The following is a 72,089-nucleotide window of genomic DNA, read 5'->3' as shown; positions in this document are numbered from 1 at the left end:
GGTGGTTGAGCGGGCTGTGTTGAACGGGGGTGGTTGAGCGGGCTGTGTTTCCGCCCGTGCAGACGTGCCTGGTGTGCAGGAAGGGCGACAATGACGAGTTCCTCCTGCTGTGCGACGGCTGTGACCGCGGCTGCCACATGTACTGCCTGCGGCCCAAGATCTCCCAGATCCCCGAGGGGGACTGGTTCTGCCCCGTCTGCATGCCCAAGGTGAGGCCAGGCCCCCGCTTTAGGAACGGGGCTGCCCTGGAGCAGTTATGGAGCATACCCTGACTCTGATTATAGCAGGCCTCCTCCCTCTTTACACCCTTATGACAAAAACTCCCAACTGTAACCAATTGTTATGAATGACAGGAGGATGGAAAAACGTTTCTCTTTTCTAGTGACTGACTACTAAAATTCTCAGGTTTAGTCATTTTAAATGAAGGCGAAGCAAACCGCTTCTGTGATTCTATTTTGACTCATGCCTGTACATTTAATAAACTTTCAACCCCCAAATATTTGCTCTCTAATGGTGACATTTGGTGTGACATTTCCTGCCAACAAGCCCAGTTTTTACGATTGTTGTGGTTCTTGTCAAGCTGGTGGCATTGCCTCCTGACACTGTCTCCCCCCCCCCCCCCAGGAGAATGGGGACTCCCAGCGGCCCCGCCGCACCCCCAAGCGGAAGTCCTGCCTGCAGAAGCGACGGGCGACGGGCTATGGTTCAGCCAGCTCAGACGAGGACCTCAGCCCCCGCAGGGACCGGGGCATGGCCACGCGGCACAGGGATGGCCCCGCCCCCTCCCACGCCCGCTTCTCTGGGGAGGGCGCCGGCTCCAGCCACTCGCCGTCCAAACGCCGGCGTATGGCCACCCGCAACCAGCCCGACCTCACCTTCTGCGAGTGAGTGCTGCAGCCCACGTGTGTGTGTGTGTGTGTGTGTGTGTGTGTGTGTGTGGGCATATGCCGGTGTGTATATGTGTGGGGGCGTATGCCAGTGTGTGTGTGGGCGTATGCCAGTGTGTGTGTGGGTGTGTGCATGTGTGTGTATGGACGTATGCCAGTGGGTGTGTGGGTGTATGCATGTGTGTGTATGGATGTATGCCAGTGTGTATGTGGGTGTATGCATGTGTGTGTATGGATGTACGCCAGTGTGTAGGTGGGCATATGCCAGTGTGTGTGCATGTGGACGTATGCCAGTGTGGGTGTGTGTGGGCGTATGCCAGTGTGCGTTTATGTGGGCATAAGCGTGTATATCACATGAGCAACAACTATTGGCAAAACATACAAACCTTGGCAGATAATTGTGCTTCAATGTTTTAGAAATATCATTTTATATATTGACGGAATTAAGATGAAATGAAATTTGCTGATTGCTCCCTCCCTCCCTCTCCCTCTCTCTCCCTCTCTCTCCCTCTCTCTCCCTCTCTCTCTCTCCCTCTCCCTCTCTCTCCCTCTCTCTAGGATCATCCTGATGGAGATGGAGGCTCATGCAGACGCCTGGCCTTTCCAGGAGCCTGTGAACCCGCGGCTGGTGCCCGGGTATCGCCGCATCATCAAACACCCCATGGACTTCCTCACCATGCGGGAGCGCCTCCTACAGGGAGGGTAAGGAGCGCCACTCTGTCCCCCTTTGCCAGCACTGTCCTCTCTCCTGTTTCTCTCTCTCTCTCTCTCTCTCTCTCTCCCCCCCCCCCCCCCCCCCCCCCTCTCTCACCTGTCTGTCTCTCAACTGTTTCTCTCTCTCTCCCTCTCGCGCTTGTCTGTCTCTCACCTGTGTGTGTTCACTGGCAGGTACTGCAGCTGTGAGGAGTTTGCGGCCGACGCCCAGCTGGTGTTTGATAACTGCCAGCTGTTTAATGAGGACACGTCGGACGTGGGCCTGGCCGGGCACGCCATGAGGCGCTTCTTCGAGAGCCGCTGGGCGGAGTTCTACCAGGACAAGGACCAATAGAGACGTGCGTGAGGAGCGGGCGGGGCCCGGCTGACCGGACGGCCTCTCCCCCTCCACAGACATTTCCTGTCCCGACTAAAACCGCCGTGCGCGGTCACCAGTGTATAAATGTATATTTATATTGATTTCTTATGTGGTGTTTCTAAACCAGCCGTGTTTTGCTGGACTCACAAAACACTTCCACGCTCCGCTGTCTTGAGAAAGTGTAACAACAGGTTTCTCTCTCTCTCTCTCTCTCTCTCTCCTTCTCTCTCTCACACACACACACACACACACGCACACACACGCGCGCACACAGCCACCCACCCACCCCCGTCACTTTTACTGAACCCAGTTTCTGCGTCCTGCTGTCCCAGTGGTCGTGCAGGGGCGTGTGGTCAGAGGCTGTCTGTTTCTCACGCTCTGGGCAGTGCTGGTCTCACAGCTGACGGGGTGTTCCTCACAGCAAGACCACGTCACTCACACACGTTCGCCCTCACATGACATAAAATGTTTCTTGTTAACGGCTGTCTTCGCCCTGTGCTCAGGGCATGTAGTGGTCTCCTGGACAGAGGCACATTGTTTTCTCTTGTTATTTTTATGATATATATATATATATATACCATACACATATATATGTATATATATGTATACATATATATATATATAAAGGTAAGGAAATAGCCTGGACTATTTAATAGCAATAGGATGTAGTGAATGTGTACAGACCACATGTTAGAGATCTAAGAAATTCATAAAATGGCCAGTAAACAGAATTATAGGAAATACTTTTTTTTTTTTTTTTAACTGCCTGACGTAGTCGGGCACCATGGCCTCCCTGTAACCTGATGCTGCTTAATGTGCCAGACTGCCCTTACAAAACAGCTGGGCTCGTCCGCTGAACCAGTCCAGGATTCCACTCGTCAGGAATCCCGGAGGGGGGCCCAACGCTCGGTAACGGGGCCGCGTTCCCTGAGTTCTCGCCCCCTCTCCCCCTCCGTATCAGCGCCTGGTTTATACTAAAGCAATATACTTGAGCAGGGCAGTTCAGTGGGGAATCGTTTTTTCATTAGCCCGACCTCAATGTTGCAGGTTCGAGTCCCGGGTAGGACACTGCTGTACCCTTCTGAAGGTGCCGGGCCAGAACCCCTTTAGTGAGTTACCCAGCTGTATAAATGGGTAAGGCGTGAGCTGAAGCTTAAGGCGGTCTGCTTGGCCCGTCACCGATGTCATTTAAAGGTGAGCTGCATCTGGAACGGCCGTTTGCTGGTCATGCTTCTTTGTGATGTTCAGGGCTGGAATCTTTTTAAAATGTTTAAGTAGCTGAGTGTTTCCGATCCTTGTGTGTTTAATGCAGATCTGCTCTACCACCCTCTCCCCAAAGCCCCAAACCACACTGAACTGTAGTTCTCCTAAACCAGACAAAACTCGCCTATTATCCCAAACCACCAATGGGATTCCCCCTCCCCCCCCATCTTCTCAAACCGCAGACAGTATTCTCTCCTCCCACACCGAAATCAGACCTCTCATCCTCCCAAGCCACCGACAGGTCTCCTGCCCCCGCAACTACAGACAAAATGTGCATTCACTCAAACCAGACAGAAGTACACATTATGAACAGCATCAGCGCTTGCGGAGAAGGCAAAAGGTGCTTTTTGAAGCAAAAAAAATGTGAAGATGGACTATGAAAATGATAAAAAATATTTTTTTTTAATCTGACGGCATATATAGCCGGCGTGTGCTGGTGATGTGGCAGGGACAGGAAGTGGTTTCTGAGGGTAGAGTGAGCGGATGTGGAACCTCAAATAGTCACATTCTGTCGTTTGGATATTGATGGCACAGTTCCCAAGCTAGTTGCAGCTTTGCTCTTTAGTCAGCAGCATAGAGTGGGCCCAACAGAAGCAGGCACTGCAGGGGTCTCCTGGAGGTGTGGAGATTTTAAGTAGTCACCTTGTGTGGGCCCATTGGTCTGCCCTGCTAGCACCCTTCTTGGCTTTCCTGCGCTGCTTTTGTTGAAACCGTTTCTGTCCTCCCAATACAACACAACATGGCGCTGAGTACCTGATCTGAGCAATGAGATACTCATTTCAACAGGAAATCAAATCGGTTAACAGGAAATGCATAATAACTCGCTCCCTCAACATAGAATGGGGACGCTGGATACTTTTTCTATAACCAAAATGTGGTGTTTAGTGAATAATTTTTAATAATGTACAGTTTTCTGTGACTTTAAATTTATTCCTTTCTATATTTTTAGGACCAAGCTATCATTTCTAAGAGGAGGCATTAAGGAACATGTTGTACTGATGTGATGTTACACGTGTGCATTTGTACAATGTACTGTTGAGTTGAATAAAGCCACATCTAGTAGAGGTATAATCTGTGTCTAAACCTGGTCGTTCCTCAACCTCTTTTGTTGGATTCCCTGTGAATCTGACTTTAGTGTAGTGCTCATGGGCAAATTGTAATAATAAGGGATTTGTGGTGTAATTCGATATTTGCTGCTAAACTCTTTCCCTGAGTGTTGAGCAGCCCTCATGGACTTGAAGGGAACATGCCTATGAGTCCAACGAGGCTGAATCCAAATGTCCCCACGCAACCAAAGAAGGTATCCCAATGTAGTACATAATTTACATAGCCTAAATGTACAGTGTCGTCCATAATGTTTGGGAGAGACCCATTATGTCCTGATTTGCCACAGTTTTTTAATGTGGTTAAAGTGCACATTGAGATTTTATTAGGTTATTTTTATTTATTAATTATTTTTGTTGAAATTAGATTTCGGGGCACCATAATGTTTGGGAACACATGGCTTCATCCATGGCTTCCTCCTTAATCCAGGTATAAGAGCTCTGTCTCTTCTTTCGAACCTTTGGAACGTATTGTTTCTCTGTCAATAGGTGGAACAAAGTTGTTCCAATGTTGACCAAAGAATTTTTCTGATGACATGTCTTCTGATTAGTTTTATGGCCTGGGCATCTATGGCTGCCAAAGGTGCTGGCTCACTTATCTATCATTTCAAGTACAAGTGAATACCTCAAAATGCATTGGCCAGCGATTAATTCCACAGCTAGACCATGATCTCAAATATACTGCTGAAGAGTTTTTCCTTTGCTAAAAATGGTTCATTCTTGAGTGGCCAAGTCAATCACCCAATTCAGCATGCCTTTCATACCTGAAGAGAACTTAAGGGCACCAGCACCCGAAACAAGTATGAGCTAAAGATGGCTGCAATACTGCCCTGGCAGAGCATCACCAGAGAAGGCGTGGTGATGTCTATGAATCGCAGACTTCAAGATGTCAATTCATGCAAACGATATGCAACAAAATATTAAAAAGGACTACTTTACATAATGTTGCTGTATCACAAACATTATGGTCCTCTGAATGGGGGGGACTATGTATAAAAGCTGCTGTAATTTTTACATGGTGAAACCATCCATCCATCCATCCATCGTCACCCGCTTATCCGGAGTCGGGTCGCGGGGGCAGTAGGCAAAGCCGGGCACCCCAGGCATCCCTCTCCCCAGCAACGCATTCTAGCTCCTCCTGGGGGATCCCGAGGCGTTCCCTGGCCAGGAGAGATATATAATCTCTCCAGCGGGCTCTGGGTCTCCCTCGGGGTCTCCGCCCAGTTGGACGAGCCCGGAAAACCTCCAAAGGGAGGCGCCCGGGAGGCATCCTGATGAGATGCCCGAACCACCTCAATTGGCTCCTTTCGATGCGAAGGAGCAGCGGCTCTACTCCGAGCTCCCTCCGGATGTCCGAGCTCCTCACCCTATCTCTAAGGCTGCGCCCGGCCACCCTACGGAAATCAATGACAGCACTTTGGGATTTGGTTCTGCAGTGTAAGCTCCTCATTATTAAGCTTGGCATACCAAAATGTATATTTATATTTGACAATGTGCACTTTAACCACGTGATTTATTTTGTTACAAGTCTCAAAAATTGTGTCCACGGCAACGAGTGATGTCTGAAGTCCAGTCTCAGCGCGTTTAGCCCCGCTGCCCTGCGCTCTTGCAGACATGAAGCACTTAAGTCCACGTCACAGTAAGTAAGACCGTAGTCCGAGAGGGCCAAGTTTGGGTTCAGCCTGAGTGCAAACGTATGGGTTCAGCCTGAGATTAATCTTATGACGACCCAGCTTGCCTTCAGCGCCAATGGTATATTTGCAGGAGTCTTCCAGGCCACAAGGGGGTGCCCAAGCCTCATCATAGCCAGTGATAAAGTGCTCCCATAGTTCTGAGAGATTTTACAGATGGTGGACGGAGGCCACCTGTTAAAAAGATCAGGGGGTAAGTCAACATTCAAAAAGTATTTTCAGCATGGGAATGAATTAAACTTGGCATCCAATCCATCATTAGTACATGCCTGTTTAAAGGCACGTACAGTTGTGTTCAAGGAAATAGCAGTACAACGTCAGTGACCTGATGAACCACTTATTAGTAGTAGTGATATTTCTGCATGGCAAATATGATGTAGAAGTGATAGAAAAACAACAGACCCAACTGTCATGACATGCACCCTGCTTGTTCTGAGTAATTGACTCATTCATTGAAAGGGGCGTGTTCAAAGTAATAGCAGTGTGGAGTTTAATTTGAGAATTCATTCATTCTGTGAAAAAACAGGTGTCATTAATTGTCCTTTATTAAGGAAGAAGGGAAGCAAATGTTTCACACATTGTTATAAAATATATTTCCTTCTGAATTGCTAAGTAAAATGGGCATTCCAAACATTGTTCAGAGCAACAACGTCATTTGATTATAAAGTTGATTGGAGAAGGGAAAACGTATAAAGAATTGCAGCAAGTTATAGGATGCTCCGCTAAAATGATCTCAAATGCTGTAAAATGGCAACAAAAACCCAAAACAAGTGGAAGGAAATGAGCAACGACTGTTAAAACGGATCAAAGAGTTGTCAGAATGGTAAAGATTCAGCCATTCATCAGCTCCAGAAGATGATCTACAATTACCTATAAATGCTGTTATAGTCTGAAGATGTTCGATCGAAACTAAGCTATCAGCAAGAAGCCCCTGTACCAAAAAAAAAAAAGGTTGCAGAATCGGTAAAAATTTGCCAAGGAACAAATCGATTGGCAACATTAAAAAATGCAGCTTCTGAAGCAAAACCTGAAAATACACAGGAACTGTGGAGCATAGTTTGTTAATCCTGGGCTAAAATACCTGTTTCTAGGTGCCAGACATTGGTTGACTCGATGCAACGCAGATGCGCAGCAGTTCGTTAAACAACGGTTATGCAACTAAATATTAGTTCATTAATTTGAAGTGGTTAAATCTTGAAATCTTGAAATCCACTACATTCGAAATATTGAAAAAATGCTATTAAAAAATGTGCACTTTATGCACTTTTTAACGCACTGCTATTTATTTGAACACAACTGTAGCATTAAATCCGTGTTGAGGAGTTACTATGAGTAATGAGGGATGAGGAAACAAGTAAGTATTAGTTTCCTCATCGTGAAATCGTTTCCTGGGCATCCACCCATTTACATGCCTGTCAGCATTCACCTACACGTCAAACCCCATCAAGGCAAAACTGGTGCTGCTCAGCAGGGTCTGTGTGGAAGAAGCAGCAGAGGGTTTTTTGGGGAGGCTGGCTGAAGAGGTTGGACCCATTCTAATAGCTTATTTTATCCTTCCCTGGGTGCGTCCCGTTACTCAGAAAATGCATACTCCTTCACTACCACCGTCTTCCATCTTTGTGGACTCCCTCCGCCGTCCCAGTATTGGAGTAGATGAGCGAAACGGCTTCAACACCCTGCTCTACTCCCTTGGCCAAGTGTACAACGATGTAGGATCCATCAGAAGTCTCCACTTTTTTGGGTGACTTCATTGTGCTCCTGCTCACATACTATGAAAGCTGGCACTATCCACATCCAGAAAGCGGAGATGGCAGGGTACTTGGATTCCCCCAGTTATGCAAGATATTTAGCCAAATTTGTGTTGTTATTATCACACAGCGTCTTATCTGGATTGTGATATGGGGATATTTGTGGGCTCTGGAAAAAATTATGCTTATTATAGGGCTAGTTCATAAACACAGGATATCACCTTTGATGATGCCAAAGCCAATAAGCTTGTCCCGATTTTCTTAATTCCTGGGACTTCTGGGGATGTAGAAGAGTGTTTGTGGGGGGAGTGAAAAATAATGGGAAGCACACTCTGCAGCATTCCTGCACCAGCAGTTTTGGGGCTGGTGTGTGGGGTGTAATGTTGGGAGGTGGAGGCACTTGGTTGTGTCTATGTCAGCACTCTGAGAACAGGGCATAGAAAACTCTTCACGCCAGTGGGATTTTGGAACTCCACAAAGGGCTTACCCCCACAAAATGGGGGCTTATGGGTGATGGGGCCAGTGGAGGGGGGCCTGGGGGGTAGGCTTAACACCCCTCAACTAACACCCCTCATGAGACAGACCCCCATGCAGTACCAGTCCGGTATCGGCTCAGCTGGGCCCATAACACCATGAACTAGTCTTTCACTGGGCTTCTGCCTCAGTCCTTACTCTTTTTGCTGTGATGATGGAACCTCCTTCCCCTTCTGGATCTAATCTGGGTTGTGCCTGTGCCAAACGTGGCCCCGGAGAGCGATGCAAAATTGTTGATTTCATTGCCCAGGATAAGGGAGGGGGTTCAGTTGGTTAGTGGTCCATGTTTCATCATTCTTTAGCCAGCCCTCAACTTTGACAGCTTGACTGTGAGCTGTGGCCCCACGTTGGGCAGCAGATTTATAAAAGAGAAAAAGGAACAACATGGTAAGGCAGAAAAACTATTGCCGTCTGCTTAGCAATACCCTTAGCAATAAAAGTCGCTTTCACAGCATTCAATGTGTTGGCTAGCATCTTAGCTGCCATTCAGTGGTGAAGCTCCTGTAGCTGCCCAGAGCTATACTTGGGATCCACCTGTTTCAGTGGTAGCTCTGGTGTGACTGTGCTACAGAAGGCAATGAGGATGAAACATTTGATGAGAATAATTTATTTTTTAAAGTTAGGGGTTTTCCATGACGGCATGGCTAAACCCTGAAAGGGAAGACTGAACTTCGACTTGTATTTATCCTTTCTCCGTCTGTTCCCAGTTGCAACATCCCCACACCCCAAACGGGCGTGTAACCAGGCCAGAAATGCTTGGTTGCTTTGACCAGAAACAAATACAGTGGAAATCTGGCAGCCTCTTTGAAAGGCAAGCCTATACCCGGCCCAGCTGTTGTAAATAACCCACTGCACCTAACCTCTAAACTGCACCGGTTTCTGGATGCTAACAAGGGATCCATCACCTTTCATAATCCTGTCATATCCTGCAGTGATCTCCTGCTCACTGGGAAATATTTGGGGGGCATTTTTCATGCTGGAAGCCAAAATAAATATCCAACAAGTTTTTCTAAATTCATGCTGGGGTCTAAAATAATTATCCTAAAAGTTTTTCTAAATTCATGCTGGGGTCTATCATTGTAAGCCTGCACCTCATTGCAGCACCCTCTGTAAATTGAAATAGTGAACGAGTGAATGAACAAACCTTCCAACCTGTCTTCTGATAATCACACTGTACCTGTTCTGACAAACACACTCACACATTTCAACACATACTCACTCATGCGCATGCTCACATTCACAAAGGCTTCTGTTGCCAGCATTTTGTTTTGAAGAGAGTTGTGGGCACAGCAATATTCTTTCAGCATTTCCTTTCCCCCCTCTCCCTCCTCCCCAAACATGATGTCCCCACTCCAGTCAGCGCAATGCCCCCTCTGCTTCTCCAAACAGGGATTTTCCAGGGCTTTAACAGCTCTGTCCATCCAAACAAAGCAAAACTCAGGCTAATCAGTTCTGTGCCTACTGCCCTGGCAGCACACAGAGCGGCACCTGTGTTTAAATGGTCACAAGTTCCCAAATGGTTCCAAATGTTGGTCCCACTGTGAGTGGGTTGGGAAGGGGGGTGGAGTTGTGCAGTTAATTACTGTCGATCGAAACGCCACAATCTAATGCTATTTGAGCGACACAGCTCCCACTATGTACACTCACTGAACGCTTTATTAAGTATTTATTATTTATGATTTTTTGTTATTGGGTTTCTACTCCTGAAGCCTATCCACTTAAACCAGTGTGTTCAGAGATGCTCTTCTGCATACCACTGCTGTAATGTGGTTATTTGTGTTTCTGTCACCTTCCTGTTTGACCCTCTGTCTGGCCCTTCTCCTCTGATCTCTCTCATTAGCAACACGTTTTTGCCCGCAGAACTGCTGCTCACTGGATGTTTATTGGCTCTGCAAACTCTTTTCTGCAGCCGTTTCTGAGATATTCAAACCACCCTGTCTGGCACCAACAATCATTCCATGGTCAAAGTCACTTAGATCACATTTCTTCCCCATTCTCACATTTGGTCTGAAAAACTTCTGAAAGCTGCTGTACAGGTCTACCGAATAAAGTGCTTACATGAACATCCCCCAATCTTGTTAGCTATGAATTTTATGATTTTCTTTTCGCAAGATTCAGTAGTTTGCAGTGATGATTATACACCACCACGTTTGTCTAAAAGGGGTCCTAATATATTACTTCTTTAAAATCTTTTTGTGAAAATGTATTGAACAATACTATTGTAGGCAATGAGAACAAAAAAAAAAAAATTCCCACAATTACATTGGGGTAAAAGCATGGCTAATAAACGGAAACACTGAAAACATCATTAAAAAAAAAAAATGTAAAAAAAAATGTATTATTCTTTTTTTTTACTTTTGCATAGCATGAATGCATGTTTGAAGGCTCATTCCATGATTGTTGATGCTAAACAATTTGTTTAAACTGGTTTGAAGCAACATTATTCTGCAAAATTACTTCTGATGGTCAATTGTTCCAGTATTTAAGGTAACACAAACTTTGAGCAGTGTCACAGTGTTAAATGGCATGACGGAAGGAGCTCTCTGAGATTGTTCGTAGCCGCATTGTAGCCTTACATGATGCCAGTTGGTCACTTGATGAAAATCTGGGATTTGCTGGATACCAAGATAAAGAAATCTGTTGTAACATCGAAAGAATCTCTTTGGAATGAACTTCAAACCATATGGAATGGCTTAAATAAAAAAATATGTGAATGATTAAAGAAAAGGGTGGCCACACTAGATATTGACCTTTTTCTCCAAAAGAAACTATTATTTTTGTTTTCACAATCTTTTTTTTTAATCTGTTTACTTATTTTCATCTGCATGAACCAAAATGCATGAAATAAATACTTGAATAGTATTTGGTTTCTGATTTATCTTCATTGTGTTAAGTGTATAATCATCACTGCACACTACTGTACATCCTTTTTCATGCATTACCCAATGAGGTGCTCAGAGATGATGCCTTCTGAATACCCCTGCCACACAGTTGTGTACTGAGCATGTGCAGAATTCAGTGCTGCTGTAGGGGGCACTAGAAAGACTTAACAATTCGTTGGGGACCTTGGACATGGGCCAATTTACTTCACATTCACTTATCTTGCTTTTACTGGAGATGTATACCATCATTATGCCAGAGCAAGATGACTTTACAGTGAGCTCCATAATGATTGGGACAAATAATTTATTTCTTTATTTGTCTCACATTTTGGATTTGTAAAAAAAACAAAAACATTTTAACTACGTAGAAACGCACTTTTTATACTTAACCTGCCCTTTTCAAGGCACCATACTTTGCATGCAATGACTGCTTGATTTGACCAAAAGACATATCAAGTGCTGAGTACCTTCTTCTGCCAGACTGCCGCCTATCCCTGCAGCCTGTTCTTGCTTGTTTTGAGGCTGATTGCCATAGGTTTTCTCTTCAGCATATGAATATGATTAGGTGAAAAAAGTTTTTGGCTTTGAAAAATTCCTTGAGATGAAGCGCTGTCAAATGAGTTTGGAGGAGTTTGCTAGAACTTAAGCAGATAAGAGACTTCTGTACACTTCACTGTACATTCCGTTGTCAAGAGCGGACATGTCACAAAAACTTAATCTCTCCAGGCTCAACTCCTGAGGGGAAATTAATGAAGCAATCAGTCTTTAAAGTCTTTCAATGAAAGCAAACTATTGTTGTATATTCATATTTTAAAATCACCCATTTTCAAAATACCAGAAAGCTGCTGTGTGGTTTACCAGACAAAAAAACTGTTTAAAACTCAGATTGGCACTTTTGCCAAGAAGCTTGTGGCAAACAATAGCAGATGCATTAGCCTATAAAATGAAATTGTTAACTGATACAGCCTTCCTGTTTGTCATAAAGAAGCAAATATGTCCTCTGAAAGCTCATATTGTACAGGAGTTTTTGCATCATGGCTCAGGACCTGTAAGATTTATCCGACTGATTCACATTTTGTATTCTACAGTTCATCTCTCGAAACATTTTTAAGACCTTTAAGAACTTTTTGTGTAGATGAGACGTGTGGCACATGATATACGATTGCTCCCATGTGGGTGGCGGTTTGATCCATGGCACATTCTGAGCCTTTTTTAAATAAATACATCAAATACATTTCCCCAATTTTAAATGTCCCATGATATACTGTATATCACTCATTGCTGCAACCAAGTGGTCTCAGGTGGTGTTCAGAACTGACCTGGGATATGGACCGGTTTGGGACATTCCGATTCCAAAAACAACTACAACATGTACGAAAATTAAATGAACAAATACATACAATTTTTATTTAAAAAAAATTTTTTCTAATAAATTTTATAAATATAAAAACATTGATATGAGTTTTCAAAAGTTGTACCTGCCCTTTGATTAGACTCAGTATAGGAGGGCTTGTGTTTAAGTCATGCAGAGACCGGTGACAGTATCGAATGCCCTTTTGCATCACAATACACCTGTAGAAACAAGAGCAAGAATAGAAGAATAGAAGAATAGAGCAAGATTTGAATAATGATCAGTACCTGATCTTGGGCCTGTGTATGACCCAAGCCATGCTACAAATTAGCAGAATAAGCTCATGAAATATATAGTATGTAAAGTAAAATGATAAAAGTATGAGGATAGTGAGACAATTTCTGTTGTTTTTGCTCTGTACTCCAGCACATTAAAATAATGAGTATGAGGTTAAAGTGCAGAGTGTCAGCTTTGTTTTGAGGGTATTCACATCCATATTGGGTGATCTGTGTAGGAATTACATCCCCTTTTATACCTAGTGCACCCATTTTAGGGCAGCAAAAGTATTGGCAGACCCTCTGGATAAGAGCGTCTGCCAAATGACATGTAATGTAATAAATTAGCATAATCTGAAATACTCATTTTTGGTAATACACTTGGTTTTTAGATTTGCTAACTGCCTGAAGTCTTTGACTCACATCACAAGACGCTGGGTATCTTCTCTGGTGATGCTCTGCCAGGGCATGAAATGCACGATCAGTTTGATTAATGGCGTTTGACTTCAAGAACATTCTACTTTTTGGCCCTGAAAATCTTGGATTTGGATCATTTTTGATGCTATTTCCTTTCTATCACTTTGCTATAGGTAAATATTTGTCTCATCTGTCCATAATACTGATCCAGGATTCTAGTGAACTAATGATACAAGGACATACAGCATCACAGGAAACAACTGGGCAGCTAATTGTCCAATGACTTTTGCTCCCTTAAAAAGGGGAGACTGTATGAAAGGGCTGTAGTTCCTACACAGCTCACCCCATGTGGATGTAGATACCCTCATAATAATGTGGACAGCCTGCATTTTATCCACATGTTCATTGAATTATTTTAAATCCAGTGTCACAGAATTTGTGTGAAATACTTTTGCATTTAACCATATATTTTTATTAAACTTTGTTTATCAATGAAAAACTTTGTTAGTGCAACGGCCTATTTTTTCACCCGACCTGGTCCATGTGAAAGTGGAAATACTGTGCGCTCAGCATGTTTGTAATATATAAACTGTCCTGGGGACAGATGCATGGCCATTGGAAACAATGGATTTGCCGGGATCAGGTGTTTTGGGGCTGAACACGCACAGGTTGTTGGTTCTAGATGCTTCCGTTTGGGGCCTCTTGTCCATGGCGGTTTCCTGGGGCTATTGTTCTGTGGTTTCTGCATGTCAGCGCTTATCCACGCGCGGATGACAATGTGGCAGGCCGAGCGTTGTGCTCTGACACCGGCTCCACACGCTGCTGGGGTCCTTCACTGTTCCCCCGTCATCGTACCCACACAGCGCCTTCACTGTTCCCCCGTCATCGTACCCACAGAGCGCCTTCACTGTTCCCCCGTTATCGTACCCACAGAGCGCCTTCACTGTTCCCCCGTCCCCAGAACACTGACCTCTCAGTCACCTGGTCAATCTTCAAAGCCATTTCTGTTACATGATTCAGTGTCCTCTCCCCACGTGCTTTACACATGCATCAAACAGCACCTTAAAACAAACCTTCTAGATAAAGACCATGAATGAGCTGTTTTAGATTAGCATTCCTAACAGTCCTTATCCTCCAGCAGTGTTGAAGAACGTAATCTCTCATAAAGGCAAAGCATTCAATTATGGCTGACCGCATGGCAGTTTGTGGCTTGGGGGTAAAAAACCACTGGACGAACATGTACTCTGCTGGTGCAATTGATTTCGTTTAGGATGTAGAGAGATGGGGGTTTTGTGTGACTATGGGGGGATCAGGGTTAGGGTGATAAAAGGGTTAAGATTTTTTGTTTTTTTTGTTTAATGGTCCCGTGCGCACTCCCAACCCCCACCCCCTGCTCCCCCCTCCCCTCCTGCCCGGGGATTATTCCGTCACCATGGCACCAGGGCGCTATAAATCCCCCGCTGCTCCTCTTCACTCGCTCAGAGCGACCCAATGTCTGTAGGACATGCTCGACCTCTGTCTCTCCCTGTTTCTGTACTGATCCAAATCCTCCTCATCCTCGCATAGATGCCTCATTGGTCCTCCTGACAGAAAGCAGTGTCTCTATGACAAACGCCTGCAGCCTCCAACAGCAGATGTGGCGGAAGAAACTAAAAGCAGTTGCTTAGCTACATGTCAGACTGTACCTGCAGAGGCTTGGCCTTAGTGTAGATCAGAAGAAGTCGTGAACTTTTACAATTTGTTTTACACTTTCTTCATATTTTGTTCTCTTTCTTCTGTCATTTGTTTACTTCTAAAATCGGTGAACTTAGTGACGTGCACCGAGAGACTCTAAAGGGAAAGCTTGTGTTTGTTGAGTTTATTTACCCTTTAAGAGTTCAGAGGGTCCTTTCATCCCCCCATCCCCCCTGAGGAGTGTCTGATCCTTCGCTCAACATGTGGGAGTTCCGGTCCATGTTGTTCTGGCGGGCGGTCTTCGCCGAGTTCTACGGCACCATGTTCTTCGTGTTTTTCGGCATGGGCGCGGCGCTCCGCTGGACCACCGCCCCTCACAACGTCATGTACGTGGCCTTCTGCTTTGGGCTGGCGGCCGCCACGCTCATCCAGTCCATGGGCCACATCAGCGGGGGCCACATCAACCCCGCCGTCACCTTCGCCTACCTGATCGGCTCGCAGATGTCCCTGTTCCGCGCTGTGTTCTACTGGGCCGCCCAGCTGCTGGGGGCCCTGGCCGGGGCCGCCGTGCTCTACGGGGTCACGCCACACAACATGCGGGGCACCATGGCCCTCAACACGGTAAGCACCTGGGCTGACTCCATCTCCAGTTGATGTTTGAGGGTCAGGCTTTATCCCTTTTTATGAAGAACAGCTGAACTGTTTATGTGGAAAGTTCACTGGGTTTAGGAAAAAAAAAAAAGGATTCAAATGCTGCCAAGTTCCCAAGAAAACATGGGAAAGGTCAAAAATAGGGCTGGATTTGGAAAATTGCCTGCCTCTCTGTCTCTCAGGCTGAATATTGACATAAAAAGGGTGTTTCCTTTCAGGACACCAAGCTCCGTCTCTCACTCACAGTCTCACGAACACACACCCACACAAACACAAGCACAACACACACACACACAGACACATCCTCTTTAAGTCAAATTAGTCAGACCTTATTATATATATATTTTAAACACAATGCTGGGTAATTGTCAATTAGACAGCATATTTCATATTTTCAAAATTTCCAATCTGCACTCAAGAAATGCATTGGGGCCTTGGAACAAAGATGCTCTTGGTAAAGGCACAGCCTGCACTCAGCACTGTAGGTGTTTGTGTTCCCTCTCTGGTGACAGCCTTAGACCTCACTGAGAGGAAAGGGGGAAATTTGACAAGACTAATTTTGTTTGCACTGTGCATACACGTTGGGTACACATGCCAGTGACAGGGCGTATTGCACTCTGTCCATTGGTGATTGGTGATTGGTGATTGGTCAGGAGTAGTGGATTGTGTGTGTGCAGGTGGTATTGATATGACTCATCATTCATGATGGAACAAGTCTGCTTCGTGACCTGGCTGAAGAACACATTTCTTAGTGTTTCTCAGCTGCATCCCAGGGGTCAGCGAAAGAATACTTTGATTCGTCTCTTTGACCATGTTTGCTGTTATTGTGTTGGAATGTTGTTTCTGTCTGGCTCCTTTCAGCAATCTTTCCATGAGCAGTACATTTAGTAACAAAACTGGAGTGTTTGGTGACTATTCAACACAGTGCAGCATATTCAGCACATGGAGAGTTGTGGTGCATTTGGAGGTCACCACACCCCAGGGAGGTGTGGGTAGAAAGGAGGGCCTTGCTGGGGTAGGGGAGAAACCCGTCCCTTGCACGTTGCAGGTTATGATTAGAAGTGGTGTCTCAGAGCATCGCTCACAGATGTGCTCTCCTCCCATAGCTGCAGCCGGGGATCAGCCAGGGCATGGCCACCACCATGGAGATCTTCCTCACCCTGCAGCTGGTGGTCTGCATCTTCGCCGTGACGGACGAGCGACGCAACGGCCGCATGGGCTCGGCCGCCCTCTCCATCGGCTTCTCCGTCATGCTGGGACACCTGCTCGGGGTGAGGAGGACTGAGCCAAGCCCCCAGCATGCTCTGCTAATATCCATTCATATGAACTGATCAAAAGACTCTCCCCCGTGTCCAAAATGTTACTGTAGGAATATTTAAATCAAAGAGCCACTGAGCTCTGTTCTTCAGGGGGTTGTGATATATATTTTTCATACTAGTTAAAGACACTTTTTAGTGTACTAAATCTACTTCTATTGTGTACTAAATCTGAAGGCTTTTGAGTGAATATTCGTCTTTATAAATGAATAATATATTAAATATGTACTGTAAAGTACCCTGGAGAAGAACGATTCAAATTTGGCAAAGACAGAACAGACAGAACTGTAAAGCAAAAGACTCTTAGTCCTTTCCAATTTATTAAGCTCCAAAGATTATCAACGATTTCCAACCTCAATATTAAGTCACATTAATGGTTACAGACAGCATTAATAGCATTTAAGGAGAGTATAAATGGCTAGATTTTAATCAGAATCTAAGATCAGTATTGACAACTTAGTCTCTATATGTCAACAATAATAATGTATTTTTTAGGATGTATATGGTCGATCAAATGAATTCTGATTCTGTTTGCTTACTTATGGGGTTTTGGTTTTGTGATTAAGATTCATCTTGTTTCCTGTCAGAGCTTCTTGTGCACTTGAAAGTTTGCGAACATGGCTGCTTGTCCTAAGACCACACCTCTGTGTTTCAGATGTACTACACAGGAGCCGGAATGAATCCCGCCAGATCCTTCGCTCCCGCCGTGCTCCTCAGGAACTTTGTCAACCACTGGGTGAGCTACACTGACCTTCACCACAGTCCTCAGGGGAAATGCAGAGCTTTTGCCTCACAACGAGAGTTACTTTTCTGTAAATATTAACAGGACTGATTTCTAATGAAATATAACCATATTTTATTAGATGCACTTACACATAAATATGTTTAATCTTCTGGTTTGATCATCATTATTTGGTAGTATGTTTAGGTATATAGGAATGTTATATAGATAACCAACCCCTTGTCACGTGTGTGTTTGTGTGCACTGCAGGTCTACTGGGTGGGACCCATGATTGGAGGCGCCATGGGGGCGTTGCTGTATGACTTTATGCTGTTCCCGCGCATGCGCGGTCTGTCCGAGAGACTGGCCACCCTGAAGGGCAGCCGGCCCCCAGAGAGGGAGAACCAGCAGGACACCCGGGGAGAGCCGGCCGAGCTCAAGACCCAGGCCCTGTAACCCCGCACTGCCACGCCCAACCATACGCACACGCACACGGAAAACACTCACGCACACACACACGCACACACACTCACACACTCACACACACAAACACACACACACACACACACAGACACACTCATGTGCGTGCATACACATAGCCACTGCAACTGTGCCATGTCCTCACCTGATATACTCAAATAGGAGCAACAAGCACTCTACAGTCACTCAGCCACCCCCCCACCCCTAGTACCCGTTCCGCCCCTGGGACCGCAGGACAGAAACAGGAAGAGGAAGCACTCCTGGGGCATGGGAGAGGGAGGCAGGGGCGGGGCGGGGCGGGCGCAGATTGCTCAGGAAAGCGGCGTCTCTCTCTGCTGTGGTCTTTCAGGAGTGAGCTCCAGACTTCAGACTTTTGAACACTACTCATCTTCAAACCCTTCCGACCTTGAGCTTTCGTTTTCCTGTGTTGTTTCTGCATTTCCAGCACATGGACGTGTGATAACATTCAAATTTACCAGGGTTTATGCTATTTTATTTTTTATTTATTTTCAGTGTGTGTGTGTGTGTGTGTGTGTGTGTGTGTGTTTACTGATTTTTTTAAATTTATGCCTTTTCACTACTGCTCACCAGTGTTTGTATCATACTGCTGTTGCTTATGTTTTATTTATTTTTTATTTATTAATGTATTTAAATACCTCTCCCCATACAGTGTATTCACTGTAATTTTATTCAAATTTTGACCTTTTTTCCAGTTTTTCCCCACAAAGATACAATGGAGAAAATGATGCTACATTCCAGCCTGGCCCCTGTGTAACTTAGACTAAGAGTCTCGTTTTTAAGGACCAGTAAGCAATTCCCACGCCATTTAAATGAGAAATAAACACAAACAACACAACACTAAACTGTCTTTTCTTACCTGAAAGCTATTCAAACATTTTCTTTTTTTTTCTAATATTTATTTTATATGTATGTACACCTAAAATGTATTAATGCATGTGTGCGTATATGTCTATGTGTGGTGTATGTACACCCCACACATGCATACACACACATACTGTATGTAGACACACATCAATGATTTCTGCATTTACACACTTGAAGTTGATTTTTTATTTTTGTTTTGTTCATCAGTTTATTGATATGAAACATAAAACAGAGCTTTGATTTTATTGTTACACTTACTTTGAAAATGATAAACAAAGTGCTGGCAAAGACATACTGGTCTTTAGCGGTAATGAGCTGAAAGAGAACACTTCTAATGCTTAGTATTAATAGGTGAATACAGTGTCTTTTACTTTGGCCTTGCAGCATGTATGACTTGTAGGGCCTAATTTTTCACTGTGCGATCGGCTGAGTGGGTTTACATTTCCATTTTCCTGCATATGCAGAGATGCAAGTTCTGTTGATGCAGGACATTATGTTTTGATAGATTCATTATCTTCACAATCTAAGGATGGTGTTAGTTCACACCGCTTGTACAGTAGCAGGGAATGGATTTCCTTAAATCCAACAGGATCCAATGATTTGGAAGCCTACTTTGTGGGTTGATGATCTGATGAGGTAGCCTACACGAATTAACTCACATCTGCACAGAAAAGTATATTGTTTTAGTGTGGCATGTGAAATAAGATTATGGTACCTTCGTGAGATGGAAGAGGAAAGAAAGAGTTGAAGGTGGACTTGTTCAGTTCAGGAAATATTTTGTTTCTGTTTGAATGTGTGTGTATGTGAAAAGAGATGGTGCGAGAGAGCGTGCATGCGTAAATGTTGGAATTATGGAGGGTGTGGGTGTGTGTGTGTGTGTGTGTGTGAGAGAGAGAGAGAGAGAGAGAGAGAGAGAGAGATGTGTCTGTATAAATTTTAATTGATTGTGCAGATATACAAATCTTTAATCGTCTGGATGACTTCTCTTTTCCAGTAGATCTGTTACATTACGAATACACATAACAAATGATCACTGAATGTGGACAGGATCTACTCTGCACCAAAGTTCGCTTTCATGGCTAATCTGAGCAGCTTCTCACCAAGAGCCTGGTTATTTAACAAAACGTGATTGTTCGAGATTGTCTACTTGATTATAATGATTTTTTACATAGTATTTGAAATTAAGATTGAAAGTTGTAAAAAAAAAAAAAAAAAAAACTTGAAAAAGTTTGGAAGAAACAGTCACTTGTTCAGTTGAATGATATTTCGGTTAGAAGGAGTGTTTTGAGGTGTTGGCAATCAAACTAGAATATGTTTGCTCTAGTAATGAGATCTGTGATGTATAGGATAAAGGTAGGCCTGCGATGTATAGGGTAAAGGTAGGCCTATTTATTTTTTTCGATTGTTGAAACTTAACACGTACTGTAGTAAGCAATATTACAGTATATGATTAAACGGGGCCGGTAATATAGTAGCAACTTAGTAACGCTCTGATTTTATAGATACAGAAGACTTGGTCTCCCTGACAACATCAAGCGCTTTCTACACATTTGATCCACTGTTTTAATCCATTTATTATTTTCTTTCTCTTCTTTATGTGTTTTATTCACTTTGACACGCTCACCGAAATGACAGACTCAACTGGAAAGAAACGGAATTGCAACATTCGTTGATTGTTCAAGCAGGGATTAGATATACGTTTGGTTTGGTTCCATTAAAAAAAAAATCCGGTTTTTATAACCTGAATATATTTTTTATTTTCCAAGATCTCTTTGGTAATAATATGTTACAGTAATCTTTCTTCACTTTCTCATTGGTAGCTATTGACGATTTTCCTTTTTTTTTTTAAATCAGCGTTACTATGTTCAATGAGCCAGTGGATGACCTCACCAAGCGTGCCTTGCAATTCTACTACAGCAGTGTAGAATTTGCTTGACTCTTTGCCAACTGGTTTCTCCTTGTTACTGCACCCCAACTGAATTTTGGAATCACGGGCCTTGGTCGGTCTAACTGCAGAGCAGTAATGCATTTTTAAAAGTGCTATTTCAAGACAGACCTTTCCGGTGATTAGATCGAATCGGGCCGCAATACATGATTTTATCGTAGTCGTAGAGTTTACATCACAATGAATAGACCACTAAGAAAAATAAAATGGCTTATACTTTGCTTGTTACCATCCACCCATATATCCCTTTCTTAAAGGGACTATCTGCTTGTTGGTAGGGAAAACACTTTTATATAAATAAAGAAACATGTGAAAACACTTTGGGATCAGTGTTTCCTAAATGTGCATCAGTGTACTGCAGAATTTAAATGTGGACCCACAGCATTCACAGGCACAATTTCACAATTATTTGAGTTATTTCATGATGGGGCTATTAGTCACAAAAAATGCTTCCAGATTCCAGACCGCAAAAAGGAGGATATAAATAACATATCGTTTTGGGAAGTTCAGAATGACCACACTGAAAGTTAAGGAAAAATGTGGGTTCAATCAAACGCAATTCTTTCTCTGCGATTCTTTCTTGTTGTTGCTGCTGGGAACTATTTGGGAACAATGGGTCCATTTTCATGCCTTCTTTGTCCAGTCCGGTTTTAGAATATACAATGGGGAATGTTACATAAAGTCTTTACAGAATATACATGCTAGTTTCACAAATCAATCTTACAGTATCTGCAATCATTATGTGATAGGGCATTCTGCTACAGTAAATTCCAGAAAACTGTTAAATGCATGAAATAGCTCATGTCTACTACAGTTTCAGTTCCAGACAAAAAGGAAATCTGTGATTTTTTCCTCAGCAATTCACTTATTTTACAATATTAATACTTTAAATATTCCTGTTTTTTTTTTTTCTGAGAAAAGGCGGTTTTGGATGCATTATCTAATTATTATAAAAACTACAGGTGCCGATAACATGGATCCCAGCCTCTTATGGCTAGCTGTGCCACTCATTACAAACCCTCTTGTTCATATTTTTAATTGAACTGTAATTTCTGGCATAATTTCTAAAACCTTATTCAAGTTTTGGAAAGTGGAACATTCTCCCTTTACTTAAAGGAGGTTACACTGGTGACCTCAAGAATGATTTGCAAATCTCCAAACCTTCTTGCTTAAGTAAAATTTTAGAATCCCTAATTAATTCACAATTCATGAACTACGCTTTATTTTGACAAGTAAGTGCATTCTCAACACATATCAGTCTGGCCAGGACACAGCACCATCTCAGCTGCATGACAGCTGCATGACACTGTAGATCTCTCTTTGTTAATATAAAAGTTGCATGCTATTGGGCCAGAATCCATTCAATTGGTTCTGTAAGCATTTTACTGATAGATTTATTGAAATAACCAAGTTCCACATGGGTCTATTCTAGGTCCAATTGTGTTTATACATGATATTGGTTTTAATGTAAGTAACTGTAAAATAATTTTTATGCAGGTGTTTGGTGTTGGACATGATTGCCTCTGGAAGCTTTTTAGATGCACTTTTTAATCTAAAATTTGTTCTGCTAAAAAGTTGAATCTGCAAAAAATTTTTCAGGTTGCAGAAAATTATCCTGAAATACTTACCTTAGATGGCCTTCAATAAGAACATGTGCACATCAATGGCATTTGGCTAGATGAATGTTTCAAAGTTACATAGATTAATGTACAAATAAATTAAGAATAAAATTAACATAATTAACAGCAATAAAAAAGTTGTCCTATCCACATTTCTGTCAGTATTAGACGATTAGACTATGGGGATGTAATGTATTGCACATCCATGTACTGTATCTGTTTCTGTATCTTTAAAACCATTAAATACTGTCTATCACAGTGCTCTGCAGTTAAATCTCATGAGTACATACATTTAGTACATATCATAGCAACTTAAGCTAAACTTTTGGTTGGCTGTCTCTCTACCCAAACAAAAAAACACATCTTAGTATTCATTTTTCAAAGGGCTTTTAAATAAATTACCATTTTTTTTAAACATTGCTTTTCAATATTAGAAATACATCATATTCCACCCAGTCACATGATTGGATGGTTTATTATGCAACATCTGCAACATCTGATTTAGAAAAAAGGCATTTAGCTTCTTTGTACCATAAGTACACACTTAAGACTTGAATGAAAGGTTCACTTAGACTTGATACCCTTGCAAACATTTAAACTGCTTTCAGCACCTTGAACTCACCCAAAATGTATAATTTAGATTGCAATATTCTTTTCATGTTCCATTTATAAACTTGCTTCAGGCATTTCATTTTTTGTTGCCCTTTACATGGAAAAAAAGACAATAAAAATCATGGCAGAAGGAATACATGGTGTGTCAGAACTCTGCTTCTAATGCCCTGGAAACTGTTCTCCATTTTCTCCTCTCTCCTCAACGCACCGCCTCCTCCACCTCAGTCCTCCTTCGCTGCTGATGACTTCGCTGATTTTTTCAATGAGAAGGTCACAGTCATCCGCAGATCCTTTACAACCACCGCCCCCCTTACTGTGCCCTTCCCCCCCCTCTAGGCCCATCCCTTCCTTTTCCACTTTCTCCCCCCTTACAGACTCTGATGTTTCTCAACTCCTGCTCTCCCACCGCCCTACAACCTGTGCCCTTGACCCTATCCCCTCTTCTCTTCTCCAGACTATAACACCTGACATTCTCCCATTTGTCACCTCCCTTGTCAACTCCTCCCTGTCTTCTGGCTGTTTTCCAGCATCCTCCAAGAGGGCCCACATCACTCTGTTGCTAAAAAAGCCTACCCTGGATCCCTCCATCATCCAGAACTATCTCTTCTTCCTTTTCTTTCTAAAACCATAGAATGAGCTGCTTCTACTCAACTTTCTTCTTTCTTTTCTAACAACAACCTGCTAGACCCCCATCAGTCTGGCTTCAGATCGGGCCACTCGACAGAGACCGCGCTCCTCTCCATCAGCGAGTCGCTCCATGCCGCACGTGCAGCCTCCCTCTCCTCTGTCCTCATTCTTCTAGATCTCTCTGCTGCCTTCGACACTGTGGATCACTCCATCCTCCTGTCCACAATTGAAATTGTACTTCCCTCTAGGGTCTTTCAGCGCACTTATCCCTGGTTATGGGTATGCACTTTGTTGTACGTCGCTCTGGATAAGAGCATCTGCCAAATGCCAATAATGTAATGTAATGTAATGTAATGTCTGTGCGTTTAGCATGGCCTTCCTGCATTACAACTGTGGTGGATGGCAGGCAGCCAATCTGACCCTTCTCAACCAGGTGGAGTGAAAAATTTGAGAGAAAATAAGAAACTTGGATTCAATATACAAGTAAAAACTTTATTTTCAAAGATACTGGTGACAATTTTAAAACATAAATCAACCAGGGTATACAGATATTTTCATATGTGAAATATATAATCAAAAAAGGCATTCTGGCTGAAGTAGAGGCGGGTAGAGGAAAATGTACTGTCCACTCACAATCAGAGCAGAGGTGGTGGGTAGTGGTTATATGATAAAGCTGTTGGCACAGTCCATTTTGTAATGAAATATATTATTTATAAGTGCATCATCTCCCACATTCAATTTTTACTACCACTATGTTGGGTGGGGCCACCTGATCAGTGGTTGTTTTTTGTATTTCTGTGTCATTTCATAAGTCATAACTCACAAAGAACTGTGTGGATCCTTGACTGGCTGAGGTTGGTATCTATTTACTATAATTGTTCCAAGAGGCCAGGTGTCCATGAATAAGCATTTGAACAAATGTTCTTTCAGAATGTCTTGCCACAACCCCCTTGTTTTTCAGACACATGGAATTTTAGGAATACCTAAAATAAGACATTATGAAAATGCAAGAGAACATGCATGAAGAAAAAAAGAAAGTAGCGTTTTTATACAGGCATGTGGTCTCTCCTGTCACTGACTGGTCCTCTGTATTTCACAGGGAAGGTATTTTGGTATTTGTCTGATTGGTATAATGGTCGACTTGCAGATGTAGAAAGCTGTGACATCACTGTGTCATTTCGAATCCCCCTGTACCAAACATATCGAGCTCCATGTCGTCGGATATGGGAGGGTTAACCTGCGCCCTGTAGGAGAGAAGGAGTCATACTGAAAAACTCAACAGCCATTACGGTCTAATTAACCAAGTGTCAGATCCTTACTATCGAAATGATCACATACTGGCAGCTTCTTTAGTGTCTAACCACACATCATCAGCTTCATGGCTATGTTACGTGGTGGTAAGCAGGCCTCCGCTGGTGATGGTGTGCCTCTCTCTCTCCCCTCTCCCTGGTGATGGTGTGCCTTTCTCTCCCCCTCTCCCTGGTGATTGTGTGCCTCTCTCTCTCCCCTCTCCCTGGTGATTATGTGCCTCTCTCTCTCCCCTCTCCCTGGTGATTGTGTGCCTCTCTCTCCCCTCTCCCTGGTGATTATGTTCTTCTCTCTCTCCTCTCTCCCCTCTCCCTGGTGATTATGTTCTTCTCTCTCTTCCCTCTCCCTGGTGATGGTATGCTTCTCTCTCTCCCCTCTCTCTGGTGATTGTGTGCCTCTCTCTCTCCCTTCTCCTGATTTGGAGATCTGCCTTGATGAGCTCATGATGGCGTGACTGCCTACTCTGCCATGTGTGACTGCTTTTTGGCTTGGCACGCACATCCTGGTGTTTTCTGTTTCTTTTGTATATTTTGTTCTCTCCAGTTTCAACAAGCTTCGACACGTTTTTCTTTTTCTATAAAGGCCTGCTTTCATGTTTCATGTCACTTATGTGTTTGCACTTGTGTTGAATAGCAATAGTGCCCCCAGCTTTTGTTTTTATTTGTACTTTATTTGTTCATTCTGCTAACAAAACTAACAAAGTTAAACTTTGGGCATGTTCTAGCATAGTTAATCTGCATTAATACTGCATTCATAATCGCACATACCCTCGCTGTTCTGGGAAGGTGGTTAGCCAAGTCTGACACCATTGCTCAGTTATCTTATATATATTATGTCATTTTTGGATAAGTGAATCCGCTAAATCACCAGCTTCATTACTGTCTAAGCATAAATTTCTAACCAACTATACCAACCACACTAAACAGCTTACTTTATCTGATTGAATAACCGGTTTTGTAGTGTGCAATGTCTGCATGAGAATTGTCCAGGTCAAAATTGAAACAATGGAAGTGTCCTGCACACTGAAAGGAGAACAGTGACATCACTCACATGTCATGTAATGGACTGAGGCTGAGAGTATCAGTGTAGGTCAGTGGAACCTCCATGTTGGAAGGGTAGTGGGTCGGGAACTGCTGGCTGTGGATCAAACACAACACCTGTCACTCTTTAAGGCTGATTAGCTTAAATATTCTACTGCTAATTCACAAACTGATCAGCACACATGCTGTAATCTTGAGATTTCCCCCAAAACCTGTCCCCCACCATCCCTTTGACTCATTTCACATCTTCACCTGATCAGAAACCTTTTATCCTTCACCTGACCCTTCAACCCTGTCATACCCCTCAGTGTTTTACTCCAAACACCTCAAAGTGAGTCGACCGAAATCTGACCTTAAAATGATTGGTACTATACTAGAACAGAGAAAGAAGTGTAAAACGGATTGTTTAACAGACGGCAACTGACTTTATGTAAATGCAGCCGAATAATCATGTATTACTCCGAATAGTCAACTATTTTGGTTATGAATAATAAAAATTATGAATTATAATGAAATTATATTGTAAATGCAGTTTGGTGCATTGTAAATCCATGCACTGTTCTACACTTAACTGTGCGGCACAGTATGAATCTGGTACATTGCTATACTGTAGCATAGGGCACAGTAATGTGAGGCGCTGTGCTGCTATGCTCTGTCCTGTAATGTGCACTGTGTGTTGGCCTACATCACTCTTTCCATACTGCACTGTACTGTAGTGAAGTAGAGCATGGTGACTGCAGAACACTGACCTTGAGCTGAAGACTCCGTTACCTTGCGGGTTCCTGAGAAGGGTGAAGAGAGGGATTGATGTGGGTAATATACACCATCTGTTTGTGCGTGTTTGTGTGCATGTGTGAGAGAGGATGTATGTGTGTTTGACAATGACTTACATCGTGGGATACAGAGGGGCTGCAGAGTAAGTGAGTCTGTTTGGGTCCTGTGGGATCTCCGTCATTGAAGATGTAGAAGACGTAGGGGAAGAGGTCTCCCTAAAGAAGATGAACCGCACAGTCAACACCAACTCTGCCCACACGTTCAGCACACAAACACCCCTCTTCCCAGGGAACACTGAGCCCCCTCACCCTGCTGCCACTTTGGTCTGGATGGAGACGGGGATGTAGCCACTGTTGTAAGGCTGAGGGTCATCTGGGGGAAAACAGAGAAAGGGAGATTCGACTGAGAAACAGCATTAAGACCCTGGGTTAAACTCACAGTCCTGTTATGTGTGAAGCAGAATACCAGCTGTTTTAACAGAAACATTGAGGTTTTACTGACTACATTAGAGATTCAGGAATATGCTGTATTAGATATCATTCAATTAGAAGCTCCAGTGTTGTGGCACATGAGTGGTTGTTGCCTCTTAAATAATATGTATAGCAGTTGGACAGTTTAATTATTTAACAGACATTAATTAACCACAGAAAACAGAGAAAGCACAGTTAGGCTAATTTTAGGCTTGCCTGTGTAATATTTCCTGAACACATCATTTTTGGGCCGGTCCGGGTACACGTGCGTTATGAAATCGATGTCTCTGATTCGATCGCCCAGGCAGCGGATCTCCAGGTCCCTCTTGGTGAAGGGCTGGATGTTCTGTATTCTCCTGCATCTATCTGCAGAGATGGAAGAATTGCCTATGTAAACATTAGCAAAGAAACTAAGCAGACACAAGCCCTGAAAGACAGATGAGTTTAAATTCAGTGAATCTGCAGATCCCACCGAGCCGAGCTTTTCACAAACAGAAATGTCCACATGCTCATTGCCACGTATACTCACAGGTGTCCAACTGTGCATAAATGACGCACCCGTTCTCACAGACAGAGGCCTCCACGTGTGCAGACATATGTAATCGGGCATTCTGTCAGACACAAAATGTCCCCCGGGCGCAGGCACACATACTCTCAGAGGTGGAGACATAGGCGATGGTGATCCCCCCGATTTCCGAATCGCTGAAGCGGAGCAGGAAGGTTCCGTCCGGGCGGTCCTGCAGAATAAGGTGCAGCTGCTGCTTCCCGATGAAGCCAAAAATGAGCCTAGAAAAGAGAGAGTGTTCACACCTGACACCGCATATCAACACTTCAGAGCTGACACCTCAAATTTCACAGATACACGTGACATTTACCTGATATCAAACTAAGCACCAGACACTTCCACCTCATAATCAACTAAAAACAACTCTAAACATAAAAAAATCTACAGACACAGGCAGACAGACGAATAGACAGACAGATGCTACAGACACAGGCAGACAGACGAATAGACAGACACAGACTGATAGACAGACAGACGAATAGACAGACAGACGAATAGACAGACAGACGCTTACTTATCACTCCAGTAGCTCTTCAGGTGTTTCTTTGTGAGCTCCATCACGCCATCGAACCACTGCCAGAAGGTGAACGAACGTCCTGGCAACACTTCCTGGGAGACATCCGAGAGCGAGAGTGACTGAGTGTGTGTGTGTGTGTGTGTGTGACATTCATTGCATGGCATACTGTTATTTTTATATTAAGGCTCAGGTGAAAACCCCTTCTTTCCTGATCACTTGCTAACACACTTACAGTATACCCTGTTTAGTTAGCTATGGCTAGCTCTAGCTCACTCTGCTTGCAAACACCCTATGGCATGCTCATGCTGCGACCGGCAGCAGGCTGTGGCTGAGCGTTGTTTGATGTTTGTTTTGTTGTTTTAACTTTGTAACTTATCATCGTTTTAACTTCGTAACTTATCATCTGGATAAGTAGTAGTACCGGCATGCGACTGTAAGCTTTAATCTACTGATATCGGGGTCGATCGGTGAACTATAATGGATAATGCTTCTGTTGTGGATGGCGTTTCGGCTGGTTTGGAGTTTTGGCGACTCGTCTTCACTCCATTTAACGAGGATCCAGTACTCCAGGGAGTTTCTCCTATGCTGGAGTCACGTTACTCATTTGCCATCGAACTTAAACTTGCCGATATGGGACTTAGCGTGGCCAGTCGGACAACAATATCAAGGATCGGGTTCGGCCCGTAGAACCAAGACCAGGAAGCGGGGGCATAGAGGAGGTATCCGTCTTAGGGTGAAAAAACAGTCACTCTCACGCATCCCTCTGCCATCAATCATCCTCTCGAATGTGCAGTCACTTCGGAATAAATCCGAAGAGCTACAGACGCAGGCTCAGTATTCCCACGAGTTCAGAGACTCCTGCATCTTGGCGCTTACGGAGACGTGGCTGTCCGACAAGGACACGGACAGTGACTTGGGACTATGCGGCTTCGGATCGCCTGTCCGGCTGGACAGGGACGCAACAACTACCGGCAAGTCCACTGGCGGGGGGGTGTGTCTCTACGTGAACGAGCGCTGGTGCAAATCGGTCAATGTTCGAGAGAAAATCTGCACGGCCGACGTTGAATTACTCACGGTGGAATTACGTCCTCACTACCTCCCACGTGAGGTTCCCCAGCTGTTTGTCACTCTTGTGTACATACACCCCAATGTGAACAGTAACAATGCCTGTGAAATTATCTCTCAAGTAACCCACTCACTCCAAATGCGATCCCCTGATGCCCCGATCATTATTCTTGGGGATATGAACAAACACTCAAGAGACTTCCACCAGTACGTTACGTGCCCCACTAGACACAATAAAACACTGGACTTGTGTTATTGTTCAGTAAAAAATGCATTCAAGTCCATTCCCCTCCCACCTTTAGGCTCATCTGATCACAATTGTGTACACCTCATCCCCTCATATCAAACTGCTCTTAAGAGGGGCTAGGTACAGACTGTATATATTAAGGACTGGTCAGAGGATGCTTGCCTGTCTCTTCAGGGGTGTCTGGACTGCACAGATTGGGATATGTTTAAGGACTCATGCTCTGATATTGATGAATTGACTGATGTTACCAGTAGTTGGGTGTCTTACTGTGAGGATATTGTTATTCCAACTAAGGCCTTGAAAGTATACCCCAACAGTAAACCGTGGGTCTGTCATGGGTCTATTGCGTGAAAAGAAAAGAGCCTTTAAGGAGGGTACCTTGCAGGTATTGCACAAACTTCAAAAAGATATAAAATGGGAAATCAGGGCAGGCAAACTTAAGTATAAAGATAAATTATAAACACAGCTCAAAATGAACAACCTGGGTTCAGCCTGGGATAGTACGAAGACTATTGTAGGGCTTAAGGAAACGGGAAAGAGAAAGTTAGAATTTAACAACAAATCTGACTCAGTACTGGCAGAGGATCTCAACAGGTTCTATGTCAGATTTGACACACATGACTTCAGCAACAGACATTCTGAACTCAAGAGGAGTCTCCTGGCATCCCCCCTGTTTATCCCTAGTTTCAATGAGCATAGTGTTGTTAGGTGCTTTAAACACTGCAGACCGAAAAAAAAAGAAAAGAAAAAAAAGCCCTGGCCCAGATAACATCAGTGGCCGCACGCTAAAAGTGTGTGCTGAACAGTTAGGCCCTATCTTTCATCACATATTCAGTTTGTCACTCTTCCAGCACAGGGTGCCATCTCTATGGAAGCAGTCTGTAGTGGTGCCTGTTGCCAAGGTCAGTCGCCCCCAAACCCTTAATGATTTCAGGCCAGTTGCCCTCACATCCCTTGTTGCAAAATCCTTTGAGAAGTTGATTAAAGCTGAGCTCCTAGTTAAGGTGGAACCCCTCTTGGATCCTTTTCAGTTCACCTATAGGGCCAAGAGGGGGGTGCAGGATGCTACCATCACTCTACTTAATCTTCTCTATAAACATCTGGAGAAGAGTGGGAATCATGCTAGGTTGCTCTTTGTTGATTTCTCCTCAGCATTTAATACCATCCAACCCCACCTGCTAACTGAGAAATTACTGAGCAACTTTAGCTTTGATCCAAGCCTGACTGGTTGGCTACTTGACTTCCTTACGCAGAGAGTTCAGAGGGTGAGGGTGAATAATGTGCTGTCCAGTGCCCGCCCTAACATCGTCCACCGGCTCACCTCAGGGGTGTGTCCTCTCCCCCCTGTTGTACATCCTGTATACCAATGACTGCCTTAGCCAACATGACAACAGGTACATTATAAAATTTGCAGATGACTCTGTAATCGTCAGTCTCTTGAATACTCATGAGAATGAGCATGGCCCTGTCATTGATGACTTTGTGCCCTGGTGTGAAGATGCCTTAACATCTTAACATCACTAAAACTAAGGACACGTCTATAGACTTCAGATGCCTACCCCCTGCCCCAGTGCATAGTGTAATCAAGGGGCAGGATGTTAATATGGTATCATGTTATCAAGTATCTGGGCACCTTGATTGATGACCGGCTTAAGTTCGACTTGAACACCACTTCTGTGTGCAAGAGAGGACAACAAAGACTCTCTGCTCTCAGGAAACTTGCTAAGTTTCAGGTGGATGAAACATTGATGACACTGTTCTATAGAGCTTTTATTGAGTCTGTCCTGATGTTCTCCATTATCTGCTGGTATGGAAACGTCACTATCAAAGACAAGAATGCACTTTCTAAAATTGTGAATGTGGCCAATAAGATAGTGGGAGTGAAGTTCAATAGTCTTACTGAGTATTTCAACAAGCAGGTGTTTAACAAAGCCATGAATATCTATCAAGATACAAGTCATCCTCTGTATACAGAATACATGTTGTTGCCATCTGGCTTAGGATTTAACACTCCCATTGCTTTAAAACAGAGGTACAAAAATTCCTTTATCCCTCTTTCTATCCAAGCATTGAATGCACACAACAGAAGAAGATAGCCTTGTCCATTTACTGACCCCATACCCCAATCCACTACCTCTTTTTATATCTACCTTATATTTATTGAAACTGTATCTTGATTTTTACTCAGTTTTTAATGCACTGCCAATATTTATCACAACTGAACTATTTATTATGCTTCTTGTGCAGAATCTGTCTGTCTGTCTGTATTGTGTTATGCCTATCCTATGTGTGTGGTCATGCTGCAAACAAATTGCCCATTTGGGACAAAGAATAAACTGAACTGAACTGAACTGAACTATGGGTCACACTTGATGCACTAAATATTTATTTTTGTGTCTATCCCTACAGTGGGCTCCAGAATTGGCAGAATCCTGACTGGCAATGCACAAAAAATACCAAAAAATACAAAATATTAATAATTATTGAGATAAACTAAAAATGGCAACAAATACTGTAATTGATTAATGTTTCAATGAATCCCACCAAAATCAAACATTCATTTAATAATAAAATAGATTTAACCAAAATAAATCTAATAATTATTTTGTTTAGTACTTTAGTATTTTGTTATCCACCCGGCAAGGATAATAGCATGGAGTGTTTTCCAGTAATGCTTGACAAAGTGAACACGTTTGGATTGAAATCTATGTTCCAAAAAAGGGAGAAACGACGATAGAATGTCCATTGTTTACTTAGAATTTTTCTGGAGGAATTATCATGTTGTCCGTTTCGCCGTTGTATACTTCTAAAAAAGTACTTGTACATAAGAATGTTATTATCTACATTGTATAGGCTCTCTGGAACATGATGAGCCCAAATACGAGCTTCTCTAACCAGTATCGGTAATGTAGTTGCAGATGCAGTTGTAAATGCATTACCCCGTCTGTGTGTAAGAAAATTCTGCTCATCAAAGAACCAACTATAGACATGTCACTGATCTGACGACTAAAAAGCATTTCAGCAAATTACATGAAGTTTCCAATGGTGTATAGTTTGTTAGGCTTGCATAAAACAACACAGAAATATTTCGCCTATGTAACGAACCCATGAGATTTTATGCCAAAAAAGGTATTGCAATGCCTACTTCGAAATAGAGGACTTCCTTTGGAGGAGTTCCTTTAGAGGAATTGTCAGAGTGAATATTTCTGTGGAAGACACTGAAAACACTGTTGACTCCACAATAGAGGGCCTTTTATATTAGTGAGCATCTAAATGCATTCTCAAACTATTATATTATTATTCAGTATGTTCATAAATAAGGAGCCAGTATGAATAAATAGCATGGCATGTGAAATTGTGGAATGTGTTTGATTTGTTGATGGGATTTTGACAAAAACTTCAATCAATAGATCTCAATGAATATATTAGTATACAAGATGGTATTATTGTGAGTATTGTACATATCTTGTATGATCTTCCCAACCTGTTGCTGTCTGCGGAGAGTTGCACAGTGAGGGAGGTTGAGACAGACAGGTACTTAAGGGGTTCATCTCAATAATTATATTGTTTCTTTTTTTCATGTATTTTTTGTGCATTGCCAGTCAAAAGCCAATAATTCAGGAGCCTACGGTATATTTCTTGATCATTCATTTAAAACATAACGAAGTAATCAATAACAATCAATAGCTGCAGCCCTAATGAGCCTTGGATCAGTTTTTTGATAAGTAGTCCAGCCTAATATAATTTTTTTCTGGCAGTGTACCCATTACTTTCATTTCTATTCTCTTCTATTACATCTGTGTGTATTGAATTAAATACCTTAATTTCATTCAATACAATTATTCTGAAGCTGAACTAAAATCAAAATGAATCCACTAATTTAGTACTTAAGGCTTAAACCAAATACTTTCCCTGGGGCCGGTGTCAATTACCAAAAGCTACAGATCTTCCATTTTGATAAAATGTATGTTAAATTATCCCTGATAAGCAGAGAATGTTTTCAGTGCCTACCTTATTGAACTGGGCCCAGGAAACCATCATGTTGCTATAGTCACCACAGATGTCGGGCTTGTCAAAGATTTTCTGTGCGAGGAAGTGCTGGTTGGGGGGGTCCAGACTGAGTTGTGTCTGCACCTCTAACCGGAACTTACTGTCCAAAGTCAAACACATCTGCTTCCAGGGTACCCGCTCTGGAACCACGAACGGTACCCGGTCCTGATAGGAATTAACCACACGCACAAAAGCAAGAAGCATACATGCACACATGCACAAATGTGCACACAGACAGGTACATACAGTACATGGACACAGGCACAAATACACACACACACACATACAGACACACATACACACACAATATGATTACTGGTGTAGGTGATTCTCTGAGGGTTCTGAATTTCTAACATTTCCTTTGTGGTGCTGACAAGTGTAGACATGCACCACTGTGGGCCCACAAACAGGCAAGAGAGAGAGAAATGTAAAAAGTGAGAGAAGGAGTGTGAGCAAGACCCAAAACTGAAAAGCTAACAGTTATTCCTATTTTTTAGATATTACTTAATTTGCTTTCAGTTAATCTCTTAGACTTACTCATTCTAAATATTTAGCTGTTACTTACTACTTTACCTTATTAGGCATGTATGCCTGTTTCTTTGTATACCTCATGAATGTATGATATTGTACAAGGATTTTAGTCATGCTATGCTTTGGCACAACATATGATTGGCATGCCAATAAAGAACACAGAACCTGAAAAAGTGAAGATGATGGTAGAGGGAAGGAGAGACTCACTGGTTCAGAGAAGGCACAATCCCATATGATTGTGGCCAGGGCATTGTTGTCTTGACTACCGTGAACGATCACAACAATAGGAAGAGTGATCACCTGTAAAAGCCAATGAAATTGTTTTTGGGTGTCAACAGAAGTACATTACTATCCATTCCACAGGAAACTCCAGCCCGACATGTAGTTACAGTAAACCAATACCGTCACACCGGAAGCAATAAATCCTACTGCAGTATAAGACTGACCAAAGCGTTGTCTTTCTTTCTTCCATTTGCTCCTGGCTCACTCACGCCAAGCACTTTCAGCTTCCACAGAGGCCGAGTCCCCATGGCAACTATAGGCACAGATATAGCTGTGGCACAGATATAGCTCGCCTTGTGGTAAGTGTAGGCCAGTTTCACTATTTCAACCAAAGTGAAACCTGGCGCACACACATTTCAGCTGACTAAGAGAAATTTTCTCTGCAGCAAACTGAACCTTTCCCAGCTGCAAAAGGACCTGTTCCAACAAGCGAAAGAGGACACCTTCAGACAGGACCAGACGACATTGAGCTGCATAGAGGGAAGGACGCCTGCACATATCCCTGCTGAAGACATGCACAATCCACGGCTCCGCATTGCTTCTCCAAGGACAGCCAACAGCCATCCCCGGAGAAAACGATGTGCATGCACAGACTCCAGTAAGGCTGACTAAAACATGCATAGCTTAGTCTTTACTGAAATTACTGTGAATTTGTGTGTTTCTAATAGTCCCTGTTTTTGATCATTTGAGTGCATTCTGCTAGTGGTGTAGTGTCGTGGATTGAACATAGAGCCGAATGAAAATAAGTAATTCAGGCCATTATACATACTAATATCTCTATATTCCTCATTCAAGTTAAATATGCACCAGGATTAACTGACAAAATAACACAATATGTTAAACTGAGACTGATGTGTACCTGGGCCCTGTTCCACAAAGCAGGATTATGGAGTTAGCTGGAGAACCCGGAACAGCTTGGTTCCAAGTTTGCGGGGTTGTGATTTTGCTCAGCGCAGTTATCTGGAAGTTTCATCCTGCTTTGTAGAACATTCCAGTTTGCTCTACTGATGTATGGTTTGTGAGAATGGGCGGGGACACTAACCTGCATGCAGCAGGGCATGTCACACCCTGTGATGCTGATTTCACTGGAAAAGAGGAGCGCAAACTTCTCTTCTGTCACTGACTCGGATCCCTTCCTGTCCGCTCTCTTAATCTTTTTTATGGACTGAGAAATGGAGAGAGAAAGAGAGAGAAAGAAGCACGCAGAGATGAGTCACTGAAACATTTTTAAAGACTTCTTCCTTATGTACACATCAATCATTTCTATGGCTGGATAGAAATGATTGATCTATCCTCCATACCCCTAAAACAGACACCATCAACATAAATCCAGAAAGTGAACCAGAAAAGACAACCCTGAAATGATAAATACTTAAAAAGTTTGAGTTAGTGTTGAATTTTGACTATTGATGGCTTCTCCCTTTCACCCAAAGCCTTTTGTTCCTGCTAGAAATATCTGTAATGGATATTATCTGGAATTCCCCAAAAGGGAAGCATTGAAAAGTATGTACATGCATCACCAGAACACGCACCATATTCCTGAAGGTGGCACAAGTGCTCTTGGTGGACGCATTGTGTTCCAAGATGGCTGTGTTGTTGATCAGCTCACCAACATTTTCCCTGAAAAATATAATGTCATTCCTAAATATGCATTAAAAACACATTGAAACTGAGCTTTTGTTGAAAATGTTAATGCAACTTCTGATGCAACTACTTTACGACTCAGTTTCAGTAATGAGTAGTGTGTGGAAATAACATGGCCTTCAACCACAAACAGACATTGTGGAAAAACAATGCATTGTACTACTGAAGTTAGTTCAGAGTGACGAGCAACATGTCTTCAGTCTTACTATGACATGTTTTCAAAGATACATTTGCATGATGCAGTTCAGCTACTGAGGGCTGTTTTTGGTCAATACACATCGTGAATGCTGTACGCTGTCTTTTAAGCAAAGCCAGCACTCTCTTACACACAGGAGGAGAGAGAGACAGGAAGAGCACATTGGAAACTTCCAACTGGCAGCACTGCCCATTTCAGTTATTTAATAATATGTGACCTGTTCTATTATAATCAGTTGGAAGTCGCAACAGCCAATTTCACATAAATTGATGTTTATGTAAAAATGTTAAACATTTTGTAAAACAAGATCTTGGCTTTCATAATCTGCAGTTCTTAATGCCAAATTCACCAAAGGCACCCAAGTGAGGCATAAATATTGGAAGACCATTGTTGCTTTTGGAACTGGAAAAATACAGCCTACAGTCCGGACCATTGTTGCTTTTGGAACTGGAAAAATACAGCCTACAGTCCGGACCATTGTTGCTTTTGGAACTGGAAAAATACAGCCTACAGTCCTGACCGGAATATCAAGCTCTAAATCAGATCGCCATGCTGCAAAAGAAAAGGACTTTATAGATAGATTATCTTGATAATGATAATTAATGAGGGAGCAGCTTTGTTTTTAGTTTGGTCTTTTTATTTGACGTGAGATGTGTTTGGGTAGTGTGAGAGCCTGTCTCTTATGCCAAAAGCATGAGTTGGTATTCCTTTAGGCTATTTAATGCCACATGAAATTTTATCTCAAAATAATTACACATTAGCTAAAAAAAAAAAAAGAGTGTAAAACCGTTATAGGATACACTCTCAAACTTGCAGGTGACAAATGCTCCCGCAGAGTCACACAAACTACCGCAGAGTCACACAAACAATCTGCTGATGACAAACTACCCTAACTAACTAGTGAGCAAAAGCTGGAATCAAGTCATGAAAATCTTGGTTGAAAGATGTTCTGACATAATTGGACGTGGTTACAGTAACTCCAATATAGCTCAGCTTTCACCCTATAGCCTAGTCGGCTAGGAAACTTTCACTTTTCAACCAAACGTAGCCATGTTTACACCTGAAGTGCTAGACAGAGAACCCTGCACAGCCTTGTGGGTGTGGCTGTATCACTGTTCCTGTGGGACTGAATGTGAGGCTGAATGTTTTAAGGACTGATATGGCAGTACGGCTGTTTTGGGGGGAACGGTGAGGCAGAGTGAGTCTCTCTGGTGGACAGCAGACAGAGAGGAGACGGATCTGCTCACGTGGGGATGGATCCCAGCTGGCCCAGGTTCCGAGCCTGCATCTCGGTGATGATCTGGGCCTTCAGCACCACAGGCTTCCCCGGGGTCACCTTCTCCCCCAGCAGGTAGCGCACAGTGGTGGAGAACTTGGACTGGGTCTTTATAACCTGGGGGGGCTGCTTGTCCACCATCAGGGAGCTGGAGAGAGGAGGGGAGACGGGCTTCAGACGGCGGCCTCACTACATGAAGGGCACTACATGAGCTCACTACATGAAGGGCTTCACTGCCAGACAAGATATCCACCGAGCATTTAAAGAAAGTGACACCTACTCTTATGAAATGAGAGCTCACATGAAAACAAAGCTCTGTTTGAAAATATATTACCTGTCCAAATTCCTTTACTTACAATTCTCTGTGTTTTCTCTGTATTTTCCTTTACTTACAATTCTCTTCTTTCACAAACCTCCCTCAGATATCAGATAATGCACTTAAATCAAACAACGCACTTCAAAAGAAGAATTTGCAATGTCCTGAATACATTCTACACAGTGACACAAAGTGTCATCTTGGGGAATAATGTACAGAAAGAAAGATGAATTTAAGAGAATGTAACATGTTAATTCACAGGTTTTAACTTCAGACTGTGGAAATATTTATTCACTTCGGTGAAAAACAAAGAATACAATTATTTTTAGAGCACCATGCTTGTCATATCTAGGCTCACAGGTTGCCTGCTATCTAGAGCAGTGCTACTCAACTTCACGTCGTGCGGGCCTCAGTGTCTGCCCCAACCATGCGCTACACCACCTGCTTTCAAGACCTAGCTCAGCTATCTGAACCAAACAGGTAAAATCATTTGTGAAATCAGGTGGTGTAGCATACCGTTCAAGCAGATGCATGCAGACACTGCGGCCCGCAGGACATGGAGTTCAGTAGCACTGATCGAGAGAGTACCCCAGTCCTGTGTTAAGCCTATACTTCAACACCCCTCTGTGTTCACTACATGTCCTGGCAAGCTGTTCCACACGATGCAGTGACGATGCAGATACTGCATCGTCATGCATACCGGTAGACTATAATCACCTCGGTAATCTACACTGCTTCATTACAGCTCACCCACTCTGCCTCATACCTCTGGATTAGTGTCTGGAGAAGAAGGCCAAGCCGCTCCTGCAGCTCTGTGATCACCTCGCTGCCTGGACAGTCCCCTCCCACAAGAAAAATCTCCTGTCTGAGTGTAACATTCACTCCAAGTAACTGCTCACACCTGGGTGGGAGAGAAAGAGGAAAAAGCAAAAAGAAAACGGAGGGACAGCAAAGATGTAAATATTTGCCTGCTCATTTGATTACGCCATCATAAGTGACTAAAACAAATGGACGTGATTTAGACATTATCCTAGTCCATTTCCTGTGCATTTGTTTACAGCACCCAATATCCTAACACATAAACTATATGCAAATCTCTGTGGTTGCAGCCAGGCCATAAAAATCACTGCTGCCATAACCTGCAGTCTCAATGCATGTGCTACCATAACCTGCAGTCTCAGTTTGAGTACTGATCTACCCTGCAGTCCTGAAAGTCCTTTCAAACCTTTTATGTGTGTGTATGTGTGATGGTGTTTGTGTTTGTGTCTAGTGCAGTAATGCTGGAGTCAGACCTGAGTTCAAATAGTAGTTTTGGATTCAAATACTTTTCTTTACTAGCCATTCATTTTTCCCAGGTGAATTTGAGCCTGTATTGGTACATAGGCGGGGTTTACACTTCCGGGATCATTTCATTTGTTCAAATACACCAGAAAAGCTTAGACCCGGGTCTGGTTGTTGTGTGTGTGCCTCACCAGGTCTGCAGTGGCCCCAGGTTGTCGTCGAATGGGGCCCCAATAGAGGCCAGGTGTTGCTCCCTCCTCCAGGACTTTATCCGTTGGAGGAGGCGAGCCTGGCAGTGTTCAAGGCAGTCCACCACCTCTCGCAGGAGCTGCATGCGCTTCTGCAAAACACCCACAAGGGAGTGGGTCCACAACATGTCTACATCATACCCTCAGCTGTGTGGGTCCACAACATGTCTACATCATACCCACAGGGGTCTGGGTCCACAACATGTCTACATCATACCCACAGGGGTCTGGGTCCACAACATGTCTACATCATACCCACAGGGGTCTGGGTCCACAACATGTCTACATCATACCCACAACATGTCTGTCATACGCACAACATGCCTACAACAGGCCTACATATATAGGACCACAGTGACACTAAATCCCATATCAACATACTCAACATACTCTATACTGGCACGCTTCCTCTAGGGCACTTATACTGTAACTACACACACTAACATACTCATACAAAGACATGTATACATTTATTTCATACCAGTACACTTACACTGGCACTCTTATAGCACTGAAGCGGAGGTGTGCGCCCTGTGCGTCTAGTGTGGTTACCTTGGAAATTTCCTGGCCGTTAAATTCAAGTTGCTGAATGCGGCTCTGGAGTTTCTGGACTTCTGTGGTTTTAGGGTCCAGACCATTACTCATGTTGGATGAGAAGGAGACTGTGAGGAGGGTGAGACTGGTTAAAAATATCCTTATGATAATCAATATAATCCTTATGATAATCAATATAATCCTTATGATAATCAATATACAGTGGGCTCCAGAATTATAAAAAATATTGTAGTAGAGTGAGAGGGACAGAGAAGGAGGGCATAATTGGCTCGTTGCTGGGAGAAAAATAAATTTTCTTTTTTTTTTTTTAAGCGAGAAGATGCAAAAATGATGATGGATGATGGAAACAGATTTTTAAATAAATTATGATGTGACAGGGATCAAAGTCACATGATTTCCCTCCAGGAAGCCCACTGATTCTACTACTGATGAGTGGTTTGCATCTTGCATCTGCTCTCTAAGTCTTCTTCAAACAGTTGATTGACATGCCTTCACCTCTGCCCTGTGGGGATTGTTTGTGATGTCACTGACTGATGTTTTGGGGTTTTTATTCACAGCTCTCACAATGTTTCATCAACTGCTCTGCTGTCTGGGTGCTGCACTTGTCCTGCACTTAATCCGATGGGCAAATAGTTTTTTCTTTGTGCACAGCTCTGTTGTATATCTTGTATGATACGTATGCATAATTAATGTCGCACAGCCCAGCTCTGAAAATACACATGCCCTGAGGTAGAACCACTTGGCCTCAATCAACATCAGTCTTTAAATATGAGTCACAATACAGTCAATTGTTACATTTCTAGTGAAGCCAATATTCTTGTTTGTTTTGTTCATTTTGTTGACCCCTTTAGAAAGGGATAATAGTCAGTGCATCTGGAGCAAGATAATGCGTGTGCTGTGCTCTTCAGTGTACATAAGTATTAATCACGCATTTAACTATGAAATGTTGACAATAAGGAGTAAAATAGTTACAGGAAATGTATGAAATACAAGTGGCCTAAGGGTGCGTTTGGATTGAAACAAACAGCATCTAACCATTAGACAAGGACAAATGTAAATTGAATCAAATTCGGTCTGTGACTCACTCACCCTGTAGAGTCTCAGTGTTGGCCCTGCCTGTGACTCACTCACCCTGCAGAGTCCCATTGTTGGACCTGTCTGTGACTCACTCACCCTGCAGAGTCCCATTGTTGGACCTGTCTGTGACTCACTCACCCTGCAGAGACTCAGCGTTGGAGCTGTCTGTGACTCACTCACCCTGCAGAGACTCAGCGTTGGAGCTGTCTGTGACTCACTCACCCTGCAGAGACTCTGTGTTGGAGCTGCCTGTGACTCACTCACCCTGCAGAGACTCAGCGTTGGCCCTGCCTGTGACTCACTCACCCTGCAGAGACTCAAAGTTGGCTCTCTCCCAGTTCAGGTCCTCCTGCATCTGGTGGATATTCTGTCTGCACTCCCGTATCTCCAGAACTTTGAGCACCAGCAAGTCCACGTCCCTGTTCCCTGCGTCTCTCTGGGAGCCCCAGGGCCCGTCAGCCCGTCCCGGAGCCTGGGACGTGCCCGGGAGAGGGGAGGGTGCAGGGGAGTATGACGCATGTGGGCTGGGGGAGGGGAAGGTGGGGAGTACCTGCAAAACCATTTGTGCACTGAAACATAGCAGTGTGGAACAAAGCCCTGGAGCTCATATAATGCCTTTACATGCCCTTATATACCCTTAATGCAACATATGACACCCTTAATGCACACCTGGCTCCAACATTAATACACCACACACACATACACCTGACTCCAACATTAAGGCACCACACACACACACACACACACACACACACACATGCACAGACACCTGACTCTAACATTAATGCACCACACACGTACAATTAGTAGTTATGAATGTGTCATTTTGCTGAACGCTTCATTAATCAATCTCACTGCCCGAATCCTCTATTGGGATGGTTTAAATATACAGTCATTATAAAATGCAACTGAGTATCATTTGGCGATAATAACACATTTACAGCAGATTTTGACATACAGGCTATGAGTCATGATGGTCAAAAACATAGGGCCTTCACTTTAATTGCAGCTTCAATAATTGCTAAATATTCAACACAAGCCTTACACAAGTAGCGCACATGTATGATTAGATATGAGGGGGTGCACACATATGCTTAGATATGGGGCGGTGGGACCTGGAGTGAAGGTTAGTAGCAGAGACAGAAATACTTTGGGGGGGAGTATCTCACCTGGTTGAGCAGGATTCTCTCTTTTTGTAGGGTTTCCTGGACTGTCTTCACTAGCTGAAGAGGCTGAGAGCGGTGGACATTCTGAAACACAACCATTACACGCATTACTCCTGATTACATGTGGACATTGTCATTCATTGCCATTCCTTCAATTCTGTGTGGTTTAAATTTACCGTAGTTAAGTCCATAATGGATGTATTGTACATGTCCAAACAGGTTTTGTAACTGGTTTGTGAAGTTGTGAGACCAGTAATAAAGAGCTCAACATGCCCGCATCGTAGTCAGGATTATTAACGTCTCCAAACACTGCTCTACGAAAACCAGCCTGCTAAAAATCACTGCTCTCTACTCCAAAGAGGCAATGATCTAAGACGCAACTATCTGTCCTCAAGAAGCTTGCTCATATTTTGTAGCTAAATAATAGTACTGACACTGTTCTGGTGAAAGGGACGATGATCTTCTCTGGGTGCTTCTATTATAGTATCCTCCTCTTACTAAACAGTGAGCAGCGATTCATACTGTCAACCAGATGAGTACATAAGAACATAAGAAAAAGTGCCAAGAGAACACAATCAGCTGAAATTTGGCTTTTTTTCAATTTAAATGCATTTTAATAGATGTACAGAACTAAGAGAAACTATCAACAAAAAACCATCAACAAACCAGCTTCATGTTGATTTGACACACAAAAATGTGCGAGGACCAAAAGCAATACCGCTGCTGCAAGCCAATTAATACACTGAATGCAGAATGAAGCTTTAACTTATGGTTCACTGTTCAACATTACATGTTGGACTATAATGACCCTTTCAGCCTCTGTTTGGAAGAACTAATCTTGTGTTGAAGAGGGTTGACAGAAAGGTCCAATAAAGGATTGCAATTTGAGTCACAAATAAAACATTAAAAAGAACGGTTGACCAGTTACGTAATGTAGCCACAGATGCTGTTGAAACAGGACCATTGGGGGCGGGGACAACTGATCGAGTGTGTTTGTCCCAGGCCCAAGAGGAGGAGGGGCCCAATGCTCTGTGAACTTAGGGTAAATATTATTGTACTGGGCACAAATACCACGTTTCCTTTTTGAATATTGTAATCCTCCCTTGGCTGGATTCACATCCAGTCTTCTGGCAGAGCTACAGACAAATCCCAATGTAGCAGCCAGAGCCCTTCTCCCTACAGCTTCCACTGGCTTCCCATTCCACAGCTTTACTCACTTTCTACAAATCCCACCCCAGCTACACCAGCAAGCTTTTATGTGTAAGGACTGACTGCTGATTCAATTTCCTCCATTAAACCACTTCTGAGAAAATCTTTTCGATTTAGCACGGAACACATATCTACTTATCAGAAGTGAACCTGCTCGTTTGCTTGAATTCACTGAGCCTTCTGTGTGCAAAACTTAACTAACTGATGTTAATTATACTGTAATCCATACTGCTTTTTAACTGATACCAAATACTCAACACTCAATGTGAGTCTGGGGAAGGCACTTGATAAATATGATGTGTTATTATTATTATATTTCTATTGGGCCATTGCCCTAGGGAGCAGATAGCTGGTAGATGGCTGGTAGTGCTGCAAGCCCATATAAAGTTTTAGACCCATATGAAGTAGACAGCACAACACCCGTCCATATTAAGTATTGTATGAGTCAGTGTCATCACCCTTTCAAGCAATGTAGGCATCAGGATCATAACCCATATTAAGTAGCAGCGGACTTCAGTTGTTACCATGTAATTGGCGATTTGCTGCAGTCTCATCTTTTCCACCACATTGGTGCTGTCCTGAGAGATTCTCTGCAGGCGAGATATGATCTGATCCAGCATCCCCAATGCCCGAACATCCTGATCAGGACTGTCGATGATCTCATCCCTGCACACACACACACACACACACACACACACAAAGGTGATTGAGGCAAAGAACGAGGGAGCAGAAAGAAAAGAGAAGAGGCAGAGGAGAGAGGAAAAGGGGGCAGTAGACGGAGGAAAGAAGGAGATGGAGAGGGTGCAGTAAACAGGGGAGGATGGTAGGGAGAGGGGACAAAGAAGGGGCCAGTTAATGGAGGTTGAGTGGGAGAGATGGGCATTAGCAGCAGCAAGTCAACATGTCAGTGTAGGTCAGGGATCATCACACCAGGGTCCTGGTTTTCCACCCTCCCTTTAGATAGACAGATACTTTATTCATCCCGAGGGAAATTTTAGAGTTTTTTTACCTGAGAGTCTGGTGTGAAGATAGTCTGGCCAAACAGCAGCACTAATTCAGTTAATTACCCAAGAGAAAAACAAATGTGGATTAGGATTCGAGGGCCAGATTTGATGATCCTTGGATATTTTCATGTGTGAGTTAAGAGCGTGTGTATGTTAGCATGCGTTTTAGTATATGAGTAAGTCAGTGTGTGTGTATGTTGCGGATGCGTATGTGTATGTTAGCGTGCTTGCGTATGTTAGCGTGCATGTTCCCATCTCCAATGGTCCTACCAGCACTGTTCCTCGATCCAAGAGGCCAGGTAGCAGCGGACATCCATGGGGAAGGTGGGAGGGTAGAGTTCATTCATGTGCTGGTGGGACAGGTACTGCAGCTGCAGCTTCAGCTGTCTCCACTGTGCCATCCTATCACAGGGCTGGGAAGAGGAGAGCTGCTGAGGCAAACCCTTGGAGACCTTGCCGGAAACTTTACAAGACAAGCAACGGCCACTGTTTTCCTGAACAAAATGAGGTAATTGCCAAAATGACAGTTTTCACAAAACAAATGTGGCTACAAACACTTGCCTGGCAGAAAGGCAAGAGCTTTATCATGTCAACACTTTTATTTGGTCTATGGCAGAAGGACCTTTGCTCCATGGAAAGCGCAATTACTAAAGACAATCTTGGCTGACTAACTGGCAGTGTTTTCAACTAAGCCAAATTATTTGGGCAGAATTTGAAAAAGTTAATTGATATTAATGTTTTAATGCACCACACACACACACACACACACACACCAGACTCCAACATTAATGCATCACACACACACACACACACACACACACATACACCAGACTCCAACATTAATGCACCATACACACACAAACACATAAAAATGATATTGATAGTAATTAATTCCATTGCATGACCTGCCATTGTCTCTACCTTTGGGCTCAGTCTGTTTGACCATAAATGCGCATTTAAAAGCCCATTTTTCAGTGCCAGAAGAATTAACATCAACACATCAAAATAAATAACTGATAAATGGCAAGGCAATACAATACATTGTTTTTAGACCTGCTAAAAATGGCACAAATCCAAACAGTATGCTATTCAATAGCCCGTGCCTCCTCCCTTGCCCCCAGAGTCACTGCCTCCCTCCATCCTCTTGAATCCTTCTCCAAACTACCCACTGATTCTGCATCTTCCGCCCTGCTTTCCTCTCTCTCCTCAGCCCTTGACTCTCTCTGTCCTCTTGTCTCCCGGCCTGCTCGATCCTCCCCTCCCAGCCCATGGGTTTCTGACCTTCTACGTTCCTCCAGGCCCAGCCTACGTGCAGCTGAGAGGAAGTGGAGGAAATCAAAAGACCCATCGGACCCGTCTTCCTAGAAACAAGAAACCTTGGAGTGGTGATGGACAACATCCTGATGGGCTATCCTTCTCCAAGAACATCGCTATGGTGACCCGGGCGTGCAGGTTCTTCCTGTACAACATCCGGAGAATCCGACCCTTTCTCACCACCTACTCCACTCGGCTCCTTGTTCAAGCAATGGTCCTGTCCCGCCTGGACTATTGCAATTCTCTGCAGGCTGGCCTTCCAGTATCTGCCATCAGACCCCTACAACTGATCCTGATGCCCGTCTGGTATTCAATGTTCCCAGACATTCACATGTCACCCCCCTGCTCAGCAACCTCCACTGGCTGCCTGTTATGGCTCGCATCAAATTTAAAACTTTGGTGCTCGCATACCAGACAGCCCCTGTATATATTCAATCCCTTATCAAGACCTATACACCAACAAGACCCCTCCGTTCTGCCACTTCGTGCCGTCTGGCGCATCCCCCTCACCACACCTGCACTTCACGCTCACGACTGCGGTCTGTCCTGGTCCCACGGTGGTGGAATGACCTCCCGGTGGATGTCAGAACGGCAGAGTCTCTGACCTCCTTCAAGCGCAGACTGAAGACCCATCTCTTCAGGCTACACCTTTCCCTCCCCAACTCACCACCATGATTAGCCTTAGACTGTAATGCCACTTATGTATAGATTGTATAGATATTGTTACTTGTATAGGTATTGTTATTTTTTGTATTCTAGCTGCAATTGTGGTATTCTAGTTTGAAAGTTGATTGTACTCTTAAAGGGTTCTGATTTTCTGTATGTTTACACTAGGACTCGGAACTGTACTGTCCTCTCAGGTCCTCTTTGCACTTGTTCTTGTGTTTGATTTGCACTTTGTTGTATGTCGCTCTGGATAAGAGCGTCTGCTAAATGCCATGTAATGTAATATAATGTAATTCTGCCTACTTACTCTTAAGGCTGCCTGCCTTCGCTCGTGCACAATAAAAAAAAGTTTTAAAAAAGCGATTTAATGTAGCTCTCTGTTCATGCAGCCTGTGGAGTGACCTCAATAGGGGACTGCCGTGACTCATAAGCACCTTTAAGGCTATGATAATTGTAGAATGACCATTACCTCAAATATGAGGTCACCCAACTGGTGGCAAGTTACTGTATGGTTAATGAGTTGAGAACCCTCCGCCCGCTCCCACCCCCACACACACACACACACACACACACACACACACACACACACACACACACACCAAGACACATATTTTTAATTTAGCACTAACAGTTGGATTTCTATTTACATGTTGCAACCAGTTCATTCACTGGAAATGGAGGCACTAACAAGAGTTGCACATCTGCTGAAGGTGTTTATCCTAAATATGGAATCAAACCATAGAGCACCATGCTGGTCAGACAGCAAAAGAGACAAGAGTATACTTCCTGTGTTGAGAAACCAAGAACAGGCACTAGTTGAAAAGGAAGAGACTGTCAGATCAAAATAAAAACAGCTGGCTCAGTTAATCATAGAGATCGAAAGAATTACAGCTGGCTCAGTTAATCATAGAGATCGAAAGAATTACAGCTGGCTCAGTTAATCAAATAGATCTAAATAATTACTCAGTTAATCAAAGTCAGGCATGCCTAGCGATATTGGTAACTATTTCTATTTGGCCATGGTTTGTGCCGAAAGTGGCCGTGGCTTTGTAATGAGAATAACTACAAATGTGAAACAAGTGAAAAGTGTTTCTAGTTTTGAGAGACGTGTTGGTCCTCAGAAAGCTGAAGTAATCATTTGGAAACTTTTGCTAAAAGAACCAGTTTTAGTGTGTTAGCAATCAAGAAAAGTAATTGTTCTTCAATTAGGGCAGCTATTGTAAAAATGAAGTACAACAACAGCTTCACATCTTTTGTAACACCCAAAAGTAGACAAACAATAGAACTATTTTATGGCACAGGTTTTTACATGTTGCTAAAAATGATGGAATCCAAACACTGGAAATGGGGACACTACATTTTAATGAGAGAGCCACCGCTATGCTCTGTTCCTTTTGCACATCTGCTGAAGGTGTTTATCCTAAATATGGAATCAAACCTCCATGCCAGCATGTAAGGCAGCTAGAGCACCATGCTGTTCAGACAGCAAAAGAGACAAGAGTACTTTCTGTGTTGAGAAAGCAAGAACAGGCACAAGTTGAAAAGGAACAGACTGTCAGATCAAAATAATTACAGCTGGCTCAGTTAAGTCAGGCATGCCTAGCAATGGGGGTGTTCAGAGAGGCCACTAGATTTTGAATAACACAATTAACATGCGCACATTCTCAGATTTTATTAAAGGATATTTTTATACATTTTGGTTTCGCCATGTAGAAATTACAGCGGTGTTTATACATAGTCCACCAATTTCAGGGCACCAAAATAATTTTTTCAAAGGTGTTTGTATTTGATCAGGTGTGTTTAATTGAGTCCTTAATGCAGGTATAAGTGAACTCTCAGCACCTAGTCTTTCCTTTAGTCTATCACCTTTGGAAACTATTATTGCTGTTTATCAACATGAGGACCAAAATTGTGCCAATCAAACTCAAAGAAGCCATTATGAGACTGAAAAACAAAACTAAAATGGTTAGAGGCATTGGCCAAATCTTAGGCTTACCAAAATCAACAGTATGGAACATAATTAAGAAGAAAGAGAGCACTGATGAGCTAACTAATCTCAGAGGGACTGGCAGGCCAAGGAAGACCTCCACAGCTAACAACAGAAGAATTCTCTTCAAAATAAATAAAAATACGCAAATCTGTCCGACAGATCAGAAACACTCTTCGGGAGTCAGGTGTAGATTTGTAAATAATGATAAAGTCATCCAGGAAGACTGAAACAAAAATTTGATGGAAACCCGCACAAATGCAAATATAAGTGAATTCTATATGTGCAAAATAAAAGGATTACTTCATGGGCTGAATTTGAAAAAGACTTGGGTCTTAGTTATAATACATGGTAATATACTCAGTGACCACTCTAATAGGTAGACCAATACACCAACTTGTTAATGCAAATATTTAATCAGCCAATCGTGTGGTATCAAATAAATGCATAAAAGCATGCAAACGTGGTCAAGAGGTTCAGAATGGGGAAGAAATGTGATGTAAGTGACTTTGACCGTGGAATGATTGTTGGTGCCAGACAGGGTTTGAGTATCTCAGAAACTGCCGATCTCTCTAGAGTTTGCTGAGAATGAAGCAAAAAAACAAAACACATCCAGTGAACAGCAGTTCAGAAAAGCGTTGTTAATGAGAGAGGTCAGAGGAGAAGGGCCAGATTGATCGAAGCTGACAGGAAGGTGACAGTAACGCAAATAACCATGGATTACAACAGTGGTATGCAGAAGAGATCTCTGAACACACAATGTGTCAAACCTCTAAGTGGATAGGCTACAGCAGCAGAAGACTTAATAAGTCTAAAAAATAAGGCTAATGAATACCTAATAAAGTGAGTGTATATTATACATAATATATGGTAATAGTTGATCAAAGTCACTTCAAGTGCAGTATACTGTAGATGTAGCAGTAAAAAAGGCCACCAGGATACATAGCTAAAACTATTGAGAATAGATTATATTTACCATATACAATGTCTTTGTCAGACTACACTTCAGAACATTGTGTGCAGTTTTGGAAAAGGTTCAAAGAAGGGAAACCAAATTGATTCCTGGTTTAAAAGATAAATGTTATGAGGAATATTTAAAATGATGCTTTTAAAACATTAATTCAAACATTAATAAAAAGTATAAAATTGTATATATAACTTTTCACACAGCAGCACATCCTCAATTGATGTCCCCTTCCTCATTTGACGTCAGTTCAAAAATTTTCATGAAAAATCTGTATGACTGCTGTATACGTCATATCACAGAAGCTAGTGCAGCTCTAACTGGCTTCAGCTTGCAGTCTTTAAATACAAGTGAAAGGAGACTTCTTCTTTTTAAAGATATTTTTAGGCCTTTTTCAGCTTTATTTGACAGTATAGTATAGAGAGACAGGAAGAATGGGAGCGAGAGAGAGGGAAAGACTCGCGACAAATTGTCGGACGGTCGGATTCGAACCGCCGACGTCGCGGCTCGCAATGAGCATGCGGTCAGTGGCTGCGCCACCGAGAAACCGAAAGGAGACTTTTTAAATTCATAAAAGTGATTAACAAAGTGAACCTTCAGATGGCTTAGATATCACACTTGACATTTGTTGGTCAACTATTTAGCTTTGTTTTATATTTATTAGTTTGTTTTACTGTTCTAATTGGTTAATACATCTTATTGGATTATTGTTGTTATGATCTTTTATAGTTCTTTTTTATTGATTTTATTATTTGTTTTACTATTTTCTGGTTGGATTGTTTTTATTGTTTGTTGATGGTTTCATGTTGCCTATTTCTCCTATTTTGTCCATACATCTATTAAAAAACAACCACACTGTTGCCCTTATCTTTTTCTTGCTTTATTTCTGTGCTATTCCCCCAGCAAATCCATGCCTACTTATGGTTAAAGCCATGCCATGTCCATTTTATCTGATTACAAGTACAAATAATTTAGCTGTCCTTACATTACATTATTGGCATTTTGGCAGAGGCTCTTATCCAGAGCAACATACAGTTGATTCGACTAAGCAGGAGACAATCCTCCCCTGGAGGAATTCAGGGTTAAGGGCCTTGTTCAAGGGCCCAACGGCTGTGCGGATCTTATTGTGGCTATACTGGGATTCGATGCAAATATAAATAGTGGCCTCTCTGAACACCCATATTGGCTGGTGTTCATAATCCACTGCCATGGGATCCTGTTATTTTAAAATGTCCTCAACACTTGCCTTTCACCAACCCCCTTACCCACTCCCCACCAAAATGGATCCTCAAGTCTCCTGGAAATTAATTTAGCCAAGTCGGGCTATCTAGAAAGATATCAAAATATTCCTTCACTATTATATGTAAAGTAGAGAAAATTAATTTTAAAATGTTGCATTTAATGCCTTTAAAGACTTTCATGAAGAATGAATACTGTCTTTTCCCGAAAGACAAGATAACGATGGTGACTAGAACTGCCCACTGTGTGTATGGTACATAATGTTCAGAGTTCTCCAGCTTCATTTATCCCGTGAAGGACAGGTCCCACCCACATTGGGGTCAGCCCTGGAGAAAGCTACTGTGCAATTGATTCAAATGAGGGTTTTGGAGGAGTCAGTTGGAAGGGGGGGAGGGGTTGGGGCTATGGAGGGGTGTGGTGTATCCTGTAAGTTTTTATCTTTAGCCCCCATATGGAGACGCACAACAAGACAAACATGGCAACAACAGCTATGAGGCTTACATTTTGCCATCACAAGGATGCTGTGACTATTCTCGGAGGGATCCAATAACACCCCGCCCCACCCCACCCCCACCCCAGTAACAGGTCTCTCTACCCACAGCTTGAGGATGTGAAGCTTTCTCAAAGAAGCCAGTCATGATAGTATTTGAAAATTAATGCTATTGTCCCCTACAAAGAAGCTGTCGAAGACAATCATACTTGAGTGCAGATGCTGAACTGTTTTAACCAAAATCATTGCTGCTTGATAAAGTACCAAAAAACCCGCCAGATGCAGATATTACAATTGCCTAAAACACACTAGCTCAACTGGAATGTTTGTCATTGGCCGGAGTTGACCCATGCTTTTGCTAATGTTGAAAACAGATGCTTGCAGTCTGTTCCCGTTTCATATTGCCACACACAAGGGCAGCCACTTATCTACAATGCCCGCTTCTGCATTGCTTTGACAGTATCCTGTTCTCTTCAGTGTACAGTCTGGTTTCCTGTTTCACTCTGATTGTGCACACAAATATTGTGGGGGAGGCCAGCAAGCAACAAGGTATGTTGAAGAAACATACAGGCGAGGAAAGCATGCAACCACTCTGTGAGATTCTTTTTAAATACTCATTTTAAATAATATGCATACAGTAACTGTCTTACACTGAAAGTATAGATGAAACCTGGAGGCCTGCCACTCTGTGCGGGATATTCACTTCAGGCTCTTTTCAGACTGGCAGCCCAGTAAATGGATGGTTTGACATTTATATTGCCATGTTTATTACGTGAGAAACATGTTGGTCTCCAAAGACCGATACCAAATCCACCTGTAATGAGCAGTGTTGGAATGTGGCAACATAACACTAAGGATATAGAAGTTAAATCTAAAATGAGGAAAAAAGGCTTGATATCATGTTTTTCCTCTGGTTCTTAAAGTGGAATGACATAGCCCTTAAAATAAGATAAGATAATAAGATACATAACAGATCATGCAACAGTGACAGATATAGTGCTGTGCAGGCAGGACTGCATGCACCTGCATAGCAACATATCTGTCACTGTTACATCATTTATCTCTTATTTTAATAGCTAATTTATTATACTTGAAGAGGCAGGAAAAAGGATTGGGTGCAATTAATGTTTACAATAAGCATTGAATCAACAAGATGTCAGCACATTACATGTTGATGACACAGGTAATGCATACCATGAAACCATACTGGCACGAACAACATTAATGTAGCCTGGAACAATAATGTGCTACACATGTATTTATAATCTTGATGATTAAATGCTGTTTGTGTTTACAACTGTGAATTGTAATTGCCACCAATCTTTTTTCTGACCTCTTAGAAGTATTTAATGGGGCTGTCAGCTGATTAATCATCTCCGTTGATTAATTTGGCACCTGCTGGATAATCTACCGATCGATTGGTGTGCTTGTGAGAATGCACATCAATTAACCACAGGACTTCCTGCTCATGCGCTGGTTCTGGTTGCATTGTATATTGAAGTGCACCTATGATTCACCGCACTGTCACACCTACAGTCCACCCTGGGCCTCATTCACAGCATTTGCAGTGGAGACATCCTCAGCAGCTGAAACAAACACTTTCATATGTGTTCAGAGGGGTTGGCTCAACTAGTTCTGTCCAATAATACTTTTTCTGCCTGCACTTATTTCCAAACTATGCTTTAGGGTGAGCAGTCATTTCACACACAACTCACACTTCTGTCTTTGTCTCTGGTACAGGAGGGACAGGAAGAGAATGAGCGACGACAAAATAAAATAAGAAAAGCAAATCATCCCCCCAAAAAACCCCGTAATTTCAACATTACCTGAAAACTAATCATCACTTTTAGTCAACACTGACTGTAGTCTTTTATCTAGTTTGGCTGGACATCTGAATACACTAATAGCACTTGAAAGATAAAAACTGGTATGAATGAAACCATGTAGAAGGCTCGATAACTAACCAGAAATATACCACATAAGATGTGCTGTAAGTTGGAGGTATATTTCATTCTAAAATTATCGCAGCTTTCCTTCCCTCCCAATACCCAGGTCACCACACAGATCTCTGCCTGCTTGGCTGATAATTCTGCATGGATGACTTCCCACCACCTGAAGCTTAACTTTCTTCTCTACATCCCTGCTAAGTCCTCTCCGACAATCAACTTCTCACTGATTGTTGAGGACTTTGTAGTATCCTCCTCCCATACAGCCAAGAATCTTGGGGTGATGCTTGATAACCACCTCACCCTCGCTCAACAAGTCTCCTCCACTGCCAGAACCTGCAGGTTTTTCCTCTATAACACAGTTGTCAAACTCCAGTCCTGGAGGGCTGCAGTGTCTGCTGGTTTTCTGGTTGTTCTCGGCAGCGGTGATTCCTTGATTGGCATCCACACACCTTGTTCTCGAGGCCTTAATTGACAGCTGATTGAAAGGAAGCCACAAAAACCTGCAGACACTGAGGCCCCCTGGGAATTCAGTTTGACACCACTGCTCTATAATATACGCTGTATCCGTCATCACCTGACGGAGAAAGCCACTCAGCTCCTAGTCCAGGCGCTCATCATTTCCCGTCTGGATTACTGCAACTCCCTCCTGGCCGGTCTCCCAGCTTGTGCCATCAAGCCCCTCCAGCCGGTCCAGAATGCTGCAGCCCACCTGACCACCAGTCAGCCCAGGTCAGCTCATGTCACCCCACTGCTCATTGGCCTCCATTGGCTTCCAATTGCCACACGCATCCGCTTCAAGGCACTAGTGCTGGCATTTCAGGCTGCTCAGTGGACTGCCCCACTTCACATATAATCTTGAATTGCTTCCTACACCCCAGCAAGCTCTGGCCGCCTTGTGGTTCCCACACTATGAGCACCTGGTGGTCGATTTGCATGTTCATGCCTGTTTTCCGTTCTGGTTCCTCAGTGGTGGAATGACTTGCCTACCACTGTCAGGACAGCAGAATCCCTCCCCATATTTCGATGCAGACTAAAAACACACCTTTTCGGACTATACCATAGTCCTCCCTCCTGATCCCCCCTTCTGATATCCCTCTTGTCTAACCCTAACCATTAATAAAAATTAAAATGTAAAAAATTGCACTTACGATGACTGTCGTCTTTTTGTTATGAACAGCCCTTCATGCGTATTTTACTAGTTATGGATTTCATGCTTTTAACCTATGGAAGAACCTATGCACTTGTGATTAAAAGCGTCTGCCAAATTACTAAGTGTAAAACTAAGTGTAAAAAAAATGTAAAAATGTATATGTTCAGCCCCATGCTACTAGAGATATCAATGACAGACCAAACGAATAGACCAAAGAGCCCCTGGGTCTCTGCTCTTGAAAATATATATCTTTGTATAATGAGTAAAATAAACTAAGGAATTCACAGCTGTGAATATATGAACTGAACAGTTCTGTTCTGACGTGTAGTGGGAGAGTGCAACAGCAGAAAGCACTTTCACAAATGGTACAACGATTAAACCAGCTGAGGGTGACCAAAGAACTAGCTGGCACATAAAAAGAAATATACAAGATTGGAAATAATAAGATGCTATGAACATCAAGAATGTAGGAATGTCAGATGCAATGTTGAAAATTTGTACTTCTTTTGTTTCTTCTCGTTTCTTATTTTGGATTTATTTTGCCAGCCTGGATTTTGGTAGATGTATCTCTGAAAAAATAAGCTCATTTTTCACCGTTTTAAGATGAGAAAAATACTCTGGGGGCTGATCTGAGAGAAGTGAGCTTGTCACTTCGTTCGCATAGCCTCATTGAATTCTCCAGAATTATTAGCACCCCTTCCTGGCAATGCACCAAAAAAAAAAATATATATAATTATTGATATAAACTCAAAATAGCAACAATACAATTCAAGTATTTTTCTGGAACCCTCCACTTAGCGCTCCACTTCCTGTCAGAAACGCACACCAATGAGAAGTGGGGGGAAGTCAGTTCTGTGAGAACCAATTGCGCAACGTAGCAGCAGCAGCAGCAACAGCTTCTGGCTACTGCCGCACTTGTGTGCAATAGTCTGCGCTAAAACTGCCACTTTCCCTTCAGCATGCGCATCTCTACTACTAGAGCCCTGTTACTACCGCTGAGCTGAGGCTCATCCCTGCTGCCTAAACCACACCAAGGACACCTGCAAAACCATTAGAAACGTTCCATGAATTTATTAACACAATTTGGTCATGAATAATACTGCATGTATTCGTCTATTTTGTATTTAAAGGGCAATTGTTGTTTATGAGGCATCCGTTCACTTGTTACATGTATTTATAGATCCTTATGTAAGGGAATTGAACATAACAAAAAGGATGGTGAAGTAATTATTAGAGTGAATGTATTAAATCAAGGTGGCATCTGTGTGGATTAATTAAATTAAAAATTCCAAATACCACTATTCCAGTAGAATAACCACTTACGTGCGGTATATAAGGCTATTTTCCCCCCAAGTCTGCTACTTACAATGTGTCGCGCTTCAATAATTTCAACTGTTCCAATTTTTTTTTTAATAGACTTTGCAGAAATCTAAATGTAGCTACATATAGGGAGACAACGCATCAAGTTGACAGTGGCAGTAAAGCCGGACCAACCCCAGACACCACCAAAGCCCTATTTTGAGGTAAGAAAAATCCTGTCTTGGAGATGACAATGTCTAAATTGTTAGAGATACGCTGAATAAGGTCTATGCTCTTTAATAGAATAAGAACATCAAATCATAAAAATGAAATGTAGCTTATGCTTAGAAATAAAAAATGTCTTCCGTTACGTTAACCCTCTACGGGTTATGTTAGTTTTTAACAATGGGAGTGACTGGCTTTGTATGATATTAACTGATGCCGATATCAGTCGCAGCAGAGCGGTCAGTCTGAGGCTGGAGGATGTGCTGCTTGTTATTATTGTGGCAGGGCTGCTGGACAGGGGAAGCAATGGATGACGGATGCCATATATGAACTCAAGCTTGCTCTCCGTGAGTTGAGGATTTGAGAAGGTGCCAGAAGAACCCTGGTGCCTCTCCACAGCGCCACAACAAAAGGCTGTGTCAACTTTCCATTTCCTCTCCATTGTAATACTCTTCCTAACACTGTTACCCAGCCAGACAGTAATTATTTTTATATAAATTTGGTCTCGATATTTTTGTCTTTATTTGTTTTCTGCATTAGTGTGCCAGTACATAAGAGCAAATGTAATATTCCCAAACATTCATTTTCCCCCAAAAATTATATTACAGTGAAATTTTTCAGTTTTGTTAAATAAACATATTAAGTAATAGGTCACTTTTGAGACAAAAACTTGATCATGGCCGTCTGGGTAGCCAGAAGCAAGTGAGACAGCAGTCTGTAGAAGAACTGTGGCAAGTTCTCCAATATGTTTGGTACATGCCATACCAGCTGATTTTCTTATAAACTGAACGACAGTTTTAAAGGTGAAGGGTGGTCACAACAACAAATATAGATTTTTAACAGTTTTTAACTGTTCACTGCTCTTTATAGTAAATATAGTATATATTTAAAATAGTTAACTTCATTATTAACCATTTTATATATTAACATCTTTGCTGATATTGAAGCATCTTTGCTGATATTGAAGCATCTTTGCTGATATTGAAGCATCTTTGCTGATATTGAAGCATCTTTGCTTCATGGATTCTTTTTTTTGCAAGTGCCAAACACTTTTTCACAGTACTGTACTTGGAGTGGGGCTACTGGATAGCTCACTCAGTAAAAGTGTGATCTCTGCCAATTTGAGCTGAAGAAACATCACTCTGCCATCAATGTATTGATGGGAAACATTAAAATTAAATAGCAACCTCGTTACAGGTAGAACGTTGGTTGACAGCTGCATGCTGCAACACAGGGCTGCGTTTCATAGTTTTGCCAGCTTGAAATATATATATTTTAATTTATCTACTTTCCATGATGTTCACTATTGAAGACAGAGAGAAAAAAAAAAAAAGATGTACTTGTTCAATAAATACATGAGGGATAATATTGTATTTATGGTACATAATACATTGGCTTCATAAAGAGAATGCCATTTAACTTTGATCATAGGCTAGCACATTAGAATATACAGTTGAGGCCAAAATTATTAGCCCCCCTTGTGAAATCAGACAAAACCTTTGATTCCTCCATGGAAATGACCATCAATAACAAGTGTCTTGAAACAAGAAAAGGCAAAAATGACAAAATTATTAGCACCCTGGCCATTAATCATTTTCTTGTTGGAAGACCCAGCGATGACCTAAACCTAGATTAAGAGAAGATTTATTCATATTATCCCTCAAAATGTCAATATAATTTTATTTTCTCATGATGTCATGCACCCAAACAAGGCTCCCTGTGCCTGAGGCTGCAAAACAGCCCCACAGCATGATGCTCCCACCACCATGTTTAACTGTGGGAACTGTGTTCTTAGGGTTGAAGGCCTCGCCCTTTCCCCTCCAAACATCCACGTGCCCAAACAGTTCCAGTTTAGTCTCATCAGACCAAAGGACAGACTTCCAAAACTCATCTTTACCGTTCAAATGTTCACGGGCAAACCTCAGTCTGGCTCTGATGTGCCGCTCTTTGAGTAAAGGGGTTCTTCTGGGACGATGGCCCTGAAGCCCACCATGATGAAGAGCCCTGGGCTCTTGTCCGGGGCTTCTTGTTGACATCTCCGACCATTTTCCTCTCCAGAGTTCTTGAAATCTTGTGCTTTCGACCACGCCCAGGACACTGTAAAACGCTTGGAAATGGCAGTATAGCCTTCCCCCTTATTATGAGCCTCCACTATCTTCTTTCTGAGCTCAAGACTGATTTCCTTTGTCTTTGGCATGGTGAGTAAGAGTAGTCCCTCTCAATGTGTTCAAGCGCCCTGTTCTTTGGAGTCCCTTAAGTAAAGCTCAATGCTGATTGAATGCTCAGGTGTTGTTGGGAAGCTAATTGACTGCAGAGGTGTGGTTTGAAAGCTAATTGGTTGATTGTATGTGATTTGAAAGCAAAAATGCACATGGGGGCTAATATTTTTAACCACCCCATTTTTCACTATATTTGATATAAAGCAAGCCTAAAAATGTATTTTACATTCCAAAATGTACCAAAAGCTACTAAATAGCACTGGTGAATGTTTGATTATATCAAGTTTTAGCAATAATGCAAGCATTGGGCAGAATTTTAGGAAAATGCTCATAATTCCTGGGGGGCTAATAATTTTGGCCTCAACTGTAATAATGCATAGACCTTTAAACCTGGCATTATCCATTATCCATGTTTCAGACTAGTCATGATATTTCAATTGCTTCCTTAGTGCTGATATAAGAAGGCTTTCACTATCTAATCTTGATTCTAGGCTTTTGATTGCCTTCGAAGTCTGTTATTGCATGTTATTGTTTCTGCCAGATTCCCTGCCTAAAACAGACCAGATAGACCAGATCTCATCAACACCATGACACAGTGTTATCATGTTACTGTATATCAAGCGAATAATGGACATTCATTTTGAGTGCACAACCCTGTCTGTAACAAAGTTCTCAATTGCAGCAGATTGGGCACATTTCATGCCAATCAAATCTGTCAGGCAGAATCCATAGGGAATAGGGATGAAAACAGAAAGAATTATAATTTTAACCAATGCATTTTTTAAAATGACAAGCGATCGACAAGCATGCCTGGACGTAGCCTACACGGCTTTAGCTATTCTTTAACGATTCTTAAACCAGTTGTATGAGTGATTCAAGAGAACCAGGTGCATTCACCAATTTTCTCATATTCACCATTTTTTCTTAGGCAGGAACAAAATTTATGAGTGGTCCCAACCTGTCATACATACAAACAATGCATTCTATTCATTTTCTATGGAGGCTTGAAGTGCATGTCAGCGCAGCTCACCTGGCTCACGGAACTTGGATCAAACCTTCAAACTAGGCCTTGCAGATAAAATATGAATACCAAGATTCTGCAACTGCATTGCTAATTTCTCACCTCAAATGTTTTCAGAAATGTATTTTAGTGGACAATTAAGGAGGAATAAGAGGGCCATATTGTTATGTTTTGCCAAATGAATTAACCACAGTCTACCCAATCAGGTGCTGACTACGTGGTCGACTACGTACCTTGTGCTTGTTAATCCCATTGGCTATCTATCTGACGGAACCCACCTACAGTGATAATATATACTGTATTATAATGGACATATTCATTGAGGACAGTTTTCAGAAGTTAGGTGTGTTTATTGAATCCGACGTGGCACATTCATATGAGCCCTTTGCACAGAGAGAAATTTACCATAAGAATACGAAAATGTTCTTGCATGAGGTCCAATGGTTGGTTCAAATCGGGAAATTACTAGTAGTTCCACCCATATGGAGCTGCATAAGGAGTGTCATGATTCCTCCTTCTCCCATCACTACTCAGCATAACTGAGCACTCCAAAGCACTACTGAGCACTACTGAGTTCTACTAAGTTCTACTGAGTACTACTGATCACTACTGAGCTCAAAGAATGGCCTAAATGCACATTCAGAGCCACGGAAAGGTACAGAGTCAGAACAAGGCAAGCTGAAACACAAACTTCCAACAAGAAATTCCTTGCGGCAAAGATATTCCAAACAAATACCGTCAGTGAGGTGACAAATCCTGTCAACATGAAATCATCTAGCTACTCTAGCTATTTTGCTTCAACTTCCAGCTCAACCAGAATTTGGGAGTCATATTTCTCTGCACATTGCATCGCATGTGAGACTGTACTGTCTCCTACAAGTCACTAATCACATCTCACATGAGTGCCTATGTGGGAGGACAGTGTGTCAGTGGAGATTGAGCAGCGCGCTGCAATTTAGGTGTCAGCCTCACACCCTCACCCTCACCTGCTCAGACCAGTTCTACAGCACAAGTCACAGCCCAGCATACGATACATTTTATCATTTGAATTCCTCTATTTATTTCTGTTTATAATTCTTTATGGCTGTTCTTATACAGCACTGCGCAAGTACCCTGGGGTACTGTATTTCCTCATTTTTCATTCACCTGTATGTAGCAAGAAGAATGACACTTAAACGCAACTTCAACAGTCTTTTCATTTTAATTAAGTGACTGTAGTTAAAATGATAGCGACAATACTGGCACAATATCTACATGCAATATTTATTATGCCAAAAATTTCTCTTTCTGGCATAATAGTAGTATATAATAAATGAAATATCAACATAAAACAAAAAATAGGAATAATTACCATTTGTCTTAATTAAACAAATAATAATCCTTACACCTTCCTATATGTATTAGCTCATACCAACATAATTGAGCAGTCTAATGTATTTTACTGTTGGACATTTTATAATCAGCTTCAACATGTATTGTTTTGGCCTGCATTTTCTACATGAAATGATAATATTCATGCAAAAAAATATTTTTTGGGGGTTCTGGTATACTTTAAATTACTGATTGTCACAAAAACAACAGAAGAATATGAATGTTTTAAGAGAACTAAACACAGTGTTTCCTTAATTTGGACCAGTACTGTGCAGGTCATATACCATATACCAAGCTACATGCATAACTGCATTAGTTATCAAAGAGACCAATAAACAACAAAAGGCACGTTATTGTTCTGTCTGGAGGGCATATCATTATCATTTATCTTTATCATATCAACCTGAAAATAAAGTGCGCACAAGGGTCATTCTATCTGCAGAGACAAAATGGAGAAAGTCACCTGCAACATATGCGAGCAGCAACACCCTAAAGGCTTACACTTTTTTTCCCCCTGAAAACAAATAGCTAATTTTAGTTTAGTTTAAGTAAGCCATGGCTTTGTTTTGAATTGCTGCGTGCGTTATAAGTTTCATTTCAGTAACAGTTCATACCGAGTCATTTTGCTGTTATCAATGTGATCACTGGCATTGTTATGATCTTCCCTGGTATTATTTTGTTTCAAAAAAGCATATTGTTTGTCATTATTTCTTAGTTATTGCATAGCCACAGGTTTCATAGGATATTAAAACTAGCCCACATTTAGACAGTGTTTATGAGATTTCAAACTTTTAATTTTTTTATTTAAGTGACAGCTCAATTCTGCACCTTGTACAAAAGAATGTCTTGGGAGAAATGTCTGATTAGGGGGCTACAGCTACCAAAGAATAATGGAGAATGACACGTGCTCAACTCAACCAATCTGTTAGCGATAGGGTGATGAATCCCAGAAATACAGTACTGTGCAAAAGTCTTAGGCAACTGTATAACATTCTGTACAGATAAGATTCTTTCAAAAATAATTCAATGAAAGGTCCTAAATAAACGTACTATACATTTTACATTACATTTTAGTAATTTCGCAGAATAGTTCAAAGCTGAATCAAATCAATATTTTTTGTGACCACCCTTTGGCGTTAAAACTGCGTCACTTCTCTGAGATGGCCAACGCTGTCCTGCAGTTCTATAAGACAATCCCTAGGGAGTTGTTCCAAGCATGTTGGAAAACTTTCTACAGTTCTTCTGCAGACTTTGGTTGGCTCCTTGCTTCTGATCTCAGACAGCCTTGATCAAGTTTTTATGTAAAAAGTAGTCAATTGCTTACAGTAATATGTAACTTTTTTTTATTAAATACAAAAATGTCTCTAAAATTAAAACTTTTGGAAATTGATATATGGAAATCTCAAATGTGTTCTTTTATACTAACACAAACATGAAAATAAACATATATATATATATATATATATATATATATATATATATATATATATATATATATATATATATATATATATAAAGTCTAAGGTGCCTAAGACTTCTGCACAGTACTGTATATTAGTGGAGAAAAACATGAACTGCACTCCATGGAAGTAGCTACGGTATAAAGTATGCAAAGCACAAATGTTTCCGCTCAGTTGCCTTCATCATCTCGGGTGACCAGGAGTCTGGCTTCTGCACAGCACAGCTTTTGTTGCACTGCACAGCTTTTTGACCCTCTGTCTTGCATCCTGAATATTGAGACGACGTCCCGCAATTTGAAGCAAAACAAAAAAGTTAATGTTTCCGAACTTAAACATTAAACAATCTAATTTGATGATTATCCAATAATATTTGCCATTCTCTGTTGCTTTCTAGTTCTAGCTCCTCATAAACCACTTCTCATAAGGCAAAGCAAGCCCAATAGCAGCCCCCCGCCCCCCCACCCAATAATATAGCATCATCTCAATCACTTCTGTATGTAGTCTGCACCAATCATCTCTCATGAGTCTGCACCAATCACATCTATCATGAGTTTGCACCAACCACATCTATCATGAGTCTGCACCAACCACATCTGTCATGAGTCTGCACTCTGGCCGGCTACGCTGAGAACACAACAGCAGAACGGGGGGGAATAATAATATTTTTCATAAATAATATTGCACTGTAGCCACATTAGCAGCTTTATAAATCGGAAATGAAGCGCCAGCCTCTCCACAGCAAAACTGTGTTTACTGTCAGCTCCACTATTTTTGGGTGGCTGTAGCCTATTGAGATGGATAGAAATGCAAGCAAGATAGCCAGAGTAAAACAATTGTAAGAAAGAGTGGTTCAGGATTCCTCACAAGCAATGCGAGAGGCTGAACAATACTACCATGAGATATTCGAGTGGTATCCTTTTGATTCTAAATGTGCCAGAAATTAACGCCACTGTAGCCTACACTGGGCTTTTACTATTTACTGGTTAAATCACATACTAAACTTATATGAATATTTTCCGTTGACAAAATTGCCAGGCAAAACATGAAACGACGAAATCACCCTCCGACAAATTATGACGGATCAATATTTTGATTCTGGCTACTACTACTGGCTACGCAATGTACGTCATGTTTAATGCCCGTTTAAACCAGGATGTCAATGACTTCCTGTTTTCATAACTTTCTTTCAAGTTCCGTGTTTTCAGTCGTTCGTTAGGTTCGGAGTTTTATTCTAAGTTTTACAATAAGAAGGATACTGACAGTCCTGCAGATAACATAAGACCACTTTGTTATTTCCATATTCAGACTATTAGGAAGTAGCATATATTACACAGTAAAGCAGCGTCATCTATGTTTTTCCATTTTTACACTTTCCAGGATATGCCCAAGCACGCCATCGGACAAATGGTCTACACGAATCATACACCTGATCACATTTTATAAGTGTACGCCGAGGGAGAACAGCTTGAATAATAGGCCTACAGACAATTTGAACGAAAAATGTAGGCTCTGACATAGCCTTATTTTTCACTGCGACAAAACCACGTAGGCCAATTTTGAATTCTATCAACACGTGTAAACTGCAAACGTAGCCTATAACATCAAGGCTTCAAGAACTGAATACAAACACAGTAGTGACCTATAGGCTACCTAAAGAAGGCATACCAGACTACACTTGTGATACGACAACAAATGTTAACCTTGTTAACATAATTTCTCTATTTAGCGACTAATCTGAAGGATAAAACATAGCCTGCGTTAGCCAATAAAAATATAGCTATTCTTAAAAGGCTAGCCCATCAGCAGGCAAGCAATAGGCTACCATAAGCAAGAACATAACAAGTCTGTAAATGTCATTTTCTTAATGCAAAAAGAAAAACCGATTTTAATCAACACGCGTCAGTCGTAGCCTAATACTCAATTACATTTCGTAACGCAATGTAGGCTATTTTCATCCAAACAGGTAGCCTTAACTAAAAATAGAAAATAAAAAACCTAAAATAACAACCTATGCGAAATATAAGGACTTCAAGTTTGGAATTTGACATTTTCTTACCGTCAGTGAACCGTCAATTAACGTCTTGGCTGCGTGGTTAACATCTGAAAAGCTTTTCAAGAGGTCGACGTCCTCAACTTTTTGTGTTCGATTTGTTTGAACGTTTTCTAGTACAATAGCCTATTGCAGCATATCTGTACATAAATTATGTTCTCTTCTGATCGGTAGAACCAGCATCCGTGGTGTTAACAGTGTATGTTGAATTCTAAATGAACTTTTCTGGGTGAAAATGTAGACGTGAAGAAAACGAAAGTTACTCGGCAGTTCGCAAACCACAGTAGCGTTAAAAAGCGCAGTATCTTACCTGGGCGCGGAATCCCTCCCCCTCTCCGTCTCCCTGTTGGAAACTGTCTGTTACATTTTCATATTTATGAGACGATCGATCGTTTATAGCCTTGGATAAAATAGAGGTTTTGAAAAGCAACGTTTACCAATCATTCCTTCCTATTGTATATGGGCTATGTTCTGGCTAACTTTGTCAGAGACACTCATACAATTTCTATTCTTTTGTTGTGTGTGAACATTATCTGTCGCAGTCAGGTTTTAGAATTATAAGAAAACACAGTAAGCTAATACAACATTATGTGGCTAAAGGTATGTAGAATGGGTAGCTAAATTCACCGTGTTATAGTGTCACGAAACATTGTTACAGTGGCTAAATTCAGGCTCCGTTTTTTAGTTAGAACGGGAAGTTCTGACGATGACAGTGAAACTGCCATTTTTCTAAATCAGTTGCTGCAAGTTCCTGTAAGTCACGTTACCTTCCTTTAAGAAACTTGTGAAATCTTACATGTTCAAAGACAACGTGGATCAAAAGTTCTTTCGTTGGCTATTTTGTTTAGATTTCTTTTATCAGCTCGGTAGAACTGCACTGTATGACATTTGTGTTGTAGTTATGCATGCATGTTACTTAATTATTCATTGCTATTGCAGCCTATAGTCAATGTGTGACACACAGACACGACTACCACTTTCTGGCGCCCATGATAAGATTGTGGACCGGGTTGGGCGCTGACTACCATGGACGAAACGCATCGACAGATTCCGTGTTTTAATAGCATATATTTTTTTAGTAGACAATCCATGTACGTCGGACTCTTGGCAGTCACAATGACAGAAGCAACACGCTATGTCTTCATATGCAAGATAAGAGACACACAGTCCAGAGAGCTACAAATCCTCCGTCTTCGTTCGAGAGAAAGCAATATGCTCATTCCCAACCTATGTGGGCGGGAGTTAGGCGCGTCATTTCAGAATCAAGTGTTCAGAATAATGTAATTTCCAGTAACACGATTCGAAAGTCGTGCTTCCGGGAATATCAGAAATGGGCGTTTTAATCAAGCATACTAAGAAAGAGCGCTTTATTCTATAGATACATTTTTTTAAACGCACAGCTTTGCCCGTACGCAACGCAAATGAAATTTTCTCATCGATATATTGAGGCAATATGTTGGCAATCTCGATTTTACTTTTTTGTGACAATGTAAGGCTGTTCTTTTCAGCATTTAAGTAGGCTACATATATTAATGATGTCAATACAATAACTCTGAACGCTGACTAATTTGTTAAATCATTGAACTATACACTCAGAAAAGAAGAAGAACCCTATTCTAGTTCAAGGGTTATTTGCAAAATGGTTCTTTGTCTGGGAGCTTTCACACTTCACACCGATGATTGAGGGTCCCATAAAGAACTAAAAAGGCTTCCTTTATGGAGTGTATACGAATATGACAATGCATTAAGCAAAATAAAATCCAGGTATTGGAAGTTATTATAGAAACTATTATTACATATTTCAATATTTGGCAATATACATTTTTGTATTTCCAACAAATATGTTTCATATTTTCTGAACCAAAAAAAAAAAGAATCAGTTGATTCCTAAATGTGAAACATATGTGAATAATTGAATCGATAAAATAAAGATAAAAATGATTACCAAAGTATATGGATGCACTAATAAAAAGCAATGGTAAATTGATTATTTTTAAAAGTGTCCACAGATGCAGAACCCCACAGAACCTCTGGAAATCTGTTCCAAAAGCAAAGGCAACAGAAACAAAATGCTCCCTCACTTTTCTTACACCCAACCCTTGGGACATTAACAAGGCTGGTACCAGAGGACCTCAGCGATCTGTTGGGCACATACAGTATGTGCAGTCTGTAAGTATTTGGACACATTATTTGTTGTTTTGGCTCCATACTCCAGCACACTGAATTTAAAATAATACAGTGACTGTTATATTTTTTGACATTTTAACATCCATATTGGGTGAATTGTAGCCGTTTTTAAACATAGTCACCCCAATTTTATGGGACAAAAGTAATTTGACAATTGGCTGCTCAAATGTTTCTTGGGCATCTTGCTTCATCATGAGTCCATGCCTAAAAGAGGCAGCAAAATGCTTAGAGTTGATTCTAGGAGTGGCATCTGCATTTGGAGGCATCTGCATTGGAGTGTTGTTGTTGGCTCTCGACATGAGGACCTAAGAAGTGTCAATTCCAGTGAAGACCACGGAAAACCGATGTAGTGGATGACAGAAGAATATTTTGAATGGTGAAGAACAATCTTTTTGTAACATTCAACAGATCAAGAACAGTCTCCAGAATATAGGCATAGATGTGTAGACCACGTCAGAAAGAGGAAAGAGGAAAGTGTGGAGAAGAGCTCATGATCCTAAACATGCCTCCTCATCTGTTAAACATGGTGGAGCTAGTGTTCTGACTTGCCTGCCACCAGGGATGATACCCAGCATCTGATGATGTCTATGGGTCATAGGCTTGAGGCAGTCATAGACTGAAAAGTAACTGCAACAAAATATTGAATTTGTGTTAATTTGTCCAGTTACTTTTGGTTCCTGAAAATTGTGGGGAACTATGTTTAAAAAGGGTTGTAATTCCTACATGGTTCACCCATTATGAATGTAAAACCCTCAAATTAAAGTATAAGTCTGTACTTAGTACAGAGCGAAAAACAACAACAAATTTGTCACTACCATTGTGTCAATATCATTAAGTATTATCTTGTTTTTTAAAATCTGGTTAAAACTCTGGCAACAGCATTTTGTATCAGTTGAAGTCTGTTTATTCGTTTTTTGGCAAGGCCAGTTAAAAGAGCATTACAATAGTCCAGTTGACTAAAGACATAGCTATGTAGCAACCTCTCAGCATCTTGCTGCATTAAGAAAGGTCTTACCTTCGCTATATTTCTGAGATGAAAAAATGCACTTTGTGACCATGCTGATATACGTAAAGTGAATTGTGGTAGATCACAGTAATCGGTTGGAATCATGATAAATATCCTGTGTTTGAATATTGATCGTTATTCAGATTGAGATGGAGAGTCATGATACATTCAGATTCAGATTTTAATGACCACACAGCCAGGCTGGTGGAATTTCCTTTCAGGACAGCATGTTACAGTTTAGCTCCAGCACACATTAAACATCAGACATATGAAGAATACACGCAGTAACCACAGTGATAAAAACAGTCATGAGACAATACACACAATTAAACACCACCATATTGCATTGCATAACCACAATAATAGCATACACACTGGAAACAAGGCAGGGAACAGTAGGAACAGACTGGGGGGATTAGCGGAGGGAATTCAGAGACCGTAATGCAGTGGGAAAAAAAACTAAAATGGGTTGTTTTGGTGGGCAGTGTTCTATTGCGCCTTCCTGAGGGCAACAGTGTCATGTTTCTGAGTTTGTCTGTTAGTTTATTTGTTTTATTCTTGTATTTATTCTTTTTCAATATCATATCTGGTTTTATCATCCATTACTGTTCAGGATCCTTTCGAGCCATAGTCACTCCCCTATCTGCGTGCTGCACTATTCGGGTGGTTTCGGAGATTTCCGGGTGGTTTCGGAGATTTCCGGGTGGTTTCGGAGATTTCCGGGTTTCGACGATTCCTTCCCAGTCTCACATTTCCTTACTTTCTGCTTTTCTCACTAGTTAATGTTGTATAGCACTATACTTACTAATAACTACTAATATAGATATTGTACAGTACTAATTATATTAACACACTTATTGTCTGTCTAACTAATGAACTAGCAGTCTCTGATTACTTGCTTAGTTTCAGCAAAGTGTTTGCACCTGCCTCTCACTATCACTACGTCTCCCAACTCTGCAAATGACTACTCCCTAATCCAGAGCCGTCTGTATTACATGTTGGTCTTTGTGCATCCAGTCCGCGTTTTCATTTCCTCCTTGTTATTGTTTCATTACCCTATTATGTTCTTCACCTGTTGTTTATTTGTTCAGCCCTCCTCACTCCCATGCCCCGCCTAGTATGTCACTTCCCCTCATGTATTTAAACCCCAGTCTCTGCCTTATACTTTGTCAGAACGTTGATCAATTTTCAGTTGCCGATTCATAGTAAGCCTGATTATTTGAGATTCATGAACGACACCCTGTCCATTGATTCCAAGTTTGCCTTTCTGATTATTTGGTTATTTTGACTTTTTCCTTCTGCCTTCATCGACTTCATTTTTGCCTAGGCCTTTTTGTACTTCAGCCCTGTGACTTTTGGATTATTGACCCCTGCTTTGTTTTTGACGATTCTTCTGCATCTCGATTCTGGCATTGTTGATTCTCTGATTACCTGGCTTGATTTGGACTGAATAAATACAACATTTTTGCATACTCCTGGTCTGCGCCTGGGTCCTCTGAACAGTACCTCACAAACAGCTGGATAAAGTGGTGTGCTGGGAGAGTGTGTTCAGAGATGATGTTCTTTGTCCTGACCAATGTATGTAGCCTTTCAACATGGGGTTATGAAAATGACAGATAGGAATAGTTTAAATATAATCATGTTAACTCTTGGTAACAATGGTACATACTGTATACTGAATATATCCTCTAAGGTAATTGAATCAATATAAATATTCATATAGCTTTTGGGAAAGAAACTTAACTAAATAAATATGAAGGGTGGGGTTATAATCAGGATGAATATGGTATGGATAGACAATCCTGGTAATCATGGTGAATTAATGTCAAATCATTGGAACCATTATATTTTGAGGGCATGAGGGAATGAGGGCTTTGTTGAGGTGGACAGGTTTGATGCCCTCAACCCTTTAATATTTTTGTACATGTGGCCACCAACTGCCTGTGAACACTGTCATTTTGCCACACACAAAATGGTCTGTAATCAGTTCCCCGTTCAGGGTGCCAAACTCACATTTCTTAGTTTGCATTTTTAGTGTGGACACACATGATTGTACAGAGCACACAGCTTCTGGTTTGTGGGGTTGGATGCATGTCTGTCCATTATCACAATTTTATTGTATTTTTTTACAAGCATCCCAGAGTCCTGTGCATTACCATATATCGAAGATAAATTTTTCTTATTCAGCCTGCGGATTGGCAACAAACAAGTGTTTGGCGGTATTTTCATTAAAGATAAGCTGGTTGATATAGAGGAGTCCTTGAGCCATAATCCTCTAACTTCTGACACCATATATTCTAAAATTAAAATGATACAGATACAAGCAATACAATGGTCTCAAACAACATCAGGTGACAGAGCCCCTTCACCTACTGTACACAAGATCCCAGACCTAACCAGCTCAACACTCCTTGCAATGCTGATTTGGCAACCACTGGAAATCTACAACTAATGATTGACATTGCATTGGTCCTTCACCAGCAGAAAGTTCCAGGAGTTTGCACAGACTTAGGACATCACCCGCAGTCCCCACTACCCACAGTCACACGGGGAAGCAGAGAGAACGGTGCGCTCAGATAAATGCATACGTGATGCTATTGACATTCATGCAGCCCTGGTCAACCTCCAAAACATACCCAGAGATGGACTGTCATCAGCACTCTGTACCTGCTGCCAAGGCACACTAAGACACTGAGCCCAATAGCAAAAGCAATGTACAAGTATGTGCCCAAGGTGGACACACATGTCCATGGGGCATTGCCACAGGCTAGACAGAAAGGAAAAGCACACTAGTTTTCCTTTATTTCAACTTGGAGACACATTGAGAGCACGTGCCCTCTTTTGCAGGTGTGCTGAATGTACATGTAAACACAACAATAACTTGAAAGGGAAATAAGTAGCAATAAGTTAAATAAATAAATATTTCAAAAGGAAACAATAAAAAACACAGGACAGGCAGGAACCCGATGCCTCTACACAGATGGCAGTTTGTGAGAATGCCTGTGGCAAGGACAGCCTGCCAGCTGTGATAGGAAGATACACACTGGAGATGTGCATGACATCACTGCCACCAACTGATATTACTGTACATGGGCACAGTGCTCAGTCAACCTACCCTGTATAAATAAAGGTTACATTTAAAGAAATGGTGATGCACTACCAGGCCTGTACTGCAGCCATCTTCAGCTCCTGTGAGTTTTGGGGGCTAGATTTAGGATAACACCAGAATGTGGTTCAAATTGGAATGGATAACATCTGATTCCATGTGATTATTTGTCTAAACGTCAAGGAAAAGTTCAAATAAATATCAAAGCTGCACGGGAAAATGCACTTCATTACTTTAAACTGCCTGCCTAAACAAAGGCATACAACTATTTTTGTGTTCAATGGTATGACCGTATCCTACACACAGAATATAAATCAAAGAAAAAAAAACTTTGTTGAATTCTGTCACAACTAGACCCTCCTGTGGCCACCACTGAACATTGCAGCATTATGGTGTGAAGGATTTGGTAGATATGAGCTGTCTCACGACCTTAGGCAGTACACTTACTGCTCATGATCAGTGAGAGTGCCAAATATTAGCAAATTCAGGCAATACTGTCATAGCTGTATATGTATGAAAACAGGAAGAAAACCACATGTTTAAAGCCATTCTGTCTTAAAAGTGCATTCATAGGCTGCATTAAAAATATGCATATATTTTATGCATTCACGGTCAATTAATTATTTACGATTGATGTTAATACATTGAAGTATGCTAATCTATCTGGCCAAGATGAAAGGATTTTTTTTTTTTTAACATAAGGAACATTACTCTGGTGTCTGTGGCAATCCTAGGTGTGGTGAAAGGGGTGGTTGGTGCACAAAATTGCATAAGTTCTAAAAGCAGAAAAGTTCAAAAAGCACAGAGCATTGCAGACAGACATACAGCGCATTGTCAATAGAGCAGTGGCCACTGTGTGCAAGATGGTGTCACAGCAACATCAGACTTTACGTTTGAATTAGGCCAATATGAGAAATTAATACACTTTCCATACAATAAAGAATGATAGCCTGGTTTGAGCCTATTTATTTTTCAACAGCTAATTAATCCTCAAACGTTTTAGAAGACAATGAAATCAGTGAAAATGTGTGAATGCCTTGTATGCCTGAATGAACCTACACACCCAAAACAATCATCTGCTTTTATTAAATATACAGTAGGCTACTGTAAAGCTATAGATCATTCATATGCATTGTTAGTTTCTGTAGTCCAAGATTGCAACTGCAGCAATTGTTTTATCATAACCACAAATACATTCACTGAACTTTTCAGGACTTGTGGTTCAGAGTGAAGAGAAACACAGGGTGGCAGGGTAGCCTAATGGTAGTTTGCTGTAGAGCTACTTGTATTTGGATAAATTAGGTTGGGTCCCTGAATGAAAAAGGAACAACTCTGAGCAAGGCCCTAATCCCAGGAGCTGCTTGAGGGGCTTCCCTCTTGTTTTCTTTCTCGCTCTCCTCACTTGCAATGGTTCTCTTTCTGGCATTTCTCCCAGGGTGTGCTCAAAAAAGAGTTCTCAATGGACCTCCCCTGGGTAAATAAAGGATTTTAAAAATCGCCACAATGAAAACACATCATGCTAAACATTTTACATCAATGCAGCATGTGAATACATATTTTACCAAAGCATCTTTCTCTCACAATGGGCAAAAATAACTCATACAAACGTATATGTTCTTAAATCGCTTAAATCTCTTAAAACAAGTGACAACTTCACATTCACCAAATTTTCTACTATTTTTTACTTAGGAAGGTACAACATTTACGAGTAGACCCGACCTGTCATACAGTCATGTAAACAAGATCCTTGCAGTGCATGTCAATGCAGCTTGGGGGGTCACATCAGTGCGTTCACAGAGAAGGGGGAGGTTG

General features: G+C 41.9%; 3 protein-coding genes across 5 annotated transcripts in view; 2 read left to right on the top strand and 1 right to left on the bottom strand.

Annotated features, from left to right (window-relative positions):
• LOC133139497 (bromodomain adjacent to zinc finger domain protein 2A-like) overlaps positions 1-4,293 on the top strand; it is a 33,742-nt gene extending 29,449 nt beyond the window's left edge. Inside the window, 4 exon segments of the mRNA XM_061259077.1 lie at positions 63-209; positions 625-884; positions 1,446-1,589; positions 1,776-4,293. Coding sequence (XP_061115061.1) covers positions 63-209; positions 625-884; positions 1,446-1,589; positions 1,776-1,935 — 711 coding nt within the window. The 3' untranslated portion in view covers positions 1,936-4,293.
• Positions 4,294-15,085: 10,792 nt separating this feature from the next.
• Positions 15,086-18,928, top strand: mipa (major intrinsic protein of lens fiber a). The gene is made up of 4 exons (XM_061257522.1): positions 15,086-15,518; positions 16,655-16,819; positions 17,520-17,600; positions 17,856-18,928. The coding sequence occupies exons 1-4, from the start codon at positions 15,159-15,161 to the stop codon at positions 18,039-18,041; spliced, it is 792 nt and encodes a 263-aa protein (XP_061113506.1). The 5' UTR covers positions 15,086-15,158; the 3' UTR covers positions 18,042-18,928.
• Positions 18,929-24,231: 5,303 nt separating this feature from the next.
• Positions 24,232-64,702, bottom strand: stat6 (signal transducer and activator of transcription 6, interleukin-4 induced). 3 transcript variants are annotated; one of them, XM_061256745.1, is made up of 21 exons: positions 64,289-64,702; positions 44,845-44,987; positions 44,095-44,236; positions 42,365-42,445; positions 41,502-41,745; positions 40,116-40,225; positions 39,507-39,655; positions 38,801-38,935; positions 37,690-37,866; positions 36,135-36,222; positions 35,645-35,767; positions 34,528-34,620; positions 33,751-33,954; positions 28,425-28,519; positions 27,998-28,131; positions 27,562-27,711; positions 27,184-27,247; positions 26,992-27,090; positions 26,851-26,883; positions 26,112-26,198; positions 24,232-24,997 (listed from the first exon to the last, which is right to left on the bottom strand). In XM_061256745.1, the coding sequence occupies exons 2-21, from the start codon at positions 44,973-44,975 to the stop codon at positions 24,919-24,921; spliced, it is 2,418 nt and encodes an 805-aa protein (XP_061112729.1). In that variant the 5' UTR covers positions 44,976-44,987; positions 64,289-64,702; the 3' UTR covers positions 24,232-24,918. The 3 variants fall into 3 exon arrangements, with proteins under 3 accessions (XP_061112729.1, XP_061112730.1, XP_061112728.1); XM_061256746.1 differs by lacking the exon at positions 64,289-64,702 and adding an exon at positions 63,985-64,281 and having other exon boundaries at positions 44,845-45,037; XM_061256744.1 differs by lacking the exon at positions 64,289-64,702 and adding an exon at positions 63,985-64,281.
• Positions 64,703-72,089: the final 7,387 nt, after the last annotated feature.

The sequence above is a fragment of the Conger conger genome, chromosome 10 (assembly GCF_963514075.1).
Source record: "Conger conger chromosome 10, fConCon1.1, whole genome shotgun sequence".
In the NCBI taxonomy this organism is placed as follows: Eukaryota; Metazoa; Chordata; class Actinopteri; order Anguilliformes; family Congridae; genus Conger; species Conger conger.
Note: the sequence above shows the minus strand (reverse complement) of the source record. Positions and strands in the feature narration are given on the sequence as shown.

Excerpts from the sequence above, each read along its gene's own strand:
- mipa (XM_061257522.1), top strand. The coding sequence starts at position 15,159 with ATGTGGGAGTTCCGGTCCATGTTGTTCTGGCGGGCGGTCTTCGCCGAG. Across the intron at positions 16,820-17,519 it reads TGCTGGGACACCTGCTCGGG|ATGTACTACACAGGAGCCGG; the intron begins GTGAGGAGGACT and ends TCTGTGTTTCAG. Across the intron at positions 17,601-17,855 it reads GGAACTTTGTCAACCACTGG|GTCTACTGGGTGGGACCCAT; the intron begins GTGAGCTACACT and ends TGTGCACTGCAG.
- stat6 (XM_061256745.1), bottom strand. The coding sequence starts at position 44,975 with ATGGCACAGTGGAGACAGCTGAAGCTGCAGCTGCAGTACCTGTCCCAC. Across the intron at positions 40,226-41,501 it reads CAACTTTGAGTCTCTGCAGG|TCTCCTTCTCATCCAACATG; the intron begins GTGAGTGAGTCA and ends CCCTCCTCACAG. Across the intron at positions 28,132-28,424 it reads AAGAGCTACTGGAGTGATAA|GCTCATTTTTGGCTTCATCG; the intron begins GTAAGCGTCTGT and ends TCTCTTTTCTAG.